General features: G+C 43.9%; 1 long non-coding RNA gene and 1 pseudogene across 1 annotated transcript; both read left to right on the forward strand.

Moving 5' to 3' along the window:
- Window positions 1-33,416: 33,416 nt before the first annotated feature.
- On the forward strand, window positions 33,417-36,588 carry LOC144101889 (uncharacterized). Its single transcript, XR_013308087.1, has 2 exons — window positions 33,417-33,473; window positions 36,467-36,588. It is a non-coding gene; the product is annotated as an uncharacterized LOC144101889 (long non-coding RNA).
- LOC144101534 (uncharacterized) lies at window positions 34,436-35,558 on the forward strand (annotated as a pseudogene).
- Window positions 36,589-60,948: the final 24,360 nt, after the last annotated feature.

The raw sequence follows: 60,948 nt of genomic DNA on the forward strand, positions 1-60,948 counted from the left end.
TTATTAACCTGTGCCTAGGTCTTAACCGTACTAGCCTTCCTGATGAGCCGGGATGCGAGCGACCGAACAAACAGCTATGTCTTCGTGACCACGCAGTCATAGTCTGTTTACCGGGCGCCTATAGTTGATTACCACGTACCTATATTTACCAATGTATGAAAAATCCGAAACACAAAAATTTTGTTCCTTTCCCTTTTAAAGGTGCGGTTTTGGAGTTTTGGGAGCCCGCTCAAGACGACTGAAAATAGCCTTTCCCTTGCCTCCTATTGGAAATAAAGATTATTTATGTACAACATTTTCGAGTTAAAAACAATGAAGAATATCTACTTTAGCTGATTTTTCTTTCATTTCTACTGCACACGTGTATACGCTCTCATCATAGACTGATATGTGCGGAGATGGTGCTATTATGTCTAAATTACTACAATCTTTTTCTTCGCGCAGTTAAGTGTATAACTGCCCCCATGCTTTTGAATAAAGCTATCCTTGTTGCATACTCTGCACTGCAGTACAGCAAGGCGGCTTGATTATACTTCTGAGTTCACTCATACTTTTACTGCGACTAGATCGAACGAAGTCTTTTAATAAACTGCACATCTCCAAGCAAAAATTTTAACTTTAACCCAACGTTTCGAAGCCAACTCGACACCTTCATGAGGGGTGACTGAGGCTAGCGTCTTTTATGTATAGAGGGAACGGGGGGGGGGGGGGGGTCAAATCAAGGAACGGCAGCTGTGATGCGAAAGGTGCGGGGGAGGAGGAGGTATAGGCTGTTAGTCATGCTGGCGCACTGCAGGGAGGTGCTGAATGGCGACTTTTTCGTTGAGTTGAAGAGCGAAGTCCCTGGGTATATAACCCTCAATACTTAAAAGACGCTAGCTACTGCCCTCAGTCACCGCTGATGAAGGAGCCGAGTCGGCTTCGAAGCATTGGGTTAAGTTAAAATTTTTGGTTGGAGATGTGCAGCTTATTACTAGTCTTCAAACCCAACCATACAGGCAATCAGCTCGCGCATCCATCAGCTGTCATGTTTAAACGATAGCAGTAGGATCTTTGACAACGCAACGTTCGCTGCATTGTGTGCAGTGAGCCGCCGCCAAGTCTGAGCTGATCCAGCTGCGCTTTATTTTCCCTCTTTCACAAGCTGAAAGAAAACACTACAGTCACCTCGCAGACAAAAACTCCATTCAGTGATTGACATCGTACGTCTTTGTTACGCACTCTGCAGCTGGCAGACGTCAAGCTGAACGAAACAATTCCCAGCACTGTTTGAAGGGCGTTTGTACTGCTCATCTGCTAAAAGCACAGATCGCAAATTGGAGAGTAACGTCGTGCATGCTCTAAACGCGCATTCAAAATTCGTGCTGCGTGGCACGGAGAGTCACGTAAAGTCCACGGCAGAAGCAAGGCAACGCTGCACAAACTTCAGTTTCGGTTCTTTTTTTTTTTGTAGCCAGCACGGCTTGTTTGCACTAAAATAAACTGTGAATTAAAATAAAACAAAATAAAATCAATTGCTCGTTCAGCGGGAATTGAACTCCAGTCTTCCGCGTGTGAAGCGAGTTCACTAACCACAGCGCTACGCATCGCGCAGGTTTTGCCGGCTCTAAAGAGGCACCTAGGCAAGGTTAACGTTCGCAGCGCTACAAGCGGAATATACCCTTTTTACCTCACTTTTGATACACAGGCGGCATAGGCGTTTGACACACTCTCTTCTAGTTCACTCTGCCCGCGCACCACACTCGACACGACCACCGACAGAGCCTTCAAACAACACAACAACGGCCACACCGCTGCTAACACTAAAAGGCAAAAACAACATCCGATCACGCCGTTGCCGCCGCTGTCAGCGGTTGTGAGATGCGGACGATTTATTTGGCTGTCAACTCTCGATGCCGAGCGCCTGCGAGGTCGTCCTGAACGTTTCCTGCGCCGCACAACAAACTGGTAGTGAAACCTGCCGCCGGCTATTAAAGTGAGGTAGGGCTTGGCGTCGCGAAGTTCGTTATATCCGTTTAATGCCAAACCGTGTTTGCTATAGGAAGTTAAAAAGTACACGTTCGAGCAAAATTTTTGGAAGAGTTCGATATATTAAATAATTCGTTATATGTGTGTTTGTTATATCGAAGTTTGACTACATGTCTCATTCAGGCATCTCTAATATCTGCACTTTGTTTCCATTGTCGCAAATAAAGCAAAGTCATCATGTCAAACGACAACTCTTCTAGCTACAAGTGAAAGCAAAGCAAAACCAGTAAGGTTGATATAGATGCAAGTTTAATACAGTTCACATATATCAATAAAAAAAATGACCAGATCTTTCCAAAATTGGCTGTAAAAATGCCTCAATACAAATGGAAAATCTTGCCTCAAAAGACAACACAGTGTTAAGGTGATGACAAGGCTGTAAAGGGAATCATTAGAGAAATAATGGCAGAAAACTAATTACCCTGTAACCAGCAAGTATGTTAGGCAATCATTGACATTTTTTTTTCTTGGAATCAATATTTCCACAGTAATTATCAGCCACCGAAAGGGAAGCATTACCTAAGGAATGTAGGAATTTCAATAACATAGTTCTAGTTCTGTGAAGCAAACAGTAGAAGAACAAGACTAAGGAAGATCGCTGGTCCTGTCGTGTTTGTTTCTCTTTGTCCCCATATTTCGTGCCCTTTTCTTTGTGTAACGGAGATGCTTAAACGTAAAGATAGTAAAGCATTAAACGGTAAAGCATAGTGGTCTGGTTTCTCTACATCTCCTTTTCTATCCTTGTCTGCTATAAAGTGGACTAGGAACTCACCCCGAAATACACCCTTTGGCACTGTATGTATACTATTGTGTACATATAAAGTAAACTCTCAGCTTTTTCTGATAGTGGGCTACATCTAGCAGTGATTACTTTGTATCGGATGAATTTTATATCCTTTATCTCGCAAATAAGGCCGCTTTTTATGCTATATAGTCAACGTAGCTAATGATATTTTCCAAAGTAGGAAGCAGTGTAGCTCATCGTTCACCATATTTGTGCGCACATAATTAGCTACCAGTTGCAGCATTATTTTCATCGCAATTTCCAGTATAAAGTGCACATTCATAATAGAAATTATTTCTACAATCCTTTGGGTGTTTAGCTGCGGGTATGATAAGTCCCAGCATTTGAAAATGAAAATTGGATTTGAGGAAAGGCAATGACTCAGTAATCCTCTCACTTATCATGGTGGACACCACATAAGAGAAAAGACAAAGGAGGAAGTGGAAGAAGAAAAGAAGAGAGAGGTGCTGTTGTGGAGGGGGTCCGACCACCTGGGAATCTTTAATCCACGAATATCACACAGCACACAGCGCCTTATGTGTTTTGCCTCTATCGAAACATGGCCGCCGCGGTCGGGTTCCAACCCTGGGATTTTCTGTACCACCTGAGAGTACACTAACACATGCTGCTGGTGTTTCTCACAATGAGACAGGCAATGCTTTCGCATTAAAAAAAATATACATGTTGCCACAACCAGCTGCTTTTGCAAGCAATCTGCAGTGCATCAAGACAGTTCTCTTCATATGACCCCTGAGGCGATGCCGCTATTCGCTTATAAACAGTCATCGTGGAGTTTTTCTTCATCTTGATGTCACAAGTTTGAATTCGGTTGTGGGACAAATTTTTATAACCCAATTTTCCCAGCAATAAATGCATTTTTTTTGCCACTGAACAGACATCATCATAGCCAGAAAGAGCCACATAGCTATTTTTATTGCGAACAATACAGTGTAACTGTGAGCTAAGACTGCCCCGATAAAGTAAAAACATTGATGCCATTTGAACCTCCATGCCCTGCATACATGTCGAACAAAATTAGAGCAATCAAGGGATGCTGCACTGTTTTTCTCCGGAAATTTTTCAGACACACCTCAAGACGAATGCAACCAGATCTTGGGGAATAACTTTTAAGTACCCAGTTCTGGTTAGCACTTGTTTATTTGTTAACAACCCTAACTTAAGTAAACAACTGTTGATGTGCAGAACGAAAAGTAAACAAATTTCTCCAAACTAACCAACAAAACATGTGCACAATGTAGTGTCACTACAGAGGGAATACAGTGACACAAATTCGTAGTGTTGCAGGCATAGCACTGAGGAATGCAACTAGTGATGCCAAAAATTCTTTTCGTGGGGTGGGGGGAGGCTAGAACTGCCTGTCAACATAAAAGCTCAGTTTAGGGAGAGGAGCAGCTTAGCTATTCACACAAATGGAAAACCAGAGTACCAATGCTTTTGAGTATCAATGTACAGATTAGTAACAAAAGGAATTAGTACTGCAAACAACCAGACTGTCGAGGCCACTTTATGACAGCAGGTGTGACAAAATACTCATAAGAAGAAACCAACACGCAAGAAGTAATAAAATGCAATCTCAAAACACACTGAAATACTTCTCGCTGCTACGAAGTGATTGTTTCTACAAACACATCAGCACAGCCTATGATGAATCGCAGCAATTACAGCAACACTGATATCAGTGGTGACAAACCCAATAGCCTTCTTGTCATAAGCACCCTATGAAAATGGAAGGCTAGCTTTAGCTTACAAATATGCAAAATTGAAGAATTACAACACAACTCCTATTGCGACAAAAGGCTGGAAATAGGCCACAATATTCAACAAAATATGGCATTTGCATGCAGCACAGAAACAGCAATCTGACAAGTGAGACCGGTGCAGTGAAGCTCTTTTAAGGAGGGAAGCTGCTCTTAGAAAAAAAAATTTATTAATGAAATCACGATTATGAAATCTTCAGGGAACAAGTATTTTTGCATGCCGATTCCAAATGTGGAATTTATTTTAATGTTCATTAAGTCTTTGTGGACTTGATGCAATATATTATGTAACCCTTGTGGAGAGCTTTAATGAAATTTTGCTGCAGTGAACTTGCTAGAATGTATGCCTTCCGCTTGTCTTGACAACAATCTATGCAATAAGGATAAAATTATTATCCTGCCTGTCACAGAAGTTGAGTTACAGGGTTTTGAACTTCGTACATCAGGAACGGGAAGAAAAATTTGTCTTCCTGTTTCTGATGTGACTAGTTCAAAATTCTATACCTCAACTTCTATGACAGGCAGGATGATAATTTTAGATTTATTGCATAGCTTAATGTCAAGAGAAACCAATGGCATGCATTCTAGCAAGTTCTCTGTAGCAGGATTTCTTGAAAGCTCTCCACAAAAAGTTACATAACAAATTACATAAGTGCTCAACAAATTGTTGCACATGAAATTAAATTCCATATATAGAATCAGCATGCAAATATACATGTTCCCTTAAGATTTCATAATTGTGTCTTTATTAATAAATTTTTTTCTATGACCCTCTTCCCCCTTTAATATTTTTGCTTTTTTAAAAAATTAATTCTTAAAGCATTTTTTTAAAAACCAAACCAAGCCACACAATCTTGAGAGTGGAGCCAATGGAATAGGAATCCGTAAATTGATAAAACATTTAAGTAACACAAGTGCGCTTAGGGCAATAAATTTCAATAAATAATTAGTCCACCTTGCCTTCTGATCTTTATCAGAAAGCTGAGAATACAAGAAATATATATTGGACACATCATCACTGAAAACCTTCCTTCAATGGGAAGTGATGTTATCCCTATGTATTAATTTTTTTCCTCTCCACAGAAGTCTGCAAGCATAGTAGGCTCGTTGTTCAGAAAGAAGATACGGAATTGCCCAGTGCCAGTGCAGTGTCAACACAAAAGATTACTTGCAAATCAAACTAACTACGGACATAGGGTTTCATTTGGTTTATAAAGTTTAACGCACCGATGCGACTCAGGCTACGAGCGGCGCCGTAGTGAAGGGCTCTGGCAATTTTTGACCACCTGGGGTCCTTTAAACGTGTATCGATATCGCACAGGGGCCTTGAGCATTTCACCTCCATCGAAATGTGGCCGACGCGGCTCAATCGAACCCGAACAGCAGTCGAGCGCCATTTTAAGATGGTACACTTGTCACAGGCCACCTAACTAGCATGCCGTTATCTGGTTCCCAACAAGATTGCTACCAAAACTTTCTCCAAAGGAAACCAGGGAACACTCTTATTCCTTTAGTGCCTCGTCTCTTTGTGGTGTTTTAAACTGCACTTAACTGAGAACGCCTTTGTGCACAAGTCACACTGAAATGGTTTTTCACCCTTGTGGGACTGCATGTGCACCACAAGGGCTGCGTTTTGTGCAAACGCCATGGGGCACAGCTGGCACTGGAATGGCTTCTCACCAGTGTGGATGCGGACGTGTTGTACCAAATGGATCTATTGTACAAACGCATTGCCACAGTGGTCACAACGGTACAGACGATCACCCGTATGGGTGCGCACGTGATTGTCCAAACTGCTCTTTAGTGGAAATTTGCTGTGACAGTGGTCACAAGGGTACGGACGATCACCCGTATGCATGCGGTGGTGTCTGTCCAAACTGCTCTTTGCTGCAAATGTGCTACCACAATGGTCGCAACAGTATGGACGATCACCCGTATGGGTGCGCAGATGTCTGACCAGATAGCTCTTATAAGCGAATGTGCTATCACAGTAACAGCAATGATATGGGCGGTCGCCTGTGTGGGTGCAAACGTGCGCCGCCAGGTCAGATCTCTTCTTTAAAATGTTGCCGCAGTGGGTGCACTGGTGAGCCTGCTTGCCTGTAGGCTTGTCCCGGTGATTACTCATGCTGGTGCTAATAGTTGGCACACAGTGGTTCACAGGGCACTTTTGATGAGGTAAATTTTGTCCGAGAATCACACCAGCCTTGCAGTCTGTGGTGGCCATTCCTGCATTACAAGACCAGACCACTTTTATTAAAACGTGGGGCCCAATACGCCGCAGCTCACATACTGCTAGGGCTGTAAGATTGTGACTGTAGACAACAGTGCTATGCAATAGCTGCGTTACTTGAGTAAAGTTAAATTTCATATGTAGAGCTTAATCCCTTAAGTCAAGAACAACCGTCCACTAGAATTAAATTTTAGTTTTTAGATTTCTATAAGGAACATATCCGACAGCTCAGAAAAAATTCGCACCGTCACAGATGCCTTGGTGTGTGAATATTTAAATTTTCAAATGCGAATAATAAGAAAAAAATACCTTGCAATATCGAATGGAGTGTACGTTTTGTAAAAAAACAATTTAAAAATATAAACGTCCAAACATTGTTCCAAGTTCTTTTTCAAAATAGTATCCCGCCTTTCGAACCAAAATATACAAAATTATACTGACTCTACCATACTAAAAAAAAACATGATGTCCTTAGAAATGTATATTGCTTGATTGAACAGCATTAACTGCATGCAATAGGTGATGTAGACACGCAGAATGAGTAACCATATGAAACCATGAATTCATACAATGCAACATTTAAAGGTAACAGGATGGATAGTAAAACCTCATGAATTCGGACATCAAGGGACTGGAAGAAATTCCCGAATTTTCCGAAGGTTGAGTTATAAATAGGCCCCTTGCCTCAATTCTTCTCGAAGCTGGTTCATAGTTCATACCACAGTAATGGATTGTGTAACAAACACATACATCATGAGCAATAGACAAAAACAAGGTTTCCATTTTGGGACAGAAAATTCTAAAAAATTACATGTAAATATAATATAGTTACACTTCATTCAGCAAAAAGTCACCTTCTGTTACCACAAACATAAAAATAGAATAGACGTTATGGTGCGAGTTAAACCCATGTAGCAACAGATACTGTTCACCCAGCCGGTGTGAGCTGTGTTATACACATGAAAAATAATGACAAGCTCCAATGCCCAGCCACAACAAGCCACGCTACACTGTGTACTTTGAATTAGCAACTGCAGTGAAATGCACATTAAATGTGGGTTTCATTTCAGAGCAGTTTAAATATAACGGATTAAATTGCCACCCTGAATGTCTGGCTGAACAGTAATAAAAGCTGTTGCTGCAGCTTTGGTAGACATGCTTCATCATAAGGTCCCAAACGTGACTACAACAAAAACAACAAACAGCAGAGAAAATAACCAAAATAATAATAAATGCACTCGCATGGCACTGTAACAACAAGGCTAAAAGTAAGGCTAGACATTTCTTAAAGTCCCTTTAGCACCAGAAGGGAGATCAAGGATGGCCACCAATGGCACATTCATCCAATGGCTACTTATTGCACAGAATGTATTTTTATTTACAACACCTTGCTCCATGAAAATTTTGAAATAGTGGGGGAAACAAAATATTCTGCTTGCACTGTGCTCTACCAAATGATAACAAGGTGTCCTGTATACTCATACCCTTCTTTATGCTTATACCATGTTGCCCCATGATATCTTCAATAATAACCCTCATCGATGCTTAAAGTATCTGTGCTTTTGATGGATGGGGCATTATGCACACCATTTCGTCCATGGACACCAGGCACTAAGGTCTATAAACAAGTTAATTCACAGGCTATGAACATCAGGCCAAAGCATCTGTGAAGGCGAGGATTTATATTCAAGGCTTCTTCCTGTGGTAGCATGTATTCCTTTGGCTTGTCAATATTAGCCTGCAAAATTAACAGAGAAAAGCAGTGTAAGTGAATAAAAACTGCACTGCCAAAAACAGCGATGCTTAAATTCTTTCTTTATAAATGACTGCATGTTGGACAACACACAAAAAGTACCCGGAACCATCCATCAGTTACAGAGAAAAAAAGATATGAAAGAATGTGGACAAGAAAGAAATACCAGCAGACATCATGCTTATGATACAACTGCTTAGCTTATACTATGGCTGGAAGTCAACGCCTAGTGCAGCCCTAGACTGCAGCTCACTTATGGAGGTCAGTGGTTGTAGCTCTGGACTTGGGAGATGGGAAGCAGTGGGGCTTGGCTTATGCCAAAACATGGTGATAGCATCGAATAATTTCGATCACATGAGGTTCTTTAATGCGCTCTGACACCGCATACCACATGGGTGTGCTTGCATCTAACTTCCGTCGAAATGTAAAGACCGTTGCCAGGATTTCATTCGACAACATTGCACTCAGCAGCCAAACAAAAAAGCCATGAGCCAGTATAGCAGTTCGCATGAATATCCATGTTTAACATGTTGCCAGGTTGCTGCTGCTATTTTTTCACTAGTGAGGAAAGCGTTTCTGGCATTGCAATAAAATAGGTTAGCGGATGTTGCATACACATTTGAAGATTTGCATGCACTGGAATGTTTGGCTCAGGTGTGTTCATGAAAGTCCACAGTTGTGCATAACATTGAAATAATTGCACTCAAACTCCTCTCGAGCACTGGAGCTGGCTACAAACAACGACATTTTTTGTAGCTCTTGGCTGCGCCAAGCTACATGTTGATTGCAGTTATGGCTAAACATGATTGACAGGGCACTGAAAAAACCCGTTTCGTTACATCTGCAGAAAATTGCATTGTGTTGCATTTCAGGGGGTCTTATGTCTCCTAATTTCCTAGAGGCTGTTTCACCATATGGAAGTTATGTTTCATTTGCTTGTTTTGGAATCTGTTTCACATTGTGAAATTCCTTGAAAGCACTCTCTTAAGCAAGGCCTGGTAGCATTACAAGCACACTCCGAATGCCTCCGATGCTCTATAGAAATATCTGTATATTTATGCAATGTTTTGGGTCTAGTAGAAAGCATATCTGCTCCCTCTAGTGCTGCATACAGCTCTGGGCAGACAAATGAGTTGACAGGCACCGTTTACTTGATCTGTTTTCTACTTGCCATAACAGTGTGTGAAAGGCCCGACAATGGGAAGTTTTGTGGGGCGATAATGTTCAAGAGAAGTGAGTAGCGCTTTCCGCTCTACCAGGCCCTGTGGAAGCAATGCACTGGTGTTAACGTGACCAGCAATGATGACCAAACAGGGAATTGTCATGTGCGTGTAGCAGTACTATCCTCTCTCGCGCAAGTATCGCTAATGTCTCCCCTCAGTTTCCACCAATTGGCCCAACGTGTGAAACGAAAAGTCTTCCAGACACAAGTACAAGGCTGATGTGACATCCAAGTTTAATACACTTGGCATACCACGCCATCTCTAATCAGGTACGTACTTGTGCAAACAAAATAGGTCACAGCGAAGCTCGTCCAAACGATAGTATTAATACCATACCAATAACAGAGAAAAATGACTAGATCTTTTCTTTCGGTGTAAAAAATCTCAGTGTGAACAGCAGATCCCACCTCAAAAGACAACACATAGTTAAGGTGATGACAAGAAGGATATAAAGTGAATCATTTGAAAAGTTTCCGCAAAAAACTGAATATACCCTGTATGTCAGGCAAGCATTGCCAGATATATTTTTTTTTCTCGAGATAAATTTCTGCACAGTAATAATCTGCCACTGAAAGTAAAGAAATTCCGCAAGTATTTAGGAATTTCCGAAACAAAATTCAAACTTTGTGAAGCAGAAATGGGAGACGCTTAAACATACAAAAATGGTAAAGTATAAAGCGCCTCAGTAGTGATCTGGTCTCTCTCTGTATCCTCTTTCTTATCCATCTGCTAGAGAGTACAATAGCAACTCACCCCAAAACACACCTTAACCCTTCGACACGTTATGTAACAGCACATAAAGCAAACTCGCAGCTTTTTCCAAGAGTGGTCTGCATCTAGTAGCCTTTCTTTATTTTGAGGTGAACTTCACATCTTTCATAATGCAAATACGCTAGATTTTTTTATGTCATACAGTGAATGCAGTGAATATTTTGTGAAACAGTGAGCGGTGTAGCATATCATCCGCCATTGTTGTGCAAAAATATTTTGCCACCATTTTTAGCATAACTTTTTGCCTCAATTTCAAATGTAATGCGCACCTTCGAAATATAAATTATTTTCATGGACCTTCGGGAGTTTACCTTCTAAGTCAAAGCATATTTATGTCGCTATTTTAGTCAATTACGACACTTTGTATAAAATTTCGCACCTTCTTGCCATATTATGTTTGATTTTTGCGGTGGAAAACTGACAGGCTGTCTTCATAAAAACCTGAATATATTATTTAGGTTGAAAATTATTCCATTTCAATGAAACAAGAAATGGCGCATTACATACATAACCATTTTTGTTGCAAACACTACAGTGTAACTGTGAGCTAACACTGCCCAACAAATTGAAAACATCGATGCCAGTTAAAACTTTATCGTGTGCATACAAATCGAGCTGCACCCTAGTCATACCACATTGCATTTGTCCACAAATTTTTCACACAGCAGTAATGCAACCAGATCTTGGGGAATAATTTTTAATTGTGCTGTTCTGGTTGCTGCTCATATAAATGTTAATTACCCTAACTTACGTAAACGACTACTGATATACAAAATGAACACTTGGCATATTTCTCCAAAATAACAAACAAAACATCTGTCCACTGTTGTGACACTAGTGAGGGAATGCAACCACACAAAGTATTACTCTTGAAGGCACAGCGCTGAACAGTGCAACAAGTGATGCCAGAAATCATTTTCTGGGGGTTGGGGTGCTAAAACTCACACAAATGGCAAACAAAACAGTGCCAGTACTGTGGAGTTTTAAAGTACAAGACACAAATAAAGGGCATTAGTACTACAACAAACAGTCAGTATGTCAAGACCTGTTTTTGGCAGCAGGTTTAACAAAATACTCATGGGAAGCAACCAAGAACACACAAGAAGAAATAAAATAGAATCTGAAAATACACTGAAAGACTTCTTGCCTCAGTGGACTAAATGTTTCTAAAAGCACATCAGCTGAACAGCTTATAATGAATCGCAGCAATTACAACAACACTGACATCAGTGGTGACCGACCCAATAGTCTTCTTGTCATTAACACCCAATGAAAATATGACAAGGCTAGCTTCAGTAACACATACACCTTACAAAGAAGCTAACTTAAAGCACAATTCTAGCACAACTGCTCTTCTGACAAAAAGGCTGAATATAGTGAGGACACAATATTCCACAAAATATGGCATTTGCATGCAACACAGAAACAGCGATCTGTCAAGTGATACTAGTTCTTAAAATTTTTTGTTCAAAAAGCATAATTCTTAAAGCCTAAAAACAAAAGCAAGCCACGTAATCTTGAGGCTCAACTTTTGTTCTCCCCCCACATACGTTTTGCTAGCACTATTACAATGCCAAGTTGAAAACACAACACATCCGCAGCTTTCAATTTTCACATTAAGCAAACAAAGCTGCAGTGATATTAGGCAGTACTGCAAAAACCATTTTAAAAAATTTAGGGGCAATCAATTGGACTTATGTGGAGGGTATGCGATAGCCTTTGCTTTTCAGTTGCCAATGTATTTTATTAATAATAATAATTTTAAAGAAAGGAAATGGTGCAGTATCTGTCTCATATATCCTTGAACACCTGAACTGTGCCGTAAGAGAAGGGATAGAGGAGGGAGTGAAAGAAAAATGTGGCGTAGTGGAGGGCTCCAGAATAATTTCGAGCACCTGGGGATCTTCAACGCGCACTGACATCGCACACCACACAGGCGCCTTAGCGCTTTGCCGCCATAAAAACGCAGCTGCCGCGGTCGGGATCGAACCCCAGACCTCCAGTTCAGTAGCCGAGCGCCCCAACCACTGAGCCACCACGGCGGGGCAATGTATTCCATTCCGATTCTATTTTTTCACTCACCAACACTCCAATTCTGATTGCATTGCAATTACGCAAAACCTGTCACAATATTATAATGCAACAATGCCATCACTTTAAAAACACAAGTACACTTGGGACAATAAAATTCAACAGACAGTCAGGCCACCCTTTTTTTTCCCCAATCTTCATCATAAATCTGAGACCATGTACCAGCAATAAATATATTAGACACACTGCTGTTGAATGCCTTTCTTCAATGGGAAGTGATGCCACCCCATATGTCAGATTATTTTTTTTTCCTTTAACGTAAGTTTGGAAGTCCAATATACTTGTGGCTCTGGAAGAAGAAATGAAATAGTCCAGCACCAGTGCAGTACAAGGGCATGTCAGCGTCCCATTCAGGCAAAGAGCGCGTCAACATTAAAGAATGGCCGCAAATCAAACTAGCTACCGACATAGCTTAAAAAGGATCACTTGTCACAGGTCACCTAGCTAGCATGCTGCCAGCTGGTTGTCAACAGGACAGCTACCAAAATGCATTCCAAAGGGCACCAGGAAACTCAGTTGTTCCTTTAGTGTCCTGGCTCTTTGTGGTGTTTTAAGCTGCACTTAACTGAGAACGCCTTAGAGCACAAGTCACAATGGAATGGTTTTTCATGCCTGTGTGACCGCACGTGCACCATAAGGGTTAGCTTTTGTTCAAAGGCCATGGGGCACAGTTGGCACTAGAAAGGCTTCTCACCAGTGTGAATGCAGACGTGTCTTACCAAAGTATCTTTTCTAGAAAAGGCACTGTCACGAAAACTGCAACGGTATGGACAATCACTTGTATGGGTGCGCAGGTGTCTGACCATGCTGTTCCTTGTTGCGAACGCGCTATCACAGTTACTGCAATGATACGGGCGATCGCCTGTGTGGGTGCGAATATGCGCTACGAGGTCAGATCTCTCCTGGAAAATCATGCCGCAGTGGGTGCACTGGTGAATCTGCTTGCCTGTGGGCTTGTCTCAGTGAGTACTCATGCTTGTACTAATGAATGGCACGCTGTGGTTGGCAGGGTGCTTTTCATCAGCTGGACTTTGTCCAGGAAACACGCCAATGTTGTGGTCTGCCATGACTGATCCTGCATTTCAAAACCAGAGCACTTTCATCAAAACCTCAGGCCCAAGATGCCACAGCTTGCTTGCAACTAGAGAGCAAAAGCCATATTAAGTATGCAGAGTCTAGGCCCTTCAGTCGAGAACTGTCCAGTGGAAGTAAATCTTCAAACTTTTTGGATTTACGTAAGGGACATGGCAACATAGCAGAGAAATAATTCTCAGCAACTTCGATGCACAATTATTAGGAGTCTGCAAATATTTAAATTGCAAATATGAATAAAAATTTTAAGAAGATATAAATAAGCTAACATTGCACAGACATCTTTTTAAAAAAAGTGTATATCCTTTGCAACCAAAAGATAAAACACTATACTGACTCAGCACTATACAACAAAAATGGTGTGCACAGAAGTGTATATTGCATGATTAGACAGCATTAACCCAGGTTTTTAATAATTTCGTGATTTCCAGCTCTGATCCTTTTTATATGTAAAGGAGGAGAGATCAAGCTAACAGAAACAGTACTTAAAAGTATGCCACAGGTGATGTGATCACGCAACATGAGAAACAAAATGAAATCAATGAATTCATATAAAGCAACAATTAAAGGTAACATTATGGGTAGCAAAACCTAATTAATATGAATTTCCAGGGACTGGAAGAAACTACCGATTTATTCAATGGTTGAGTTATAAAAAGCCCCCTCCCACATCACTGATAAAAAAAATTGCGGTAAATCCTTGTGAGGAGGCTCACAGTGCAAACAGTGATAAGCCCGTGACAAATGTGCAGTTTCGGCGTACTGGAAGAACAACACAGACACAATGTTTCCCTAAATTTCTCACAAATCAGTTTTCCTTTTCCATATTAATAATATGTTAGGTTGCAGAAGTATTTCTCACATGTTGCGAGGCATATTTTGGGAATATTTTCCTGATGCAATAACTGCTAGGACCTGATTCGTCGAATCTATTGGTCCAGTTGGATCCAGTGAGGTTCAATTGGTCAGGTGGCTAAAAACACAACTGGAACCAATTCAAAGATCCAAATGGAACCAGTTCGAATGTCCAATTGGTTCCAAAGAAAATTTCCAAACTTTTTTTTTTCTGACGGTGGTTAGTGTAGCAGGGGGTGGTAGAAAATTAGATGGCCTGATGAGATTCAGAAGTTTGCGGGCATACAGTCGGCACAGCTGGCAAAGGACAGGGATAATTGGGGAGACACGGCAGAGGCCCTTGGCCTGCAGTGGGCGTAGTCAGGCTGCTGCTGATGATGAAAAGATGTGTTCTCATTCTGTGATAGTTTGAAGCAGGTGGTCACGCATCATGTTCACAGCTCGTGTGATGTGACCAACCCACCTGCAGAAATTTGCTAAACATCCAAGAAAATCGGTGCCCGCGTGATAACGGTCGACCCAATGAATGACAGAAACAAATGCCTTTGCACTGTTTACCAGACACCTTAAACTTAATCTTTGGATAATTTGCCCAGATATTTTGGCTCTGCCATGAATGGATTAAAGGAAGTCAGCACAATATTCGATTGCTGCGAATTAAATATTTCAAAATTTTCGAAAATAAAAAACTCTCAGATACTAAATTCTCGAACTGAGTACGAGCCGAATAACAAACATGTTCAATTCGATATAGGAACTTCAAATATTTACACTGCAACCCTTATTTTCGATATCGACATCCTCTCATAAGCCTGTATCTGACGCAACTTCAAGGCCTCAAACTGTTCAGACTCATTCCTGTCACTAGAGTACCATTTTAGAACTAAGGCATCAAAACAAGCAAATGAAAGCACGCATGAAGTACTCTTGCCAGAGCTATTATTAATATTATTAAAGAAGATTATTAATGTATAGGGGAGTTTAACATCCCAAAGCAACTCAGGCTATCAGGGACGCTCTAGTGAAGGCCTTCAGAAATATCGACCACCTGGGGTTCTTTAACGCGCACTGACATCGCATAGTACAAGTATTAATAAACAAGAGGCATACATCAAACACTTTTTCGTTAATTTTATATGACTGTCTTGAGACGGTTCTCAAAGCCTGCTGCAAAGGGTACCATATATATAGGTAGCAGCCATTTTCAGCAAAAAAATTCACAGCAGTAGTAAAAACACATTAATTTAATGTGCGCACATGAACGAACTGTGACTGGAGGGATTAAAAAGTGCACAGTTGTGAAGTGAAAATTCCTTCTTTGAATTCTGCATACAGTTCGCATTTCAGCTGGCAAAAAGTGCATGTTACCGGCAGACCGTAAGAGTGCAAAACCCTCCTATCTCAAAGCTGGTTAATACCTCGTCACATACCAAACTAACATACACTTAGTAATAGACATAAACATAGTTTCCATGCTCAGCCACAAACTTTTTAAAAATTACACATGAAGATAAGGACGATTTTTAAAAATGACAGGTAAAGATGAGAAAGCTACAGTTCATTCTGCAAACAGACACATGCTGTTAACACAAACAGAAAAATAGAATTGACGTCAAGGTTTGAGTTAAACTCATGTAGCAACAGATACTGTTTAGCCAGCTAGTGTCAGCAGTGTCATACACATAAAAAATATCATCAGACTTCTATGTGCACTTCGAATAAGCAACCAATTATGGCTTTTGCTCAAGAGCAGGTAAAACAGAACAGGTTAAAGTTCAACACCGAAAATCTGCTTGAACAGTAATAAAAGCTGCTGCTGTAGCTTTGGCAGAGATACTTCATACGGTCTCAGACATGACTAAAGCAAGAACAAAAAACAGCAGAGAAAATAAACAAAATAATCAGAAATGTGCATGGTACTGTAACAGCAAAGTCAAGTAAGGCAAGACATTTCCAAAAACTAAAAGCCCTTTAGCACCAGAAGCAAGATCAAGGATGGTTCACCACACATACATCCATTTAATGGCTACTCACTGCACAGAATGTATTACTTTTACTGCACCGTATGATTTCAGCAAAAATCTTGAAAGATTACGGAAAAAGATATTTCGCTTGCTCTATCAAGTGATAGCAAGATGACCTGCATACTTATATCCTTCTTTATGGTTAGGCCCCCTTGCCCATGGTAATAACCATCATTGATGTCCCAGTAACTGTGCTGTCAATAAATGTGTTATCTACCCCACTTTGTCCTTGTAGACCACGTACTAAGGTCTGTAAACAAGCTATTTTACAGACTATGAACATCAGGTCATTGAGTCTATGAGGGTTGGGAAGATTTGTAATTGCAGGCTTCTTCATTTGGTAGCATATATTCCTTGGCTCATTGATATTAGCCTGCAAACTTAAGAGAGAAAAGCAGGATAAGAAAAATAAAAACTGCAATGCCCTAAGCAGCGATTTTAATATGCTTCCTTTATATATGACTGCACTTTGGACAACACATAAAAAGAACTCGGGACATTCATTACTTAAAGAAGCAAAAGAAATGAAAGAATCTGGGCAAGAAAAATATGCAAACAGACACTGTGCTTAACATACAACTACCTAGCCTATGGAATGGTTGGAAATCAGTGCCTAGAGCCGCCCTAGGCCGCAGCTAACATTTGAAGGTCAGTGGCTGCAAATCAGGATTTGGAAGCTGGGAAACAGTGAAGCTTCGTTTCTGCCAAAATATGGTACCTATTAGTTTCGAATAACTTGTCACATGGTGTTCTTTGATGTGTATTGACACCACACAGCACATAACTTCTTTGCATTCAACTTCTGTCGAAATGCAGCCGTAGTAGCCAGGATTTTATTCCACAACATTGCACTCGGCAGCCAAATGCCAGAGCCACTTAGCCATCGTGGCAGCTTGCATGAATACGTATGTTTTTATTGCATACCACACCATCTCTAATAAGGTACGTACTAGCAGGAAGACAGGACACTATGAACAAACATGTACGACATGAACAGAGCGAAACATGCCAAATGTGTTTCTTTGTTGCATCCAGTTCTCTTTGCACAAGTGCGTACCTTATTAGAAATGAACCCACTCACTCAAACTAAAGTATTAAAACAGCTACGAAGGTTGCTCTAATAAAGTTGCGGCATGCATGGGATATTGAAGCACACCGCTTCACGAATAGTGTCTAGCAAGGATTTTTTAAATGCGCTTTGTAGAAGCTGAGTTATCTGTAGTTAAAATTTAAATTTAAGCGTCTTCGCGCCTTTTCTTCTCCTCTCGTCACTTTTTGCACGCTGGAAGGTAGGCGCTCCTTCCCGACCCCCTGCTAAGAGCAGAGCTTCCCGACCCGCCGGAGCCAAGCGGCTTATTGGCCGCGGCCACGGTAGCTGCCTGAAGTCTGCAAGAATCTAACCAATGGCCACCTCTCATCTTGTATACGCAGATGCGGGGGACGCAGGAGGGTGCTAGGATGAAAAAGTCGCCGGGAACGGCTCGCCAACTTTGACGCGCGATTGTGGGTCGTCTGCTGCGTGTAGAAGAGTGTTATTTGGCTCGTTTTCAAGGCAACACAGTGGAGTCATTAAGCGAGTTAGTGTGCTCTCGGAAGACGTTTCTGAGCCCCTTTAATACCACACCAGTACCCGAAAAAAATGACCAGATCTTCTATTTAGCTTAAAAAATAGTGTGAATACCATATCTCGCCTCAAAAGACGACACAGTGTTAATGTGATGACTAGAAGGATGTGAAGTGAATCATTTGAAAAATTGCAGGAAACTGGTCACAATGTACTCAGTATGTCAGGCAAGCATTGTCAGATTTTTTGTTCCAGGGGATAAACTTTTCCACAGTAATTATCTGAATCTGAATGGGAAGCAATGCACAAAATATTGAGGAATTTTCGAAATATAGTTCAAATTTTGTCAAGCAGAAGTGGGAGATGCTTAAACATAGAAAAATGGTGAAGCATAAAGTGCCACAATAGTGACCAGGTATCTCTCTGTATCCTATTTTTTACCCTTTTCTGCTACAAAATGGAATAGCAAATCGCTCTAAAATACACTTTAACCTTTTGACACGTTATGGGCACGAATGCATATACAGCGAACTCATAGCTTTTTCAGAAAGTGGACAGCATCTAACAGCGATTTCTTTGTTTCAGGTGATTTTCGAATCCTTCAAGTTACAAATAAGCTAGATTGTTTATGCCACATAATGAATGCAGTAAATATTATTTCACAAAACAGTGAGTGGGGTAGCAAGTCATCTGACATTTTTCTGCGTACATATTTTGCAGCCAGTTGTAAAACGATTTGTTTACTCTCAATGTCAAGCATAATGTGCACTTTTGCAAAAAAATTTATTTACGCGACCCGTTGCATGTTTACTTTACGAGTCGCGGCTTATCTGCGTTGCTGTTTTCATCAATTACGACAGTGTGTAGACAACTTCCCACATTTCCGCAATAAAACATCCAGTGGTTTGCACTGAAAAACTAACAAATTGTCTTTCTTAAGGCATGAAAATACTATTGAGGCTGAAAATTACTTAATTTTGATAACAAGAAATAGCACACCAAAGGGACACATAAGACAATTTGAATCCGACACAAATCGATATATCACCACACACTGCCAACATAACATATAGGTGTCACCACTAGCAGCCGTCTTTGCAAGCAAACATGCAGTGCATCAAGACAATTTTTTTCATGTGGATCGCTGAGGGTACACTGCCATTCTCTTATAAGCAGTCACTGCGGATCTGTTTTGATCCTGATGTTTTGAGTATCGATCAGGTTAAGGGAACATTTTTCATCAGATTTTCTTGGCAATAAATGCATTTTTTTTGCTGCTGGAGACACATTAGTATAGCAAGAAAGAGCCACATAACCCATTTTATTGCAAACAATACAGCGCAACTGTCAGCTAACACTGCCCAATAAAGTAAAGATAATGATGCTAGTTTATGACCAGCATACATGTCAAACAAGATTATAGCTGCACTCCACAAATGCTGCACTGTATTTCTCCACAAGTGTTTCAGACTACAGTAATGCAACCACAGTTTGGGGAGTAATTTTTAAGTACGCAGTTCTGATTGCTGCTCGTCCAAATGTTACCAACCCTAACTCAAGTAAATGACTGCTGATGGAAAGAAAGAAAGCATCTTTCTCCAAGCCAACCAACAAAATATATCTGTCCAGTTTTGTGTCATTAGTGAGGGAATGCAACCACACAGAGTAGTAATCTTGCAGGCATAGTGCTGACCAATGCAGCTAGTGATACCAGAAATCATGGGGAGGGCTAAAACTTACACAGATGGGAAACCAAAGAGTACCAATGCTTTTGAGTTTTAATGTACAGAGCACAAATAAGGAAATAAGCACTGCAAACAGCCAGAATGCGAGACGACATTCGGCAGCAGGTGTAACAAAACACTCATACGAAGGAACCAAGAATACACAAGAAATAAAATGTAAACAAAAAACATGCTGAAAGACTTCTCGATGCTACCAAGTGATTGTTTCTACCAGCTCATCAGCTGAACAACCTATGATGATTCACAGCAATTACAGAAACACTGACATCAGTCGTGACAAACCAGATAGCCTTCTTGTCATAAACACCCAATGAAAATGTGACAAGGCTAGCTTCAGTAACACAAACACCTTACGAAGAAGCTAACTCAAAGCACAATTCCAGCACAACTGCTATTCTGACAAAAAGGCTGAGAATAGGCTGCAATATTCCACAAAATATGCCATTTGCACGCAGCACAGAAAGAGCAATCTGGCAAGTGATACCAGTGCAGTGAACCTTTTTCAATGCTTTTGGTTAAAAAAAGATTAGTTCTTAAAGCCTAAAAACTGAAGCAAGCCATGCAATCTTTTGTTCTCTTCTCTCATACATTCTGCTAGCACTACTAGAATGCCACACTGAAAAACAACACAGCAGATTTTCTTTTGACGTTATGTCAATAGAGCTGCTGCAATAGGAATCTGTAAAACGATAAAAGATTTAATTAACACAAGTGTCCTTAGGGCAATAAATCTCAATAAACAATAAGGCCAGATTTTCTTCTTCTGATCTTCATCAGAAAGCTGAGAACACGAGGTAAAAATCCTGGACATATTATCACTGAAAACCTCTCTTTAATGGGAAGTGATGTCATCCCTATGTGTCACAATTACCTCTACTCCACATAAGTCTGGAAGCATAGTAGGCTAGCGGTTCCAAAAGAAGATACGGAATAGCCCAGTTCCAGTGTAGTGTCAGCATTAAAAATAATGCTTGAAATTTAACTAACTACGGACATAGGGTATCATTTGGTTTATGGAGTTTAACATCCCAAAGCAACTCACGCTATGAGCGACACTGTAGTTAAGGGCTCTGGTAATTTCGACCACCTGGGGTCCTTTAAACATGCACCGACATCGCACAGTACACATGCTTTCAACATTTCGGCTCCATTGAAATGCGGCCGTCACAGCCAGGATCAAACCCTGTTCTTTCGAGACAGCAGTCGAGCACCATGACAGCATAGCATGCTTCTCATAGGTCACCCAGATAGCATGCTGTTATCTGGTTACAACAGGATAGCTACCAAAACGCGTTCCAAAGGGCATCATGGAACACTGCTATTCCTTCAGTGTCTTGTCTCTTTGTGGTGTTTTAAATTACACTTAGCTGAGAACGCCTTTGAGCACAAGTCACACTGGAATGGTTTTTCACCCTTGTGCGACCGCACGTGTGCCACAAGGGTTGCCTTTTGTGCAAAGGCCATGGGGCACAGCTGACACTGGAATGGCTTCTCACCAGTGTGGATGCGGACGTGTGTTACCAGGTGGCTCTTTTCTACAAATGCACTGACACAGTGGTCACAACGGTACGGACGATCACCCGTATGGGTGCGCAAGTGAATGTCCAAAGTGCTCTTTGCTGCAAATTTGCTGGAACAGTGGTCACAACGGTACGGACGATCACCCGTATGCGTGCGCTGGTGTCTGTCCAAATTGCGCTTTATAGAAAATGTGCTGCCACAGTGGTCACAACGGTATGGACGATCACCCGTATGGGTCCGCAGGTGTCTGACGAGGCTGTTCTTATAAGCGAATGTGCTATCACAGTCACTGCAATGATACGGGCGGTCGCCTGTGTGGGTGCGAATATGCTCCACCAGGAGTGATCTCTTCTTGAAAATGTTGCCACATTGGGTGCCCTGGTGAATCTGCTTGCCTGTGGGCTTGTCCCGGTGAGTACTCATGCTTGTACTAATGAATGGCACACTGTGGTTGACAGGGCACTTTTCATCAGGTGGATTTTCTCCAGGAAACACGCCAACGTTGTGGTCTGCCATGACTGAACCTGCATTTCAAAACCAGAGCACTTTCATTAAAACCTGGGGCCCAAGATGCCAGAGCTTGTTTATGACTAGGGAACAAAAGCCAAATTTAGTATCAAGTCATATTTTATTTTCCAGCAAACATCAGGATGCAGATTTTGGGCCCTTCAGTGGAGAAGAACTGTCCAGTGGAAGTAAATCTTCCAACTTCTTGTATATATGTAAGGAACATGGCAAAGAAATAATTCCCACCAACCCAAATGCGCAATTATTAGTAGTCTGCAAATATTTAAATATTGAATATGAATAAAAAGATGTTATGAAATATTAATAAGCAAACATTGCCCGGAGTTCTTTTTCAAAAAAGTTCAGGCCTTTGCAACCAAAATATAAAACACTATACTGACTCAGCACTGTACAAAATACAATGGTGTGCACAGAAATGTGTAGTGTTTTATTAGACAGCATTAACCGAGTGTTTTATTAATTTCTGGGTGATTTCCAGCTCTGAACTTTTTATATGTAAAAGAGGAGAGATGAAAGTTATAAACATAGTAAAAAAAATAAATTGAATTTTTAAAATGAAATCGCCGCTTTTTGACAAACATGTCCCTTTAATAATATGCAACAGGTGATGTGATCATGCAATATGAGTAAAAAATGAAATCAGTGAATTCATGTGATCCAACAATTGAAGGTAACATTATGGGTAGCAAAACCTCATTAATTCGAATTTCGAGGGACTGGAAGAAATTACCGATTTATTCAAAGGTTGAGTTATAAAATGCCCCTTCCCACATCACTGACAAAAAAAATGCAGTGAAGCCTTGCAACGAAGCTCAATGTGCAAACAGTGATAAGCCTGTGACAACTGTGCATTATCGGTGTACTGGAAGAACAAGACACAATGTCTCTCTAATGTAATCACAAATCAGTTTTCGTTTATCATATTCATAATATGTTAAGTTGTAGAAATAATTTGCACATATTGTGAGGTATATTTTGTGAATATTTTCTGGATGCACTAACTGCTAGGGCCTAATGCGTCCAATTTGTTGGTCCAGCTGGATCCAGTGAGGTTCATTGGTTGGTTGGATAAAAACACAACTGGAACCGATTGTAAGATCCAAATAAAACCAGTTGGAATGTCCAATCGGTTCCAACGGAAATTTCCATAGCTTTGTTTACTGTTGCTACAGTAGCAGGGGGCAGTAGAAAGTTAGGTGGGCTGATGAGATTCAGCAGCTTGCAGATATATCATGGGCACAGCCGGCAAAGGAGAGGGTTAATTCGAGAGACATGGGAGAAGCCTTTGGCCTGCAGTGGGCGTAGTCAGGCTGCTGCTGCTGGTGATGAAAAGATGTGTTCTCAATCTATGATAGTTTGAAGCAGGTGGTTACCCGTCATGTACTCAGTTCATGTGATGTGACCAACCCACAAGCAGAATTTTGCCTGATGTCCAAGCCAATCAGTGCCCGTATGATAACGGTCCACCCGATGAAGGACAGAAACAAATTACATTGCACAGTTTACCTGACAGCCACCTTAAACTTAATATTTGAATAATTTGGCAATATTTTGGTTTTGCCATGAATGGATTAACGAAAGTTAGCACAGTATTTGATTGCTGCTAAGTATTTCAAAATTTTCCAACATTCAAAAACTGTTAGATACTAATTTCTTGAACTGAATACAAACCAAATAACAAACATATTATATTTATAATTGAAATTTCAAATATTTACACAACCATTCCTATTTGCAATATCTACAGCTTCTCATATGTCTGTACCATGACTTAACTTTAAGGCCTCAAACTCATTCCTGTCACAAGATGAGTAACTATCTAAACAAATCACAATTTAGGCCTTTAGAGGACTAAAGGTAGCAAAACAAGCAAATGAAAGCACACAAAAAAGGCTGTGGTTATGGTCTGGTTAAACCTGAAGTGACGTGATAGCTACAGCTGGCCGAGTGGAACTGGCTCAGTCGAATTGCAAAGTCAGTCCTTCGCTGCTCCGTTTTACTGGACACCAGACACCAAATATAATGTGCATATAAAAACGAACTGTGACTGGAGGGATTAAAGAGAGCATAGTTGTGAAGCGAAATTTCCTTCTTTGAATTCTCCCTACAGTTGGCATTTGAGCCAGGAAAAAGCTCATGGTTACTAGCAGACCGTAAGAGTGCAAAACCCTCTCATCTCAAAGCTGGTTCATACTTTGTCACATATGAAACTAACATACGCATTGTAATAGAAATAAGCACGGTTCCATGTTAACACACAAAATTTAATAAAAATGCGTCTAAAGATAAGAATGCTACAGTTCATTACACAAGCAGACAGATGTTGCCACAAACCTAGAAATGAAATAAATGTCAAGGTTTGTGTTAAACGCATGTAGGAATAGATATTACTTAGCCAGCTAGTGTCAGCAATGTTATACACATGAAAAATATCAACAGACTTCTATGTCCAACCACAAAAAAGCAGATTATATTGCGAACATTGAATTAGCAACCAATTATGGCTTTCAGGTAAAACAGAACAGGTTAAAATTCAGCACCGAATATCTGGCTGAGCAGCAATAAAAGCTGTTACTGCAGCTTTGGCAGAGATGCTCAGATCATAAAGCCTCAAACATGACTAAAGCAAAAAAACAAGAAACAGCAGAGAAAATAAACAAAATAATGAGAAATGCACTCGCATGTCACTGTAACACGAAAGACAAGGCGAGACATTTCCAAAAATTAAAGGCCCTTAAGCACCAGAAGCGAGATCTCAAGGATGGTTGACCAAAGGCACATGCATTCAATGGCTACTCACTGCACAGAATGTATTTGTTTTACTGAACCTTATTCTTTCAGCAAATATCTTGAAAGATTATGAAAAAAAAATGTTCTGCTTGCATTGTGCTCCATTAAATGACAACAAGGTGACCTGCATACATATACCCTTCTTTATGCTTAGACCATGCTGCCCATGGTATCTTAAACAATAACCATCATTGATGTCCCAGTATCTGTGCTCTCGATAGAAGGGGCATCATGCACCCCATTTGTCCATATATACCACGCACTGAGGTCTGTAAACAAGCTATTTTACAAACTATGAACATCAGGCCATTGAGCCTATGAGGATAGGTATTGAAGATTTCTTCCTGTGGTAGCATATACCCCTTGGCTCGATATCAGTCTGCAAAATTAAGCAGAGAAAAACAGTGGAAGTAAAATACAAACTGCAGTGCCACAAGAAGCGATGCTTGAACACTTGCTTTAGAAATGACTGTACAACAAAACACGCAAAAACTACTCTGGATTCACCATTAGTTCTCGACAGAAAAAGATAGGAAACATAATGGACAAGAAAGAAAAAGTACTATAGGCATCTTGCTTATGATATGCCTAAGTAGGTTTGAACATGACATTTGCTGTATGCTTTAGTGCAATGCCACATAAGGTATCTTCTACAATGTTTGTAATTTAAGCCTTGGTGACTGGGCATGTTGGATTTGAAGACTGATTTGGTTTGCCTGCAGAGTTTCACCCCTTTAGATCACTGAATATGCTCTTCTACAGAATGCGAGCAATAAGCTATATGCATTTGCATACAGCTTGACAGCAGTTGATTTCAAAACATTCTTCCTCAAGCATCTTGTCTTCTCAGCATTGATTATAATGCTGCAAAATAAAGAACAGCAAATTAGCTCATGCAGAAGCAAAGCTTCAAAGCCAATGCAGCATTCTTTGTATGCATGCTTTGTGTATTCCAATACTCAAGTTCATATTGAACTTGGAAGGGGAAGGGATCTGGCTGTACTCATAGTGCAAAAAAGACAAGGCCTGATGTACTGTGTTTTGTGTGCAAACCCCAGACAATGATTGCCCAGGATGCATTTGAATGGCCAAGAACACTGAAACACTTGGAAATGTTAATGTTCGCAAGAGTTGTTCAGAAAGGTGCATTGCCGACAGCAGGCGCTTCTTGGCTTGTCTGCACTGTCTTGTAAAATAGGCAGAGCAAAGCAGCATAAGCCTCACACGATGCCGCAAGCAGAGCTGCTTCCAGTATAAACAATGATAATATCTTAGTCATGTCCAATAGAAGTGGTAGAAGCATCTTTCTTGTGGCATAATAGTGGATAACAAACAAATTCATTTGGTAGAAAGGAACTCTTCACTTTCAAAACTGCTCAGTGGTAGACTGTAACCTGTGCCCACTCTTAACGTTTTTCAGTGTCAAGACCTGATTGGTGCTGCAAGTAGGGACTGCTGACAATAAAGCATTACCGAAACGACACTCATGGTACACACTGCATCAGACGGTTGTTCCTCAAAGTCACGCCACTCTATCGAATTCTGCTCTGCAGTCCCTATGCTTCCTGATCTAGAGTTTTAGCACACGCACAGTAACCTACCTCATGCAGATATTTACAGGACAGATTTGAAGCGTAGAAGCATGCATTTAAAAAAAAAAATTCTCCAACTTTCCCCATCTCCAGGGGAGAACATAACAGTGATATCCTAACCAAAGTCCCTTAGCAGCCACTTAAATCACTGGACAGCTGCCGTTCATACATCCAACACGAGTGCTTATAGACTGCAGTGTTCGAATAGTGCCACTTCATGGTGCATAACTTGCTTGGTTTACCTAGAAAGAAGTCAAGTGCAATGCCAACTGCAACAATGCCAGTGAAGAGACTCATACTCTCATTCTGCTCATAAATAAGGACCACTGGCAGCTACAAAGAAGGCCCTTAATTGAATACCCTGCACGGTGGTTGTTCTGCCTTTCCAGTCATAAGTGGTTCACCTTTCTTTCTGTGTACATTAATCAGTGGTGAGGCCAATACGGTACTTTAGTTGAATGCAGTAAAACTGCTAAGGCACCAGCATGAAAACAAAATTGCAGTAGCCCTCGCAGTCTTACTCGAAACTTGAAACAGCTCCACTGTCTTTAAGGAAAGAGTGCATACACCAGTGGAAAGGTACACATGTAGACAGGACACACTCACTGTCAGGCCAATGAGGCCACTTTGTTGCCTCCTCAACACTTTTCTTGGAAGAAACGCCTTTGAGAGGCACCCATAGATTTAAAGCAAGGGGTTTCTTTGCTAGAGCGTTGGTACTTACCTGATGCCAGCAACTAAGCTGTAAAAGAACTCATAAGGAATTAGAGAAGTGGATGCACCTTGTGACCAAATTAAAAAGTACAAAACACCGGTAGCAGACCGACAGAGCCCCAGTGTGGGGTAAGGCCCAAAAAAACCCAATTTTTATCCAATTCACCTGCAACCTATACACTACCGTAGCGCATATGTTCATTCCTGAATTCGCTCTGCAGTGTCATCAGGATTGGTACTAAACCAATTCATGTAAGCAAAGTATCTGTTTGTGTGCACCACATTATGTCCCCCAACACAATAACTTAAGCCAAATTTCGGCCTGCCTAGAGCAACAAGTTCTACTAGCAAAGCAAGCAGATCTGAAACACCACCAGAGAAAGCTTGAAAAAGGTACTTTCTTTAGGTGTCATCACATTAATACAGAAAACACAGCCTGGCTTGAACTAGAATGACACATTTTGAGTGACAATTACATTACCTTTCAGTGTTTGACAAAACCAGTAAAAAAAGGTAACAGTTTATTTGCATTGAACAGAAAAATGTAGCCCATGGCAACTTAAATGTGTAATACAAAACACGAGGAATAGAATTCCACCTACAGAGCATGGAAAGACAGACACTCTTAATAAGACCGACAGCTTAATTTTAGGCATCAATACTTTTTCACCACAACAAAAAGCTTACTGTCTAAGGTGTTCGACTCCACAATGGTTTTGTGACAAATGCGATAAAAAGTTTTTACCAGGAATTTTTCAAACTGTCAATGAGCCTGTTTCATGTGCCCCTATGCTGGAAACAATGATCAGTGAGCATGACGACAATCATGCACCAGAAAAAAAATAATGAACTAAAGCTGACACAGTTACAGCCGTCAAATATTAATTAGGCAGTGATGGTAGAGCATAGCGACCATTTCAGTCTCCACACCCAGAGTGGTTATGTACAGTGATGTGTACCTCCTTGGAAATTTCAGTGGAACATGGCTACCATGTCAACCAAGAAATGTAAAGCACTGTGGCACCATCTAGGAATGAAAGTTGAAAGCACATCATTAGTGATGCAAAAATTGAAAACTGAAAAATGGTTTCTGAGGAAAGGAAATGCACAGTAATTGTCTCACTTATGTCATGGACACCCAGGACCACACCACAAGGGAAGGGAAGAATGTGGGAGTGAAAGAAGAAAGAGAAAGAGCTGCCATAGTCCTGTCCAGAATAATTTTGACCACTCGGCGATCTTTAATGTGCACTGACATTGCACAGTACATGGGCACTCCTGCCTTTCACCTCCATCGAAACGTGGCTGCCGCAGCCAGGTTCGAAACCAGGAACTTCGGCTCAGTAGCAGAGCGTCCTCACCACTAAGCCCCCGTGGTGAAGGGAGCATTGCTCAAAAGGTGCATTGGAGCGAGCATAAATTATAATCAGATATGATGGACACGTCTTATCCAAAAATAAGTAATAGTTTACAGAGGTGCGGTCATGTCATGGGATATACCAATAACAGCAAGGTTTCACCACGGGATGGTGCTTCAGTAGGTATGATGCGTTCTCATCGCAACGGGCCTAAAGGCCCCGTTCACCCAAAAATCAATTATCAGTGCTGCCGGCGTTGTGAGCGAAAAGTCACGGGCATGGCTCTGCCAGGCAGTCCCCAGAGAGTAACCTAGGAGGCAGCTGGGCCACCTAGGTCATGTGACCTTATGGCATCATCACAACCTGCCCACAGGGTAGTGAGAAAACTGCACACCATGGCACATGGCAGCTATATTAATTATTGGTCACTCGGAAGGCAGAGCTTAAGTGTCCCCTACAATTTATTCCTATGCCAATTTAATACTACAGATCCTTATTTCTCTAATTACAGTGCTTAAGTTTTACAATATGAATAGAGATCTTTTAATTTCCATCATACTCTGATGATATGTTTTTGTTTTTGGTGAGTTGTCGGTTCGTTTAACACATTGCCACCAATGCTACGGATACAATTAAACGTGCCGAGAGAACACATAAGAAAAATTACAACCAGCAGTGTTTACACAGAATATTTACAGACACTAAACCCAAAACAAAATAAAATAAAGCATATATCCTATTTAGCCACCGCAGAGAAAATGCTTCTGCTCACAATGTATCACTCAATATTTGATTACAACTGTGAAACTCTTAGAGGGGCCATGACATGGTCATTCTTCATATTGCAGTTTTATGCTTCAGTAACTAATACAAGAGCTTATGATTCAGTTTCCGAAATTTGGCTGCCCTGGACGCGCTCCATATTCCAAAAAATACGGTCGAAATTGAGTACGGGGAACTGCTCCCACCAGCAGCTAACGCCATGTTGAATGCTATCGTGACGTCACCAGGACATACACAAAGCAATGTCGTCTGCTCTCGTTGGTGCAATGTTCTACAGCGAGGTCTTTTGTCCCCTGTAGTTCCACGGGCGATCAAAGTAGCAGTCGTCCCCCATATATGAGTGACTAGTGCCACAAAAGCGTTAATAATAGTAACGCAGTTATTCTTCGGAATAGGTATAGGGTCCGGTTACACTAGGCCGATGGGGCGGCGATCGGTGGTCGGTTGGCTGGTCGGTATGCAAATGTCATCGCTGACGCACTGGTCTGTCAAGCTAAACTGACGACGACGCCAGCACGACAAACGACCCCGTATCGCAGTAGTGTAAAGAGTGAACTTAGTGTGAACTGGCAGAGTGTGGCGGGGGACTAGCTGGTACGACATTATATAAACTTAAGAATTTTAAAACTTATTGTACCTGATGCTAGCCGCGGCGACATATGTGATGTGCGTGCACCAGCGAAGATGTACTTTCATTTGGTGCCTGCGCATAGAACATATCAGCGAGGCAATTGAGCGACACGGGCAGAAGACGCCGCACGACGGTGCCGCTCGTCGCCGTCGCCTGGGCTTGTGCGGCCGAGTGAAAGCTTCCCGCCCGGTGAATAGACGGCCAAAAAAAAAAAACTGCGCTTGTGCACCTTATCCTTATCGAAAAAAGTGAACAGACCAGCTGCATTTCATATCTTCACACTTTCTTAGAATGGCCTGCTTACGAGCGAGGTGAGCAGGCATTGTTTTTTTAAAGGTGCGTCACGGGCTCGATATGAGTGATGTGCCTGATGGATGCGGTGCAGTGGAGATACTGCAGCACCTGCTCCTTCGCGTGGCCACGGTCGCTGACGCTCGTCGCGATATGCTCGCAACTACAGGGTGCTGGGCATACTCCCGGACTCGCTCAAGACGCTGTTGTGGCCGCAGGGCAGTGCGTGCACCCGTGAGCAAGCCTTGGTGAGCCTCTGAGCATTTCTCGAGCAGAAGGGCTTGACATCCCGTCTATTTTGCGCCACGTAGTGACGCGCAGTGACCGAACCCTCCGCGTGCACAACCTAGGACGAGAAACTGCTGGGAGCCCCAACCCAGCTGTTGTGTGCAAAGAGTTGTGCGCGCGTTTTTATTTTTTCTTTCTTGACTGTACATGCGCACAACCTGGACAACTTTATTGTTACCCTTTGTAAATAGTGTCTCAATGACCACTCCCTATGTCCTTTCTTGCTGTCCCCTCACTTCTTTCATCTCACTTCTTTATACAGCTGCCTGCTATCCTTTATTTCCGCTGCCCCAGCTCAGGTGCCATCACCACAGTGATGGCAGATGCCAGGGTCACCAAAAATCTTTTAAATTCCATTTTTATTATTATTTTTAATAAAGACTTACTACTACTTTCTTACTAATCAATGGAGAACTCCTGCCAGATGCTTGAATTTTGGCCGACAGTGGACTGCCCACCCCTTTCGTGACGAGGCCTAGTGGGTACGCAGGATTCGTGTGTGCGATTTCAGCGATTGCGGACAGCGAATTCGCAAGCTTTAGCATCTGAAAATAGCTGTAAAGCGTAATTTTGGCCACAGTACCCTAAACGCAACGGCAGCCTACATCGCAGGGTGCAAGTACAATAAGGGGAAAGTGCCGACATGCGCTGAAGGCAGCCGGCAGCAGCCGTCGGCGTCGACTGTGGACAACAAATCTGGTTGTTTTCATTGATCCAAGTGATATCCGAACGTATTTTTAGCTAAAGCGCTTTAAAATCAAATACTGACAACATAACAGGAAGCAGATACAATTTGCGGAAAGCGCGGTCCTACGCGAAGCGTTTCCCAATAGGCGATATAGCATCAGCGGTGCTTATTGCAGTGTTATCATAGCGTGTAAATGAGTAAAACTACAATTTGTGAGCAATACTATGTAATATTTAAGATAAGGAGAACCCACCTTGCGTTTTATGCCAAGCAAACGAGCAGTAGTGCTTGCACACAGCTATGTAAACAACCCCAGCTCGGGGCTGCAGTTGTCGTGATCGTCGCATTCCTAGGCCACAATGTGCACGCACAGTAAACGCTAAATGATGTACTATTGTATTCAAGCGCTCATTTAGATGGTGGAGACTATTCATCGGCGCGGGCAGTGAAGGCATTCGAGTCGCTTAGGGTTTTGCAAGCGGCTTGGTTCCTGCAAAAGGGTTTTACGAGCCGAAGGGATCGCAGACAACACCAAACATCCTGAGGACGTCCTCAAATGGTCCAAACGTCCTCGGGGCCTCTACAACATCCTCAATATGTCCTCATAATGTCCCAGGTTGGATTGTCCTCAGAACGTTCGCAGAATGATGTTCTCAGGTCATACCAGCGGCTTCGTGGTCCTCAAAATGTCATTTTGAGGACATATGTTTGTGAACACGCATGCATGAAAATTATCAGAAAAATAATGCTTGTGTGTGTGTGTGTGTGTGTGTGTGTGTGTGTGTGTGTGTGTGTGTGTGTGTGTGTGTGTGTGTGTGTGTGTGTGTGTGTGTGTGTGTGTGTGTGTGTGTGTGTGTGTGTGTGTGTGTGTGTGTGTGTGTGTGTGTGTGTGTGTGTGTGTGTGTGTGTGTGTGTGTGTGTGTGTGTGTGTGTGTGTGTGTGTGTGTGTGTGTGTGTGTGTGTGTGTGTGTGTGTGTGTGTGTGTGTGTGTGTGTGTGTGTGTGTGTGTGTGTGTGTGTGTGTGTGTGTGTGTGTGTGTGTGTGTGTGTGTGTGTGTGTGTGTGTGTGTGTGTGTGTGTGTGTGTGTGTGTGTGTGTGTGTGTGTGTGTGTGTGTGTGTGTGTGTGTGTGTGTGTGTGTGTGTGTGTGTGTGTGTGTGTGTGTGTGTGTGTGTGTGTGTGTGTGTGTGTGTGTGTGTGTGTGTGTGTGTGTGTGTGTGTGTGTGTGTGTGTGTGTGTGTGTGTGTGTGTGTGTGTGTGTGTGTGTGTGTGTGTGTGTGTGTGTGTGTGTGTGTGTGTGTGTGTGTGTGTGTGTGTGTGTGTGTGTGTGTGTGTGTGTGTGTGTGTGTGTGTGTGTGTGTGTGTGTGTGTGTGTGTGTGTGTGTGTGTGTGTGTGTGTGTGTGTGTGTGTGTGTGTGTGTGTGTGTGTGTGTGTGTGTGTGTGTGTGTGTGTGTGTGTGTGTGTGTGTGTGTGTGTGTGTGTGTGTGTGTGTGTGTGTGTGTGTGTGTGTGTGTGTGTGTGTGTGTGTGTGTGTGTGTGTGTGTGTGTGTGTGAAATTTGATTTCTAAGCATTTACTTCCATTAAGTTTTATTTGTGATGCATTACTGCGACGGCGCTCTTAAGTTTTATCCCATTGACAGTATGCATGCAGTTTTTTTCAACGACAGCGCGCTTAGACCGCAAATTGCTGCACGCGGAAACGAGAGAAACCACCGCCTTTAGGTGACTACCGCACATGCACGCTGGTTCTAACTGCAGCCCAGAGAACGCTTGCTGCGTGCCAACGACAGAGAAAAAAGTTTGAGGTGCGGTTCCGGTAAGGCTCGTGCAACGCCGTATTCAGCCACCCGCATCGCTGCTGGTTCATGTCCTGAGAAAATCGATGAGTTCTGGTCTACCGTAGTTGTGATTGCCGTTTTTCATGTGACGACGCTATCGCGCACAATTAAAGCTTCTGCAAATCGTTTTCCTTCATGCAAGGCTACGTGTTGTACGCAATGCCGCTAGCTTTTCCTTTGGCGAAGGAGCACGATTTTAGCCCGATCACGGAAAGCGGGCTTGAATCCGGGGGCCCGTCTGTGTGTTGCTGGGTAGGCAAATTACAGTGTTTTTTATTTCAGTAAAAAATGTTCTTTTTCACAAAGTCAATCGTTCCGCAATATTTATTGCCTATTAACATCGCATCGCACGATCAACATCATCATTACCGTGTGTTGCCGCTTCTCGTTTAAGCCAAGCCAAGCCTGCATCCGCAACGTCGTGATCGATCACCGTGACGGCGAAGCACGCACTGGCACGCACGCTACTCGCACGTGCGTGTTATTCCGCGATGGATGCCTCTCAGAAAAGTGAGTGACGCCTTTTAGATTGGCACGATGTCAACGGAAAGTCGTGCGCGAAAGTTTCGCCGCACTAGGAAAAGACGGGTTGACGTTAGCCTGCAGCTCCCAGCGTGTGCCGAAGCTGGTGCTGATCCATTGTCAGAACAGTGCAGCCAGCTTCAGCGTGATGTGTGTGTGACCGAACGTTTTGTGCCCGATACTGAGGATGTGCCGACCCCAGACCCCACAAGTCAAGATGCTGAAGCTGGGACCACATCGGTTTTTGTAGATTTAAGCTCCGATCAGGACCTTTGTCCTCAGTTTGACGGCAGGTTTGATTACGAAGCCGATCATGAACGCGCTGACGAGGACGTAGCGACTTTCCGCCACCAGCTTCAAACTTGGGCAGTGGAGTCTGGGTCGTCGCATGCTGCTGTCACGTCACTTTTGAAAGTGCTCCGCAGCCACAAGTGTTTTTCTTCTCTCCCATCATCGGCGAGAGCGCTGCTACAGACTCCGAAAAAATCGAATGAACTTTCCGAAATTTCGGAAGGCCAGTACCGCCACTTCGGTGTAGAAGCAGGAATACGGGAAATCCTGGGACAGTGTCGAGACCTGCCGCCGGAACTGAATCTGACTTTTCATATTGATGGCTTACCATTATCGAAAAGTTCTAGAGGCCAGTTTTGGGCAATTCTCGGCCGCATAAGCAACCTCAAGCATGCGGCACCATTTGTGACGAGTGTTTTCTTTGGTGACAGCAAGCCGAGAGATGCAGATGAGTTCCTATACAGCTTTGTTGAAGACCTAAATGTTCTTTTATCTACAGGAATTGCTGTTGAAGCTTTCACAATACCTGTAAAGCTAAAAGCCATTGTGTGTGATGCGCCTGCAAAGGCATTTGTTTTGTGAGTCAAAAACCACACGGGCTGTTACAGCTGCACGAAGTGCACTGTTAAGGGTGCGTACATTGAAGGAAGAGTGTTTTCCAAACATTAGCAGTGAGCTGAGAACTGACTGCAGTTTTAGGCAGAGGTCGTAGGAGCAGTATCATACTGGAAGCAGTATTGTAGAGCAGCTGCCAATAGACATTGTGAGGGATGTCCCGCTAGATTATATGCACCTCGTTTGCCTAGGCGTGGTGCACAAATTGCTTGTATTGTGGTTCCGTGGCCCGAAAGCTATAAGGCTTGGCAGCAAAGTCCGCATTGAACTGTCAGTGAGAAATGTCAAGGCTGCACCGTTTGTTCCTTGTGAACTTAACCGAAAGCCTCGTAGCCTCACAGATCTGGATCGCTGGAAGGCCACAGAGTTTCGTTTCTTTTTGCTGTATGGGGGACCCGTGCTCCTGTCATCGCTTCTTCCATCACAGATGTATGAGAATTTTCTAGCTTTGCATGTTGCTATTACCATTCTTTCAATGCCTAATGGCACAAAAAGTGAAGTGCAGTATGCAGGGCAGCTTCTGAACCATTTTGTTAAAGGCTTTACGAAGATATATGGCAAGGAGCATGCTTCGCACAATGTGCATGGACTATGCCATCTGGCGTCCGATGTTGAGCACCTGGGGCCATTGGATTCATGGAGTGCGTTCCCATTTGAGAACCACATGTTTGCTCTGAAAAGACTGCTCCGAAAACCAGAGCGACCACTTGAGCAGCTCTCTAACAGACTATCACAGCAAGGAGCTGTACTGAAGGAGGCTCAGCAGATGCCAAACTTCCCACTGCTCACTGGACAACATGAGTCTGGGCCCCTTATTGCTCCATGTCAAGGGCCTCAGTTGAAAAAAGTGAAGCTGCCAGGCAGTGTAGTCCTTGCCCCTGGCAAGAGGACAGCTGCTGCATTCTGCAAGATGGATCTATAATTGTCATCGAGAACTTTGCACATCTGCCAACTGGAGCACCTTGCGTTGTAAGAAGAAAGTTCATTCAGCTCGAGGACCTGTACTCCTCTCCATGCCGATCATCAATGCTTGGCATATATAGAGCATCACAACTGTCTAGTCTGCGTGCCCGGCCACTAGAGAATGTTTCACGCAAAGCTTTGAAACTCTTTTTTAAACGCGATGCCATTATTTTTTCCCTCCTTCATTCAGAAATATCAGCATAACTGACTGTATAAACCATGAGTTTATGCCACAGTGGCAGAAGCTGAAGGCTTTTTCTATGGCGGGTGGCATGTTATCTTTTTCCAACTCCAAATGGATGCTTTCAAGCAGTATCTCTCATCATTGCATTTCAACTTGGCCAGTACTATTTATGTGTGCTACAGAATTATCGGTGGGATTTTATTAAATTTTACTTAGGGTTTTCTCAGTTTTCTGGTTCATGTCAGTGGGGCATTTGTACACAAAAGACGAGAAATTCTCTATTTACTTTAGGAAATGTGTGAAACAGAAATGTAATGCTTGCTGAGGGGCTAGCTGGTGCATATTTTCGTAAAAGGACCTAGTGCCACAACAGACAGCATGCAGTAAGAGAGAAGGAACAAGCGCTTGTCTTGTATTGTTTGCTGCCTGTTTTGGTGCGTCCTTTTATGAAAACATAAATGTAAAGAGGAAGGGAGTGAATAGCTTAACGAAATGATCGACTGACCAGTTCACCTATGGCTGTTTTTTTCCTTTCCTGCGCCTGCGCAGTTGTCATTTTTTCCAAGTATTTATTTCGCTCTCGCATTAAATACACTCAGTTGTTAGTCAGCGCTCGAGTTTGTCTGTCTTTCTTGTCCTGTGTGTTTTCTTTTGCGCTGTTTTCCTTCTGAATATCTCACCAGCTTGCCCAACAACACACCTTGATATGGCTGGATGTTTATGTGCCTTTTCTTCCCAAATATACACTTTACTTATGTGCAAGTATTTATTATTTGCATGAATTATTTCCTTTTTGGATGCACAACATGCAAAATAATAACATGATTTGCCTGTGCTCCGGTGTTCTACTATGTTTGTTTTGGTTTTGTAAATGTGTGTCCTCATAAATGCATATTCCATCTCTGATTTTCCATCTCTATTTCTGTAGGCACCACAGAAGACAGTCGCAGCTCAGAAGAGCAGTAAAGGAGCCCGTGAAGCACACCGGGATAACACCAAATGGCAGCAAGCAGCTGAGGAATTTAATGAATAAATTATTTGCACAAATTTTTCGCGTTTTTTTATGCAGCTTGACCAGTTATAACCTCCTCAGAATGTACTCAAAACATCAGAAATTGTCCTTTTGAGGCTATTCTGAGGATGTCCTGAGGCCGGACATGAGGACCTTTCTAGTACATTTTGAGGACCATTTGAGGATGTCCTGAGGATAAAGAATGTCCTCAAAAAAACATCCTCAGTATGTCCTCAGGATATTTCAGTGTTGTCTGGGGAATGTATGTTCCACTTACAAATGCACACATGCAGGGAGGAAGTTGTCTCATTCGGTACTTTTCTCTGCTCCTTTCGTGCCTCAAGGTTACTCTAGTGCCACCTTGTGATGATTTGAGTTTAATCATCGAGCCGAAGAATAGCGGACAAGAAATTGGGAGCCAGCTACAAAACGCAGCGGCTATCATGGTGCACATCGACGATAGCATGCACAACACATTCCGCTTTTCACATGCAGGAGCACTTGACTACTCAAAGGAAACTACACTCATAACATAAAAAAAACATGTTAATGAGTGTAAATAACAAAGCAGGGGTCCCCTGATTTCTCTTTCCTCAACAATCAGAAAAGGGGTGCTACGAGTAAGTCCGCTTTTTTAAGGATCACTCAGGTCACGTTTTAAGCTGAGGGCTTCCAAAAAGAAAACACTGAAAATGCATTTTATTTCGATAAGCTAAAAAAGAGAAAACTTTTCTAGCGACCGCCGTCTACGGTGTGCATGAAAGCACCTCAACAGCATCCAGCAGACGCAGGGCAAGTATGTCCCTGTGACGTCAGCGATCATGGGTTGCCAGACCAGCAAGCAGTTCGCTGAAGAAACGGCAAAAAATCATTTTAAAAATATTTACCCCACAGAATCAACTGAAACTTGGGGGAATTTTAATTTAACAAGTTGAGAATTAAATGTAATAAGCAGGGTATGTGTAAAAATAGGCTGTCATGGCCCCTTTTATGCCATTCCATCATGGCATATAGTCTCATCAGAAGGTTCCAAGGATGTTGTTAAGCTAAAAAGATAACCAGAAACAAACAGCAGTGGAACAAGTTGGAGCTTGATCCCGGTACATGAGCAATGACAGGATATAAGCAATACTAAAGGGTCTAATGAATAAAAGGCGAGATCAAGAACAGCCTTAGCACATGTACCGGCCCATTTCTCCTCTTTCAGGCAGATTTCAAATAACAAGGATAGAAAAAAAGTACAACTGGCACTGTGCTTCAGGATATGATAACAAAGTTCTAAACATGATGTTTTTCTACGGGATCCAAATAATATCACGCACGGCATTTCTCAATCCCTGCCATGGCATTTTAGCCACGGTAATGCAATGCGAAGGCATGATAACCACTGGTCCTTAAAGGTAACAGTGGATTCCAAGACAAGGCAAGCGTAGCAAAGGTCGGCAGAAAGTTAGGTGGGTGGTTGAGATTAACAAGCTTGCTGGCATACGGTGGCAGAAGCTGGCAAACAACAGGGTCAGTTGGAGAGGCATGCGACAGGCCTTTGCCCTGAAGTGGGTGCAATCAGGCTAATGATGATGATGAAGTAATCCTGCCCAAAGCGCCACCACATTTCTTGATACACACTCATCTTTGCGCACGCAAATCACTGAATATGCAGCGATAAAGGATACGAGCAAAACGTTGTGGGACAGCGTAGTTGGCAGCAGTTGTTTTGGAGGACCTCCCTTAGGCTTCCTGTATTCCTTGAACTCTCTCTGTTGGCTACGATGCCTGCAAAGTGAAGCAAAGCATAGTCGCATATGCAGGTGAAAAGCCCCAAAGACACAAGGGCATTGTTCATATGCAAACGCAGGCAATTGTGCATTGGAAAGGCATCTGGAGGTAGTGCTAATGGTGCTGGTGTGAGCATACGCCACACATTACTGCAACTACAGATGTAAATTTACACGCCATGAATATCAATGCACTCATAACAGAAAGGTCATTTCTCAACAGCTTGAGATTGTTAGCCTAGATTGGACTGTAAACTGAAGAACAGAGCCTGATGAGCCGAAGAAAACCCAAATTCCGTTCGCTCAGATATTTATCTACTGTGAGAGTAAACGATGTCAAAATGGCAGCCCTATATTAATTTCAAGGGCAGATTAGTGAAGTTAAGATGGCCTTCGGTAATAACGGTTCTTCACAGATCATGTCTGTACTAGAGGGTCCCTGGAATGACTGTGATGGTCATATTCTAATGCAACAGATCTGTAGAGGTGGTCTTTGTGGGTATTCGAGCCAAATTTATAAGCTCTGTGTGGACCCTATAATTTACAAATAATTTGTTTAAATCGTTTATTGCAGCAGCCCGGAACTGATTAGGGCGACAGCTCACCGCACATCCCCTACCAAAATGACGTTAAAGGGCAGTCTGGACAAGCCTACCGACGTCATCGGGCATGCTGAGAGAGCGTATGTGGGCGAGTGGGGGGCATGGGGTGCAGTTGCACAGTCCCAGCCTGTTTTCTTTATCTTGTTTTTTTTTCTGGCACATCAGCGTGCATGAGCAGAGGGGTGAAGCAGGAGCACCATTTTTAATCGCCGGTACCTTCAGTGTTAACGAAGCTGGCTTAAAAATATTTGTGGTGCGATGAGTGATATAATACCTATCACTCGTGCTTTTCTTAACCTAGGTATGTGCCATTTCATGGTCCCTTTAAGATGTAGAAATGCATTTGGTAGGAGACATGCATGATTTCTATGCCAAACAGTTTTGTGGAATGCTGAAACTGCTGTCTGTTTGCGCAACAGTTCGACAGGAACCAGTGGTTTGTGCTGCACATTTCCAAAGGACACCTGACCACAGAAGAGAATTGGGACAGTATACATTCAACAAACACTAATTCGCTCATTTGTTTCCCAAAGAGAGACCCTCTGTCTAATCGTGCCTTGCTAGAATTCTTGCTTCTCATGCAGATGGTTTATGGTTTATGAGGGTTTAACGTCCCAAAGCGACTAGGGCTCTGAGGGACGTCGTAGTGAAGGGCTTCGGAAATTTCAACCACCTGGGGTTCTTTAACATGCACTGACATCGCACAGCACACGGGCCTCCATAATTTCGCCTCCATCGAAATTCGACCGCCGTGGCCGGCATCGAACCCGCATCTTTCGGGTCAGCAGCCGAGCGCCATAACCACTGAGCCACCGCGGCGGCTTGCTTCACATGCAGAGGTTCAGGACATGCATGCACAGTGGGTTAATGCGCACAGATGCAAAGAGCAGAATCAGCCTTCAACTAGCTCGAGACAAGTTACTCGAGACCAGAACTCAAATAATTCCAGGTGTTTCAACGAAGCTCGTCACTAATTTAATAAAATGGGTTTTTTGAGATATAAAGATGGCTTCTGCAGCATAGAAATAGTGTTGATAGACATAAGAAAACAAGCGAAGCATGTTCACTATAGTCAGAAAAACTTAAGTCTACAGTGAAGCTTCGCCCCATTCAGGACCACCGCACAAAATTTCTCTATGACAAAAAAAATAGACCGTAGTTAAAAGCTTTCTTGTTACCTAAACAAGAAGCTAATCGCAAGAAAAAGAAATTGTAAGCTCGAGTGTTTTGATATCAGGTTCTTTAATGATTTCAAACATTAACAAGCTCATTTCATGTATTGTTGTGATCGGTTAGCCAAGTAAAATGTGATGGCACGGACCATGGCCAAGTGTTAACTGCTATTTTTTTTAGTTGTAGCATCGTAACATTGTACCAACTTCGTCAAATGATTCTAATTTATGATGGCTCATAGGTAACCTTTGAACTCCCCCTTTAGACATGTAGTTACGATGATTTGTGCCGAACCGTTAGATCTGGCAAAAATGCAATCACCCTCGGTTTTGTTGCTCAACAAATTTTGGCCACCTTGCGCCAAAGGATGCACAAATGCCATTAGAGTCACGAGTTGAAAACAACGCCCCTAGCATATGTCACTTTAGAGCAGAAGAGTGGTATATTGAGTGAGTTGGTAATGCATAACGAGCTTTTTCAACAGCGCAGGATAACAGGACAAAGAACGTGGAGACTAACACGGCACTGACCCTACAACTGGATTTTATTCGAAGTAAGCAAGTCAATTTATACACGCGAAAAGCGATCCCACATGCGTATAATCACACATAGATGCATTGATTAAAAGATAAAAATATGAAGTCGCCCTAACATACTTGGTAACCCCACCTAACATGCTACCCTTTGTGAAGCAGGCCATTTGTCTTTCAGATAACACTAAATTGGTTTGCTAATGCATCCACTGCATTTCCTTATAATATGGAAGGCCTCCGCAACTTCTCTGGTGGTCTAGCCACTATGAAAAAATAACAATTCAGTACCATCCAAGAATGGTACATGTTGACATGTTGTATTGTTCTGCCAGGTTTGCATTCTTTTCCAAAGAAGTCGTGTATTCCATGAGCTTGACAAGCAACGGCCTGTCTGGCCCATGTAAGCGAGGCTATAAGACAAAGGGAATTTGATATACTACGCCCATCTGGCAGGAAACGAACCTATTCGCATGGTTTATATTGCAGGCGCTTTTTCGTCTCAAATCTTCCCGCTTTCTCTTCCCCACCTTACCAAGTTTATTAGGAGCTGAGAAAAGTACATTTACATCATCTATGCCACTAGACCAGAAATTATGAAATTCTATGACTCCAAAGAAAAAGGCAGTGTTCTTAAGAACTGTCAGAAACGTAAAGACACATCTGTTAGCATCAGCAATGACGATGCAAAAGATATTGTACAAGTTGTACAAGAAATTGTGGAAGACTTGCTGTCAAAGATTGAATGGACAAATGGTATCGTTGGTTAACGATAAGCTGAAGATCGGTGACCATTTGTATTCTCTGGACGACACCCAAAACAAGCACTTGCTCTGCTGCACCCAAAGTAAGGGTGCTTGGAAAAACCATAACGAATCAGCAACACCAGGTGACTACCATAATGAATCACATTCCAAAGTGAAAATAATTCGTAGCTCAGCATAGTTCTGCTGAATGCTTGCAGCATTCTTAACAAGGTAACAAAATTAGAATTTTTATTGTTCTCAGAGCAAGAAAAGACTGAGCCACTTTCCATATAAACAGCAGCACATGTGCACGAGTGGAACATTAAAAGGTAGCACATAAGACAAACTGCAGTCCAATGCTCCAAGTGCATGCAAGAACTGGGTAGGCGCCCAGAGAGCAAAAGACTAAAGCGCAAAGATGCTAAAATTTTAGGACCAGAATACAGCTTATCTAACTGAGTCCCAGCATAAATACTGGTGGTAAGCATCCTTATGCTTTAGACATGCTGAACGGTCCTTCACCACAAAAACTGTAAGAAACGATCAAATGAAAGGAGTTATAAGGCTGTCACAATGAAAATACAGAGCACACTGTGCAACGAAATTCAAGAAGCCATCAGGCCAGATTAACATCCCAAATGATATCCAAGTCCATGCTTGTTTCAAAAAACAGCCTTTCTTAGGAAGCTTTAGACCCTTCGTACATGCACTACCAGAAATTATGCTGTATGCAAAAGCAGCAACACTTCGTGCAAACTTGCCTTTGTACGGCATCTTCACCAGTTTTTTCACATTTTCAATAGGCCAACACATTATTGAGGAGAGTTTGCTCACAACTGAAAAGCCAACCCGTCTAGAGTCAAGCGGGCTATTGTACAATGGTTCCGTTTCCCAGAACTTCCTGCCAACTATGCACGGCTCTCCATCAGACACTCTATGGGCAAAATTTTCTATGAGAATGACATCTTCACTGATTTGGCAGCAGCCGTCATTAGGTCTCGAGCTTAGAGTGAAGGATGTAAACCTGCTTCCTTTGTACTGCGGGAGTCTACAGCTTGGAGGGCGAGTTTCCACATCGTCATTTTCCAGCAAGAATTCCCTTGGCCGCCTTTCAAAGTAACATTGCTGTGCTTTGGAGGCACGTATTTCCTCTAACCGATTATATATCTGATTCGATGCACAACCAGATTTACGAAGAAGTTTTTTGATTGCCTGCATGTTGTTCTCAAAAGAAAATGCAGAAAAAGAGTCAAGCGTTCCATACAAACGAACGTCTGCTGCTAGATACAACAAACAGTGAATGTTGTACGAAACTTCCTCCTGTCCATAAACTCCAGCAAAGTATTTCACAAAATGCTGAAGCAGTGTTTCTGCATAGTCTGCATACTATTGGCAAAGTGATGGAGTGCTGAGAATAGTTGCACCTGCATGCAATGTCAAAAAATTCAAAAGCATGGGACTTGGCAGTGACTCCCTTAGCACTAGCGGGCCAGTATAATGCAGGAAAAGCCTACACTCCGTAGCCTTCCAGCGGTCTTTCTCATCAAAAGTCCTAGTTTCCTAGCGAACTCAAGTGGAACACAACCCTCAAGGGCGGCACTTTTGGCTGATATTTCTTTACGATTTGTGGGACCAAGGCAGACTGTCAGTGGTCCTGCAAATTACAAGTTTATCAACTTACGAAATACACCAAGGTACAGCAAATGCATGGGATCAAGTGGCACGTTGCTCACACAGTCAATAGGAAGTTCCGTCAACAATGACACACCGTGGTGGTGCTCAAAATCTTCTTGTTTCCGGAATGACTTATCAGTTCTTAGTGTGGATTCTCAGGTAGGAAGAAACATCTTCTCATTGAAACTGCCTTCTGCAGCACATTTAGGGCAACCCGAGTAGCCAGCATGTCCTTTTGTCAAGAATTAAATGCGCGCGCAGGTGCGTCGCACATAAAGCTTCTGATTTCCACCTTAACCAGTTTGCCAGAGATCATTAGACCTACCCGAACTAAGTTTTTAGCTAGAGAACAAAGGCGCAAAGGAATTCATTGGCAGAGTTTGGCTTTGCAGGACCCAGAAAAGCCCCAACGATCATCGCGCTCTAATAATTTATGGTTGGCACTAAGTTGAATCTGGCATTGAATTGGCCAGAGCTGTAGACGGGAGCTCTTTGACCAAGGCAGGCCATCTATGTTGTAAGAAAGGCCAACAACCTGTGGCGGGTGCTTTGCGAGACACAGAACATTCTCCAAGACTTTCTTAAGCCCGAAATGGCAGTAGTGTCCTGAAGGAAATTCAGTAACACCAGCTATAACTGCAGTTCTACGAGGAGTTTTAAGCAACGTTCGTGCGTCTGTTGGCAAATCAGAAAAGTAGCTGTGACCTTTCGAAAGACGCAGCAAGTCCGTTATAGAGCGATTAGGATATGTTGTATTCAGGTGGCGCCCAACCAACCAGCCGAGAATGAAACTCGTCTACCGTTCAAACGCTTTCAATCTGCCTTTTTCATTTTCCTGTGCTGCCACCTCGCGTACAATGCTGGAAGCTCACTGGTAGGTTACTGCGCGCCCAACCCGGCCGGACTGAGTGCCACTCCGGAGCACGTCTTGTTGGAATCTGTCGACGATGGCATGTCCTGGGCAGCACCTGTTACCTGGAGGATTTCTAGCGTTGACTTATGGCTGGGTGCGAAGTCCGAGGCAGGCTGCTGTACCCACTGAAGAGCAAATTCTTAAGTATCTCCGATCATCCGGCATGCGATGCGAACACCAGCTGAGCAAGGGCCGCCGCTTCAGAGATGAAGGCTACATTCGTAACATAATGTTCAATGAAATATCCCCGATCAGTTAGGTTGGCGTTTTCCGCTGTATATGCCTGCCATTCGTGAAAGGTGGATACTACATCGTGCACGCCGTAGTACAGAAAACGACTGGGGACAACAGTTTTCACAAGCAATCGTTGTGCTTAAGCGCTTCCGAATAGCTACATGAACTACAAAAGCACAAGCGTATTCGAAACAAAGCAGCTCTGCTAGCATTTCACTGTATTTTCCCACAGCACACCACTGCATAGGTTAAACAAGCTTGCGCGTCCATAAAGACGAGCGCGAGAGGCGCACATTGATCCATTCCGGCGATACCACGCAGAGCTCTTCATCATGGATATGATGCGAACACACGCATAACACGCCTTCTTCTTCTGTCTCTTAATACATGGCACATACCCACATGGGGGGATTGGCCAGGGTGTAGTGCCATAAACATGGAAATTTAAACAGGAGATTATGACAGAATTTTAGCACCATGCGTGAATGCTCTCGTAGCTTCTTTTTCGTTGCCCGCTCCATCGCGCGTTGAAAGCGGCTCACAGCACTTGCCCATTCGTCCTTCTTGCTTGAGAAAGCAAAAAGCGTTGGAACGAAGTCTGGGTGCCGCGGTGACATTCCAGGCCTTCCTGCTCATGAATAAAACACTTCGTGATAGACTGCACACGAATTTAATCACAGTATTTCGTCCGTACCTGTCACAAAGTAATTCTCGCAGTCTAATTTATTTGCTTGGCGGTGCCCAAGGGCGGCCACGATCGTCGAGCCGGCGAACTGCTTCTGTCCACGCTTCGCGTCGAAGGCGGTCCCAAGAAGCGTTCGGAAAGCGAAAAAGTCCGAGTTTGCTTCCCTTTACATATTGGGCATTGCAGCCGTATGCAACACATGTCGTAGGCATCGCCAAATGCGTCGCGCTGAACGCCCGACGGCTGCAGCAACGCACACCGCGTAGGTATCCGATTTGTTTGCACTTCCACGGCCGGTCTCGAGTGGAGCGCGCGACACTTCCAATATGTTTCGCGACACCGCCGCCAGGGGATGGGCGCATGCGCAGTCGCGTCGTGAAAAAGGCGGATTCTTGGGAAGCAGCGACCAGTGCACACTGAGAAATGCCACTCGTCACACTGCTCATTATGTCGGCATCGCTAGAGTCACTTAATTGAGCCTTCAGTGTGCTCCGAGGGCAAGTCGATACGAGCGTACGAAGAATCAGCAGCTTGCTCAAAAACGCTGGCGCAAGGGTCGTCTGTCGAACCGCTGGCACCGTTTGCATTGTCGCAAGGGAGTGCAAATTAAGTAGTCGGCATCACTCGCTTCGCGCCGAGTTTCGCCATCCGGTTCACCTGAATGACTCGGAATTGAGCTCGTAAAGCGAGTCCGCAAAGAGCTCGGCGCTTCCAATGCTTGGAAAAGAGCCCGAACTTCTAACCGGGCTTTGTTCCGAACAGACCGCGCTTTGCTTAGTTTTGGCATCACAACAAAACCGTGCTACTCAGCAGACACACCAATTATCCTTCGTGGGCATCTACAATCAACCTACATCGTTACCTAAAGACAAGGATAGTCTTAAATAGTTCGGCACAAATCGTCCGATGCTGCAACAAAGAAGCAAGGTCTAAGCCTTTTCAATCAAACGTTAGTCAACTGACAGCAAACGGCGGCACGGCATGCCGCACACATGGAAAGAAACCGCTATGCAAACGGGGCCATCACACATACTTTTGATGGATGTCGAGCCATATGTGGAGTGCAGAAAAGGTAGAACACGCAAAAATATTGTGTGGTAGGCCGCCAGAACCCAACAAACCGACAACTTCAGCGCTACAGCTGGCAAAGCTAAAGCCGCTAAAGCAGCTAAAGCTGAGCTACCACGCCGAGTCGAAGACCGCGCTACCTTGCAACATGTGGAGCAGCGAGTACTACTGGTACTACTATGTGCCGATAGGTGCCGTTAGGTGAGGCTGTCATGAGTTTTTCCTGTTGTGGCTTTTTGTGCTTACATAACCTTTCAGGCCAGAAAATATGTTTGTGTTGTCTTTCTCATGCACCATTTATGCAAAAAAAGAGTGATTGAAGTTTTTTTTTTCGTGTCTGTGTGGACACGTGACAAACTCGCGCGCCCACGGGTGCCGAATGGCCTGCGCATGTCGCGGCCAGGCCCGTCGTCTGCTACGGTATGCACTTCGCTCAACACGCCTTTCGATAACTGCCTTCACTGTAAAGCTGTTTCTCTAGATTGCCTATTTCGAACAACTCAGTTTGCAAGCAAATGCACCGCACGTATGCTTAAGAATTTTGGAATATGCAGGAATTAAGCTTCCGATTCGCAAGAAATGCACAGGTAACAGTATACTTTACAACTTAATCGCAAAGCGGCGGAAGACCCGTTAATAGCGCAGTAGCACTACTAGCCGCATTCCTGCATATTCAGCCTCATGACCGAGTGTATGTTTTGCCGAAACCAATAAGTAAGGAGGAAGTTTAGGAAAGGAAAAGTGCGCGAGCGCCGCTCTAGAACACGTGCGGCGTAGCACGTGACTTTTTTTGCATGCCTCTCGCGCTTTCCTCTAGGTCACCCGGTCTACAGTGCTCTAGAATATGGGTAGTGGGTTCAGGAGCCGGCGCGCTCCATGCGATGCAGTGAGGCGGCGAGTGTCGACAGGTCCCGGATGTAAGCGGTGGCGCTGTTGTAGCGTGGGCTGTAGGCTCGGCGCGCCCGTGCGCGCGGCTAGCAGTCCCGCCAAGCTGCCTGTAGCTGTTTGTTGCTTTTTGTGCGGTGCATTTTTCCTCTTTGTGAGTTCGCGGCGTTAAGACTACGGTCATGCCGAATCGTCGGCGTCAACGGCATTGTTTTGCTCCCGGGTGCAAAACGGGATACCAGTGGACGAAAGGCGATCAGCCGTCGCTCTTCGCTGTGCCAAAGGATGAGAACCGACGGAAGCAGTGGGAATGCAACCTTCATCGAAAAGATAAGGTTTTGGACGAAAACTGCTGTATGTGTGAGCTACATTTCGATCCATCATGCATTGTGAGGGACTTTATACACATCATTGACGGCAAAGAAGTCCGCATCCCGCGTGGAAAGCCGGAACTTTTACCTGATGCGGTGCCAACTTTGCTGCCGAGCTATCTGTCAAAGAAAACACCGCTACAGAGACCACCTAGAAAGAGGAAAAGCACAAGTACATATCCTAATGAAGCGAAAAGACCACAAAGTAATGCTTCCGACGTTAACAAGGAATCGAGGTGTCCGGGCATTGACACTGGAGAGTAGCGTGTTGGCGAACGACCAAGACCCTTGTGAAGTTGACGAAGCATCGGTGCCGGACGATTTTTCTAAACTGGATGTTCCTTCAGAATACTGGAGCTGCCATCGCATACCTGATTACAGTGGTACTGTGTACTGCAAGCTAAGAATGGGCGAAAATCAATGTGTGGAGCCAGAGAGTTTGCAGTGAGTTTACTGCAATTTGTGACAAAGGAGGGTTGCTCTACCCGTCTCGTGTGCTTTTTTTTGATGGTGAGAAGGCTGGAAAACCTTTTCATAACTTTTTTTAGTCAGGAAAAGCTGTGCAGTAACAGCATAGTAGATGTTATGGTGCTGGGAAAATCTCAGATTTCATGTGGTGTAGGGTGCAGCCAGCACTCAGAAGCGCTCACAGTCAGCATTCTCAAGTTTTATGTTTTGACAAGGCTGCATTTTTATGTTAAATCAATCAATGAGTCGCGAGAAGCTCGCAGGAAAAAGAAGCTTCATGCTAAGATGGGCAAATAAGTGCTCATAGTCGCGCGGCTAAATGTACTGTGCAAACAAGAAAACACGGCATTCCTTTGAGAAAATCAAGAATATGTCTCACACTTTGCATAGTTGGAGCGCTGCAATAAAGGAGTGCTTTGTTTTATAAAAGTTATTTTATCTTGTCTTGCATTCATCAGCGTTTATACATCGGCGGCAATTGACCCTTCGTTTTGATGAAAAAAATGCATGCATCAAAACAACAATTAAAACAGGGGCATGAAATCTAAAGTTCGACGAAAACTCGTCCGGTCAGGTAGAAGAATCATGTAAAAAGGAAAGGAACGCCGACCAAAGGTTGTTAGAAAAAAAGACTTTTCGGCTTCCCTACGGAAGCCTTGATCAGAGTTATCAAGGCCTCCATAGGGAATTAAGCCAGAACGTCTTTTTTAACAACAACCTTTGGTCGGCGTTCCTTTCCTTTTTACAAAACAGAGGCATGCATACCACACTTAAAATTATCGCATTCACATGTAGTACGCTGTACACAAAACGGTCTCTAAGTGAAGCGTTTTTTTTATTCCAATTTCTTGTTGCCCCGCCCCTCTACTAAAACACTTCCGATGGCTCAAGCTGGAGTACACTCGGCCACGTTTGCCGACAGCTTCGAGTTGGCCGCTGGATAAACCCGATGATCGATAGAATGTTTACTCCTCTCCCTGTACTCAGCCTTTCCTATGGGTGGCGATAATACTATTATGCACTAACGTCGAAATATGGGAGCCGTACCTGCAAAAGAGCACGATCAGCGCTGCGAAGCATTAACGGGGCCGCTCGTCCGCACCACCGCGCTATCGCCTGTTGGCTACTACTACATCTAATTTTCTTTATTCGCCGACAATATCTGTGTACAGCTTCACCTATTTGTAGGACCTGTTTTAAAAGACAGAGCCTTGCTTATTTCAAGACGATTCTATGCACAGCGCGCATCCAAGGCGCGGCGCGCCGCATTTCATACAGCCCATGCTCTGGTGGCGCCATCTGGTATCGTCGACACAAGTCGCCTCACCGCTGGCCGCTCCCTGAACCCACTACCCATATTCTAGAGCACTGTACCCGGTCACAACACCGCCACTACCTCGTGGTTACATCACAAACGATGGGAATGTTTCGCATTATCAATGTTCCGCATTATCGCCAAAAAGCTGCTAATTCTGCCTCTAGTATAGTTCCGGCACGCCTCTTGTGAATCCGTTAAGATGTTAAGGGATCTCCCTGTCCTATATCCTTCATTCGCGGCCAGGGCGACAGCAATCTCCTCTGCCTCCGTTATGTTAGATACTTCGGCTGTGAGGCTTGTGATGTATTCTCCGTGGTAATTTACAACTACTGCTTCCGCGCTATTTTTGTGTGCTTGGGGGTATAGGGAGGCATCAGTGTAGACTGTGTTGTCCCGATGCCCCATGTTCCTCTCATAAAATTCTGCCCTAACCTGTCTCCTGTTAGCATGGAGGTTTGGATCCATGTTTCGGGGGATAGGTTGTATGCATAGCTTCTTTCTTAGCGGGTCCGGTATTGCGGCCCTGCTATTTTGTGGCTTTTCTATTTCCCGACCTAGCTTTGTCAGGAGCGCCCTTCCAGTCGTCGTGTTGCTAAGTCTTCGTATTTGTGCCTTGAGCTGGCATTCTCTTAATTCTTGGAAGGTGTTACTGATTTCGAGTTGCATGAGCTTGTCGTTGGATGTATTTCTTGGGGGATGAAGAGCTGTTTTGTATGCCTTCCGGAATATTGTCTCCGCTTGCTCCTTCTCTGCTTTGATAGTCACATGGTACGGTAATGAATATGTTACCCGGATGACCACTAGGCTGTTGACTAGCCTGAGTGTGTCCTCCTCCATCATGCCATACCTCTTGTGCGCTACTCTGCTGATCATCCGGCTAACTTGTCCTGCCGCTTTGCTTAGCAGTCTGAGTTTATGACTGCACTTCCGGCTTTTTTGCAGCCACATGCAGAGGATTCTGATCATCTTTTGTTCCGGGATGTTCCGGCCCTCTAGTTTTATTTCGAGTGGAGCATTCGTAGGGTGCCTACCCACTCTGAGGAGCTCAGATTTTTTCGTGGAGCATTTAAGTCCTCTTTGTTTTGTGTATTCTTCAATGCAGGTGGCAGCCTCTTGTAGCGCCTCCTGCTTCTCCCCCAGTGAGCCTTGGGTGGTCCAGATGGTGAAATCGTCTGCGTACAGTGCATGACTAATCCCCTGGCCTTGGCTGAGTTTCTTGGCGAGGTTGACCATCGCTATGTTAAAGAGTATTGGCGAGATTACTGAGCCTTGCGGAGTGCCCTTGCATGGCGTTTGAAAGGTGTCACTCCGCAGGTCTCCTAGGCCTACCGTCGCTGTTCTGTCCATGAGGAAGCTTCCAACGTAGTCATGGACCTTCTTCCCGCAGTTGGTGGTGTTAAGTCCTTCCATAATGGCGGCATGGGATACGTTGTCAAAGGCCTCTTTAATATCGATGGCCATGACAACGTTCTCCCCGTTCTTTGGCATTGTTTCGAGTACCTCTTCTTTTAGTTGTAGCAAGATGTCTTGGGTTGATAAATTTGCCCTGAATCCGAACATGGTGTTGGGGTACCATTCTCCGTCTTCTAGATGCGTTTGTATTCGTCGGGTTACTATTCTCTCGTACAGCTTGCCTAGGCATGATGTTAGCGAGATCGGTCTGAGGTTTTCAATTTGGAGTTTCTTGCCGGGCTTGGGGGTCATGACGACTACAGCGTGTTTCCACTCCGCTGAGAGCGTCCCTTCTTCCCATTGTTTGTTCAGGTATAGGGTGAGTTCGCTGATTGCTTCGTCGCTTAAATTTCGGATTAACGAGTTATGAATCTTGTCCGCCCCTGCTGCCGAATTTTTCGTTGTTGCCCTTATGGCCTCGACGACCTCTTCTCTTGTGATGGGTCTGTCCGTGGTTGGGTTTTCTTCGCCCTGGTAGTCGCCTTGGTAGCCGTCTACCTGGTCCTACCCGTAGCAATTCTCTCGTACTGCCTGGAGCAGCTGTTCTTCTGTACCTTCGTACTGGTGAATTAGCCTTTGGATGGATTTGCTGCTTCCCGCCTTGCTTTTGCTCGGATCTATGAGTGTTCTGAGGATCTGCCACGTTCTAGCCGTGCTGAGGGTGCCATTCAGCGAGGTACTTGCTGCCACCCTTGTCTTGCCAGCTGCGTTGCATATTCCTCTGCTTGCCTGGTGATTTCGGCAATCTTCTTCTTTAGCTTTTGGCGCTTCCACCACTTGGTCAGGCCTCGTCTTGCCTCCCAGAGCCTGAGAAGTCGCTTGTCCACAATTCTGGTGCTTGTTCTGTTCGATCCACTTCTTTAGTGTAGAGATCCCCGATTTGTCTAAGCTGTTGGCTCCAATCTTCTGCCGAAGTTATGTCGTCCTTAAGTTGTTTGCAGTAGGTGCGGAAGGCATCCCATGGAGTCAGTTAAGTTTGCCTTGCCGTTCTTCCTTTTGATGCTTTCTGCCTCTGTGCTGACCCTAATGATGTAGTGGCCGCTGCCGAGATTTTCTTGCAGGTTCTCCCATTCGACTTGCTTAGCGCCCCTGACAAAGGTTCGGTCGGGACATGTGTCCACGCTTACGCTATTACCCTGTCTAGTAGGCTGACTTTCATCTGTGAGTAACTCGCAGCCTATGTTTTCCGCTGATGTGCAGATGTCGCGCCCCTTTTTTTCTTCGATCCTGCTGCCCCATTGTGGGCTTTTCGCATTAAAGTCCCCTGCTATTATTAGGGTATTCTGCCCTGCAAGCTTCTTTGCTTCCGCAAAAAGCTTAATGAAGTCTCCTTTATTTTTAGGTGGGCTGTACAAATTTACTATAAAAGTGCTTTTAGCTTTTATTTTTCTCTTGGGAATCACTTCAGTTATTATGTGTTCTAGCTGTGTGTCTTCAAACTCCTTATGAGCTATGCTTGTGATTTTGTTCCTAATGAGAGTTGCTGTTCTTCCGTTCTCCTGACATGAGTGTCCTTTTAGGGTTGGGGTGCAATTTGTCTCTTGTAGATGTATTAGATCTGGTGGGTTTCCTCTAGTGTTAATGAATTGCTGTAAGAGCCCTTGCTTACGCCTGTAGCTCCGGCAATTCCACTGCCATATCTCTAGTTGTTGTCCTGCCATGTTATCGTATTGGTACTGTTGTTTGTTCCCTGGGATTCTGATCCAAACCTGCGCTCATTATAGAGGCGGTCCCTAGCGTCATTTACTGTCTTCCGTGTGTTTTGACTCTTTACATAGTTGCGGAAGCTCTGATCTTGCAGGGCTCTTTTGATTTAGTTGCTGTATCTGCTGCTGCATTTGCTGCTGCATGAATGTCTTTAGATCGTCTATTGTTGAGTTTCCTCCTTCATTAGTTTGTAAACTTTCTACACTGTTGTGGGGGTGAGGGTGCCCTGACAGGCGAGCAGCCTGCCTTTCGCATCTCTTGCATTTCGGCTATTAATTCGCTTATTTGTTTCTTAAGCTGTCTGTTTCCCTCTCGGGTCTGCTCTTGTTCCTTCCTGATGTTATTAATTTCGGCAGTAAGCCTTTTTTCATTTTCTGTTCGTGTGTTTGTGTTGTTGTTGTTGTGCGGAGCAAAAAGCGCCTTGGGAGAGCCCGCTCCCCAGCTCACCTTGACTCCGCCGCTCTTCTTCTGTTGCTGCTTCGGCTTCACCCAGGACTGCTGGCCGCCCAGGGGTGGGTAGGACTCGCCCCGCTCCCGGCTCCGGCCCTGGCCCTCGCTGCTGCTGCGCCCCCGGCTGCGACTCCTGGATTCGCTCCGGTAGTCACCTTGCCGCTCCTGGTCCTCGTTCCGGAACCAGCGCGGTCTCCGTGCCCCGCCTCTGCTTCGGCTGCGGCCACGTCGCTGCTGGCTCTGGGGTCCCCATCGCAGTTCGTTGATTGGCTTCAGTCGTTGTGCACAGTCCTTCGTGCCCGCCGCGTGGGAGCCCCCGCATAGCAGGCACTTGGGTGTACATTGATGTCGTTCTTCCGGATCTTTCTGGCCGCATTGTCTGCATGCCTTGATTCCCGGGTTCGGACAGTCGTCCGATCGATGTCCGTGTTGGCAACAAACGTAGCATATTTGCCGCGTCGGGCTATAGGGGTAGCACCACATCTCTCGATCCCCCGTATAGTACAAGACTTGCTTGGGGAGGATGGGGCCATCAAAGGTGATGACGACTGTGCTCGATCGGCCTAGCATCCTTGCCGCCAGGATCTTCACCCCTTGTGAGCGGGTTCGTAAATTCGCCTTGAGTTCTTCGGCCGGAGACCCCGGGTCCACTCCGTGGATGACCCCGCGCAGCGTTCCCTCCGGCGCCGCCACGTGTGCGTTGATTCCGTAGCAATGCTCTCCAAACTTCAGTTGCGTGATGCGCCTGATATGTTGAGCAGCGCTTTCGTTATCGGTACTGATTATTATGATATTCGAGCCGGTGCGCAGTCGGATGATGAGATCTTCTGCCTTGCATCCGTGTCCGGTAGCCGCGACCACCGCCCGCGCCACTTGGTGCGTCTGCAGGTTCTTCACTGCCAGTCCTTTCGGCCGAAGTACTACTTTTAAATCATCCCTGGGAAGCGGAGGCTGCCTTCTCCTCGGCGCTCCTTCCCCCTCTCCTTGTTTAGGTGCAGTTGGCGTGCCACCTGTGCTCTTCGCCGCGCCTAGGGAATTTTCGTTCCCTAGCGCTTTTCCCGCCAAATCTCCTGCTTGGCTTCCACGTTGGCGTTTCTTTTGCCGCTTGGACATGGCTATCTCCCAGTCCGCGTCCAAAACCTTGTTCTGACTTGCCTGTAGCGTTGTTGTCGCTGGGGTGCCGCTTTTTAGGGCTTGAAAGGCTGTCGTTGGTCCGTGGGCGAAGGTCTCCCCGGTAGCGTCTTGATAGTCTTCGTCCATATTTTCTTGGGTTTCCGCCATAAAATTCGTCTGGTCTTTTAGCGGTGCGCGATATACGCTGGGATTTAGTGCATGGGTCATCGCTCCGTCGCTTCTACCGCTGGCCGAGGCCGGGAGGGCCGCAGAGCCCCGCTACTGTGTTAGGCCTAATAGGCCTAGCTTCGGTCGGCCACGTGGGAGATCTTCAAAACCGTATAAATCCAAAATTATTGGACCCAGTGGTTTGAAAGAGGTGTCCTCGTGGCCCGCTTCGCTTTCGACGTCGTCTCCCACCAAAATTTTGGCAGTCCAGTCGAGTTAACCGGGTCAAAAGTCCCGAAAACTGCAGAGCGCATGTGAAGTGCGTCCGCTCTCCTCGGGTGCTCACAGCGCCACCGAGTGTTCACGCTTGGTGGACATGTACTAGATTATATATTAGGCATCTAGTGTCCACGCTTTGCGGACGTGCTCTAGATATAAAAACATTCATATTATTGATGTCCTATCAACGTGTAGCACGTCCAAATGATGATCCTTATGATGTACATCTAATAGACGTTCCTTTCATCACATGACGTTTGGATCTTTCCGGCACGTTGAATGGATATTTGTGGTTTACTGGGTGGTGAGAACACACAGCTTTAATCGTAGCAAGCGCCAACAAGCCCAGCAACAAAGCACTGCATTATACATAACTTATATGAGAAACATACACTCACGTTAGTATACAAACTGTTACTATGAGCTCATGCTTATATATACTCCCTCATTAAAGGCATCCCACAATTGTTAGTGGGGAACAGTTAATAAACATAGTTTTCTCATTAAATTTCACCACTATTTTTGCAATTTACAGCAGAAAAACACAAACAAATTTAAGTGAAAAATTTTCTTAATTGAGAAATAACATTGGAACATAAACAACAGCAAAAAGTTGTCAATCGAACAACAAAAAGCTCTCTGTAGGAGCCAGTAGGTCCCACTTCAGAACCAGAAGCTCAGCAGGTACCAGAAGAGGCTCCTTACAGGGACCATTTCAACCAGCAGCGCAAACCAGAAGGCTTCCTTCTGGGACCAGTAGACAGCACAAAGCCCGAAGGCTTCCTTCTGAAACCAGTAGACCCCAGCACAAAACCAAAAGGCATTCCTTCTGGGACCAGTAGATCAAAGCAAAAAACCAGTTGGTGCCCTACAGAGACCGTTTCAGCCAGCGGCAAACCGTAGAAAAAAAAAGCAGGTGCTCATAAAGCTTGCGTTCTGCACAGCTGCATACAGGACGGAGTCCTCGGGACAAAAGCGCTGGCATACGGTCTTTGCAGAAAAGGTGGCTCGAGCCACACACCTTCTTTATGATCGGCTGCTGAGAAAAATGTGTTCTATATAACAAGCAAAAAATGGCTTGAAATTTGCAAGAAATAGAAAACAAAAAGTTGTATCCGTAGTCCACAAGTTTAAAACATTGCAAACCTTGCAGGGAGCAACATATATGCAAAGGAAACTTAGAATCTATTCCAGTACTGGCGTAATTCTTTAAAAAGGTCTGGAACGTGGTAGAATATGTTCTCTCACTGCTTCAATATCGCCGCTTTCTCCTTTCTTTCACTCTGTCCCTCCGCCCCAACCCGAGTTTTTCCCCTTCAGTCTCCTTTTTTCCCTCTCTCTGATTTCTGAGCGTTCTACCTTTTCCTTATGCCCTGAAGCTCTTGCTGTCATTTCTCAGGAACCCTTGGCTTCAGCATTCATTCCCTCCCCCTTCCTCTCACAATTCATCTAATCTCGCCCCCATTCTCTCGCTTTCCCTCTAATTCCTTCTTTTTTTGTTCTCCCGCATTTCACTCTGCCATGCTGCTTCATTGTTTCATCATATTCTTTTCCGTTTTTCAGGTCAACGAAACCAGTCGTGTCACGGTGCACCTGTTGCAGCTGGACACAAAGCCTCCACGTTCGCCACATCTCTCCACCCCCGTATTCCTTTCTGTTGAGCCGGCCTTTTTATTTCAAGCCGCTGTAGCAGCTACCAAGCCTGGACAAGATTCACCCTCCCCATTCTATAACACCCTTCCCACCTTTTCCCCCTCACTGGGCCTTTTTCCTCGGAGGCAAGGCGATACTCCACGCCATTGACGAATGCTTTACCCACACGACGACAACTCCTCTAGTTGAAACGTTGGCAAGCACTCTGAGGCTTTCCCCTCCCTTGATGGAAGCCAAAAGTCACCGAAAACAAGGAGCATATGTTTTTTATTTAATTGTGGTGTTCAGTAATTGGAGTTAAATAAGGTAATTATTTAACAATAACTGTTTCAAAGCAGTTCTTCACTTTGTGAGTTCCAAACCCCATCTGCGCACCCTCTCTCTACCATGTAAACATAAATGTTTCCGCATTACGTTCCACCTTCGCGTTGTTGTCGATCTAGTCGGCGACCTCACAGTTGCAGGTTACATGCAGAGGCTCAATTAATAGCAGTGGACGTGGCTCCACTAGGAATGCAGTCAACCACGTGTTTATGCTTGCCGTGCCCAAGGGGTTAACCATCACGCAGGGACCTTCGGCTGCCCAGGGAGAACCTGCATACGTGTGAGACCTGATGAAGAATTAGAGCGTAGCCGGCGAGAAGAGGCGGACGGCGTCTGGCGGGCTGCCGTGTTGCCCCTAAGAGTGGCATTTACTTGACATCTGTTCCGCGCTGTGTTCCCTGCTCCATATAAAACCTGTCCACTTAACACTATATTAAAATGTTTCTTTCATGCACTTTGGTTTCAGCAGTGACGCGGTGTAACATGTAAATTTACTGCTCACGTAACATATATATGTACAAAGAGCTACGACTCCCTCGCGGTTTTATTAACCTGTGCCTAGGACTTAACCGTACTAGCCTTCCCGATGAGCCGGAATGCGAGCGACCGAACAAACAGCTATGTCTTCGTGACCACGCAGTCATAGTCTGTTTACCGGGCGCCTATAGTTGATTACCACGTACCTATATTTACCAATGTATGAAAAATCCGAAACACAAAAATTTTGTTCCTTTCCCCTTTAAAGGTGCGGTTTTGGAGTTTTGGGAGCCCGCTCAAGACGACTGAAAATAGCCTTTTCCTTGCCTCCTATTGGAAATAAAGATTATTTATGTACAACATTTTCGAGTTAAAAACAATGAATATCTACTTTAGCTGAGTTTTCTTTCATTTCTACTGCACACGTGTATACGCTCTCATTATAGACTGATATGTGCGGAGATGGTGCTATTATGTCTAAATTACTACAATCTTTTTCTTCGCGCAGTTAAGTGTATAACTGCCCCCATGCTTTTGAATAAAGCTATCCTTGTTGCATACTCTGCACTGCAGTACAGCAAGGCGGCCTTTATATACTTCTGAGTTCACTCATACTTTTACTGCGACTAGATCGAACGAAGTCTTTTAATAAACTGCACATCTCCAAGCAAAAATTTTAACTTTAACCCAACGTTTCGAAGCCGACTCGACACCTTCATGAGGGGTGACTGAGGCTAGCGTCTTTTATGTATAGAGGGAACGGGGGGGGGGGGGGGGGGTCAAATCAAGGAACGGCAGCTGTGATGCGAAAAGTGCGGGGAGGAGGAGGTTTAGGCTGTTAGTCATGCTGGCGCACTGCAGGGAGGTGCTGAATGGCGACTTTTTCGTTGAGTTGAAGAGCGAAGTCCCTGGGTATATAACCCTCAATACTTAAAAGACGCTAGCTACTGCCCTCAGTCACCCCTGATGAAGGAGCCGAGTTGGCTTCGAAGCATTAGGTTAAGTTAAAATTTTTGGTTGGAGATGTGCAGCTTATTACTAGTCTTCAAACCCAACCATACAGGCAATCAGCTCGCGCATCCATCAGCTGTCATGTTTAAACGATAGCAGTAGGATCTTTGACAACGCAACGTTCGCTGCATTGTGTGCAGTGAGCCGCCGCCAAGTCTGAGCTGATCCAGCTGCGCTTTATTTTCCCTCTTTCACAAGCTGAAAGAAAACACTACAGTCACCTCGCAGACAAAAACTCCATTCAGTGATTGACATCGTACGTCTTTGTTACGCACTCTGCAGCTGGCAGACGTCAAGCTGACCGAAACAATTCCCAGCACGGTTTGAAGGGCGTTTGTACTGCTCATCTGCTAAAAGCACAGATCGCAAATTGGAGAGTAACGTCGTGCATGCTCTAAACGCGCATTCAAAATTCGTGCTGCGTGGCACGGAGAGTCACGTAAAGTCTACGGCAGAAGCAAGGCGGCGCTGCACAAACTTCAGTTTCGGTTCTTTTTTTTTGTAGCCAGCACGGCTTGTTTGCACTAAAATAAACTGTGAATTAAAATAAAACAAAATAAAATCAATTGCTCGTTCAGCGGGAACTGAACTCCAGTCTTCCGCGTGTGAAGCGAGTTCACTAACTACAGCGCTACGCATCGCGCAGGTTTTGCCGGCTCTAAAGAGGCACCTAGGCAAGGATAACATTTGCAGCGCTACAAGCAGAATATACCCTTTTTACCTCACTTTTGATACACAGGCGCCATACGCGTTTGACACACTCTCTTCTAGTTCACTCTGCCCGCGCACCACACTCGACACGACCACCGACAGAGCCTCCAAACAACACAACAACGGCCACACCGCTGCTAACAATAAAAGGCAAAAACAACATCCGATCACGCCGCTGCCGCTGCTGTCAGCGGTTGTGAGATGCGACGATTTATTTGGCTGTCAACTCTCGATGCCGAGCGTCTGCGAGGTCGTCCTGAACGTTTCCTGCGCCGCACAACAAACTGGTAGTGAAACCTGCCGCCGGCTTTTAACGTGAGGTAGGGCTTGGCGTCGCGAAGTTCGTTATATCCGTTTAATGCCAAACCGTGTTTGCTATAGGAAGTTAAGAAGTACACGTTCGAGCAAAATTTTTGGAAGAGTTCGATATATTAAATACTTCGTTATATGTGTGTTTGTTATATCAAAGTTTGACTACATGTCTCATTCAGGCATCTCTAATATCTGCACTTTGTTTCCATTGTCACAAATTCAAAGTCATCATGTCATCAGCAAAGTCATCATGTCAAACGACAACTCTTCTAGCTACAAGGGAAAGCAAAGCAAAACCAGTAAGTTTGACATACATGCAAGTTTAATACAGTTCACATATATCAATTAAAAAAATGACCAGATCTTTCCAAAATTGGCTGTAAAAATGCCTCAATACAAATGGAAAATCTTGCCTCAAAAGACAACACAGTGTTAAGGTGATGACAAGGCTGTAAAGGGAATCATTAGAGAAATAATGGCAGAAAACTAATTACCCTGTAACCAGCAAGTATGTTAGGCAATCATTGACATTTTTTTTTCTTGGAATCAATATTTCCACAGTAATTATCAGCCACCGAAAGGGAAGCATTATCTAAGGAATGTAGGAATTTCAATAACATAGTTCTAGTTCTGTGAAGCAAACAGTAGAAGAACAAGACTAAGGAAGATCGCTGGTCCTGTCGTGTTTGTTTCTCTTTGTCCCCATATTTCGTGCCCTTTTCTTTGTGTAAGGGAGATGCTTAAACGTAAAGATAGTAAAGCATTAAATGGTAAAGTATACTGGTCTGGTTTCTCTACATCTCCTTTTCTATCCTTGTCTGCTACAAAGTGGACTAGCAACTCACCCCGAAATACACCCTTTGGCACTGTATGTATACTATTGTGTACATATAAAGTAAACTCTCAGCTTTTTCTGATAGTGGGCTACATCTAGCAGTGATTACTTTGTATCGGATGAATTTTATATCCTCTATCTCGCAAATAAGGCCGCTTTTTATGCTATATAGTCAACGTAGCTAATGATATTTTCCAAAGCAGGAAGCGGTGTAGCTCATCGTTCACCATATTTGTGCGCACATAATTAGCTACCAGTTGCAGCATTATTTTCATCGCAATTTCCAGTATAAAGTGCACATTCATAATAGAAATTATTTCTACAATCCTTTGGGTGTTTAGCTGCGGGTGTGATAAGTCCCAGCATTTGAAAATGAAAATTGGATTTGAGGAAAGGCAATGACTCAGTAATCCTCTCACTTATCATGGTGGACACCACATAAGAGAAAAGACAAAGGAGGAAGTGGAAGAAGAAAAGAAGAGAGAGGTGCTGTTGTGGAGGGGTCCGACCACCTGGGAATCTTTAATCCACGAATATCACACAGCACACAGCGCCTTATGTGTTTTGCCTCTATCGAAACATGGCCGCCGCGGTCGGGTTCCAACCCTGGGATTTTCTGTACCACCTGAGAGTACACTAACACATGCTGCTGGTGTTTCTCACAATGAGACAGGCAATGCTTTCGCATTAAAAAAAATATACATGTTGCCACAACCAGCTGCTTTTGCAAGCAATCTGCAGTGCATCAAGACAGTTCTCTTCATATGACCCCTGAGGCGATGCCGCTATTCGCTTATAAACAGTCATCGTGGAGTTTTTCTTGATCTTGATGTCACAAGTTTGAATTCGGTTGTGGGACAAATTTTTATAACCCAATTTTCCCAGCAATAAATGCATTTTTTTTTGCCCCTGAACAGACATCATCATAGCCAGAAAGAGCCACATAGCTATTTTTATTGCGAACAATACAGTGTAACTGTGAGCTAAGACTGCCCCGATAAAGTAAAAACATTGATGCCATTTGAACCTCCATGCCCTGCATACATGTCGAACAAAATTAGAGCAATCAAAGGATGCTGCACTGTTTTTCTCCGGAAATTTTTCAGACACACCTCAAGACGAATGCAACCAGATCTTGGGGAATAACTTTTAAGTACCCAGTTCTGGTTAGCACTTGTTTATTTGTTAACAACCCTAACTTAAGTAAACAACTGTTGATGTGCCGAACGAAAAGTAAACAAATTTCTCCAAACTAACCAACAAAACATGTGCACAATGTAGTGTCACTACAGAGGGAATACAGTGACACAAATTCGTAGTGTTGCAGGCATAGCACTGAGGAATGCAACTAGTGATGCCAAAAATTCTTTTCGGTGGGGGGGGGGGAGGCTAGAACTGCCTGTCAACATAAAAGCTCAGTTTAGGGAGAAGAGCACCTTAGCTATTCACACAAATGGAAAACCA

This window comes from Amblyomma americanum, chromosome 8, assembly GCF_052857255.1.
Source record: "Amblyomma americanum isolate KBUSLIRL-KWMA chromosome 8, ASM5285725v1, whole genome shotgun sequence".
In the NCBI taxonomy this organism is placed as follows: Eukaryota; Metazoa; Arthropoda; class Arachnida; order Ixodida; family Ixodidae; genus Amblyomma; species Amblyomma americanum.